At 46.0% G+C, this 72,089-nt stretch overlaps 1 pseudogene; it reads left to right on the top strand.

Moving 5' to 3' along the window:
• Positions 1–22,162: 22,162 nt before the first annotated feature.
• Positions 22,163–68,895, top strand: LOC133628419 (tektin-3-like; annotated as a pseudogene).
• Positions 68,896–72,089: the final 3,194 nt, after the last annotated feature.

Raw genomic sequence — 72,089 nt, 5'->3', positions numbered from 1 at the left:
TGTCACTCATGTGGCAGAGTTTGGAAGACTAAAATATGTGCATGTAACCATAGACACATGGAGCAAATTCGTTTGGGCAACAGCACAGACGGGGGAGAGGACCATACATGTGGAGCGTCATTTATATAGTTGTTTTGCGGTAATGGGAATTCCTCGGAAAATAAAGACAGAGAATGGGCCGGCCTATATAAGTAGAAGCATAGAACAGTTCACGAGTCAATGAGGAGTTGAATATGTAACAGGGATTCCCCATTCCCCAACAGGACAAGCCATAATAAAAAGAGTTAATGGGACTCTAAAAAGATATCTTGATAAATATGGGGATGTTAAAGACCCATATATGAAATTGTTGAAGGCTTTATTTCTTATGAACCACCCGTGTGTGTTTGGGGAAAAGAAGCAACCACCTGTAATAATGCATTATAATCCAAAGGCACAAAACAAGGGGAAGAAAGAAATATGGGTTAAATATCGTGACCCTAAAAAGAGGGATATGGCAGCCTCCGGCCAAAGTATTATACTGGGGATGTGGTTATTTTTGTGTTGATTCTCCCATAGGATCCACTTTGGTGCCAGCCAGGTGGACAAGAGCTGTCCTTGAAGCTGCGGAGATCAAACCATCTCATTAAAAAGGACAGAAAGAGATTGCAAAATAAATACACCCTCGTCTTGCGGTCATTGGAGGACTGGCTAACAATCAAAAGACTGAAGATTATATAAAAAAAGTGTAGCTTTAACCTTAATAGCTTTGCTAAGCTGGCTATATGATTTTATTTAAAAGGATGAAAGGGCCTGGGAATATGATGGCCCAAATAATAATAGCAAGTTTCATTCTGTTACTGATGGATTTACTGTGCTATGGGAGCTATCTTGTTGAGACCATGGGGCAAAGCATCTCTTTCTCCTCAGCTCGGACTGATCTAGAGAATTTTGTTATACAGACTTCCCAGGTCCTTAGTCACCCTTATATGAGTTTTAATATTACTAATTAACATGGTTGGTATATGACATATTTTGTGGAATCTGGACTCATCTGGGTATCAGAAAGGACAAATTTGCGATGGAAACATGTTAAAATGCCCCCTGAAGCGGCCAGTCCCTGAGTGGCAGGGTGTGTGGATGAATTTGGGCAAATTCCTAGGATGGTTATCACCTCCTGTAACCTGGGATTTTACACCTGAACAGATAAAAAACCCTGCTTTACTGACACGCTACCTGATAGAAGGGTGTCTTACCTACCCTAATGAGGCCCATCAGGTTCAGGCACTATACTGGGGCCTAGCCTCTGCCTACCGAGCTGCATTCCAGTCCTCTCAGAGAACTATGATTGAAGTGGAAACTCAAACGGTACCTGAGACCATCATGGTTGAGTCAGTCGCAGTCCAGTCCTCTCAGAGAACTATGGCCGAGGTGGAAATTCAAACTATACCTGAGACTTCCATGGTTGAGTCAGGGAATCAAACAACAACCACAGTGGTTGCCCCACTAGTGAAAAAGAAGCAGTGGATAAGGAGGTCAAGTCCATATCATCGATTAGTAAGGGCAGAAGAGGAGGAAGAGGAAAGGCTAGAAGAAGAAACTGGTCCTTCGGTAAGGAGATCAGGAGAAGGAGTGAAAGAAATCGAAAAGGAAATGGAAACTACTCGGTCCCTCACCTCAACAGAACTTAGAGATATGCGAAAAGATTACAGTCGCCAGCCAGGTGAGCGGATTGGTGCCTGGCTGCTCCGATGTTGGGATAACGGGGCTGACAGTCAGCAATTGGAAGGCAGAGAAGCCCAACAGCTAGGATCTCTTGCTAGGGACCGGGGAATTGATAGAGGCATTGGAAAGAAGACCTCAATTTGTAGTCTCTGGAAACGGCTCCTCTCAAGTCTAAGGGCAAGATACCCATTCAAGGAAGACCTTGTAAATGCCTGAGGAAAGTGGACTAGAGCTGATGAAGGGATCCAATATCTAAGGGAATTAGCTGTGTTGGAAGTCATCTATGGTGATATAGATAATGTCAAGGCCTCCACAGATCCAGACGATGTCCAGTGTACACGTGCCATGTTGAGAAAAGTGATTCAGAGTGCCCCAGCTACATATTCGAATATCCTGGCAATGGTGAATCATCCAGACATGGATATACCAACAGTGGAGAGGGTATCTTCTTGGTTACAGAACTATGAAGAGAGTCTCTGCACCTCCTCATCAGTGTGGGATGATTGCCTGACTGTCAGAACTGCCTCAAGAATTCAGTCATCCACTGTCCCGACCAGGGGAAAAGGAAGTCCCAGACGCCGGAGCACACCGCGAAATGAACTCTTGCTCTTTTTGCGTGGCCAAGGAGAGGATATGAGGAAGTGGGATGGTGAACCCACTTTTAAGCTGGAAGCGCGTGTACGTGAACTAAGGGGGAAGACAGCTGTTAGAAAAGGACCACCCAAGAGGGCTGTCAGCATAGTGGCTGCCAAAACAAAAGAGGACAATCAACAATCTCCAAGACATAGAAGAACTGCAACTACTTCCTTCGATGCCAATGAGGAGACTTCAGGTCTAAAATTGCAAGGATCAGATAGCGAATACTCTGATGGAGAACAGAAACAGAGGATCCCTGCCTCCAGCCAGGAGGAGGAAAGGGATGACCAAATCTACTGGACTGTGTGGGTTCGATGGCCTGGCACATCAAACCCACAAAGGTATAAAGCCTTAGTAGACACAGGGGCACAGTGTACATTGATGCCATCAAGGTATAGAGGCACAGATTCTGTCTGGATCTCTGCAGTGACAGGGGGATGTGAAGAATTATCTGTATTAGAGGCTGAAGTGAGCTTAACAGGGGACAAATGGGAAAGACACCCCATTGTGACTGGTCCAGAGGCCCCTTGTATTCTTGGCATAGATTACCTCAGGAGAGGGTACTTCAAAGACCCCAAGGGGTATCGATGGGCTTTTGGTATAGCCACTGTAGATACAGAGAAAATCAAACAACTCTCTAATTTACCTGGCCTCTCAGAAGACCCTTTTGTTGTGGGATTGCTGCAAGTTCAAGAGCAACAGGTACCAATTGCTACCAGGACGGTGCACCGGAGGCAATATCGCACAAACCGAGATTCCCTGACTCCCATCCGTGAGTTGATTCATCAACTGGAGGCTCAAGGAGTAATTAGCAAAACTCACTCCCCATTTAACAGTCCCATATGGCCTGTGAAAAAATCTGATGGAGGATGGAGGTTAACAGTAGACTATCGTGGCCTGAACGAAGTGACACCACCACTGAGTGCTGCTGTACCAGACATGTTAGAGCTCCAGTATGAACTAGAGTAAAAAGCAGTCAAGTGGTATGCTACGACTGACATTGCTAATGCATTTTTCTCAATTCCATTGGTAGCAGAGTGCAGGCCACAATTTGCCTTCACATTGAGAGGTGTCCAATATACCTGGAATCGATTGTCCAGGGCTGGAAACATAGTCCTACTATTTGTCATGGTCTAATCCAAACTGTGCTGGAAATGGGTGATGCCCCTGAATATTTACAGTACATTGATGACATAATTGTATGGGGCAACAAGGCAGAAGAAGTGTTTGAGAAAGGGAAAAGAATAATAAAGATTCTCCTAAAAGCTGGTTTTGCTGTAAAAAGAAACAAAGTAAAGGGACCTGCACAAGAGATACAGGTTTTGGGCATAAAATGGCAAGATGGGCGTCGGCATGTGCCTGTGGATGTTGTGAACAAAATAGCGACTATGTCTCAACCGACAAATAAGAAAGAAACACAAGCTTTCCTGGGCCTTGTGCGATTCTGGAGGATGCATTAGGGTTTTGGAGCCGAGGATATCGAGGATCGGAAGCCCACTACACCCCAACTGAAAAAGAAATACTAGCAGCATATGAGGGACTTCGAGCTGCTTCAGAAGTCATTGTCACAGAAGCTCATCTCCTCTTGGCACCACGTCTGCCTGTGTTACACTGGATGTTCAAAGGGAAAACCCCTTCTATACATCATGCAACCAGCGCTACTTGGAGTAAGTGGATGGCGTTGATTACACAACGATCTCGGCTGGGGAAATCTAATCGCCCAGGAATCCTGGAAGAAATCATGGAGATTTTGGAGCATTGCCTGAGGAAGTAGCTCGTGCCCAAGAGGCACCACCATATAATGAACTATCAGAAGATGAGAGGCATTATGCTTTGTTTACTGATGGATACTGCCGCGTGGTTGGAAATCATAAGTGGAAAGCTGCTGTGTGGAGTCCCACACGACGAGTTGTTGAGACCACTGAAGGAGAAGGTGAGTCAAGTCAGTTTGCTGAAGTGAAGGCTATCCAACTAGCTCTAAAGATTGCAGAATGAGAGAAGTGGCCAGTACTCTATCTTTATACTGACTCCTGGATGGTGACTAATGCTCTATGGGGATGGCTACAGCAATGGAAGAAGACCAACTGGCAACGCAAGGGTAAACTCATCTGGGCTGCTGCATTATGGCAAGACATAGCTGCTCGGGTGGAAAATATGACTCTGAAAGTACGTCATGTAGATGCTATTTATAGCTCGATGGGCCCATGAAACATCAGGACATCTGGGAAGAGATGCAACATATAGATGGGCTCGTGATCGAGGGGTGGACTTGACCATGGAAGCCATTACACAGGTCACCCATGAATGTGAAACATGTGCTGCAATCAAGCGAGCCACACGAATCAAGTCTCCCTGGAACAGAGGCCGATGGCTGGGTTTTCAGTATGGTGAGGCCTGGCAAATTGACTATGTTGGACCACTACCACGAACACATCAAGGCAAGCGTTATATACTCACCATGGTGGAAGCAACTACCGGTTGGTTGGAAACATACCCTGTAAACCACGCCACTGCCCGAAATACTGTCTTGGGTCTTGAAAGGCAAGAAAGAATTGAGTCAAATAATGGAACTCATTTTCGAAATAATCTCATAAACTCCTGGGCAAAGAAACATGGCACTGAGTGGATATACCACATCCTCTATCACCCAGAAATCTCTGGAAAGATTGAGAGATATAACGGATTACTTAGATCACTGGGCAGAGGGGCATGGAAGCAGTGGGATAAAAATTTAGCAGAAGCCACTTGGCTGGTTAACAGCAGAGGTTCAACTAACCGTCCTGGTCCTGCCCAAACAAAACCACTACATACTGTGGGAGGAGATAAGGTCCCCGTAGTGCACCCAGGGAAATGGCTGGGGAAGGCAGTATGGGTTGCACCTCCCATGGGAAAAGGCAAACCCATTCATGGGATGGTCTTTGCTCAAGGGCCTGGATGTACTTGGTGGGTGATGAGAAAGGATGGGGAAACTCAATGTGTACCTCAAGGAGACTTAACCTTGGGGGAAAAATAACCTGTTATGTGAGTTATCTGTTGTAGATGAACTTTGCAAGAAAAACCGGACAAGTGGACAAACCAAGCCGGATCTGGTGCCCAACACTGAACACACTGTTTCCTCTGGCCTGGATATCCATCTTGATGGATGAGACAGAAGTTATGGCCTGCTCCAGTGAACATCTACAGAGGATGAAAGATATAAGAATGTTGTTTGTTTGTGTGATGCTAGATGCAAGAGGGAATACAAGAATGATGTATGTCTGTTGAAGAGTGGGGGTACTGGTTAATGAGAGTGTATAAGAATGTATATGGGTTCTTAAGATGGTTTGTGTGAGCATGACAGAAATGGTATGGAATAAGGGGTGGAGACTGTAGTGGGTCTGGGATGGTAGTGATTTTCCACAGCAGCTCCTGCAGTGCTGTGCTTACTGTTGATATCAATATTATGACTACGGCTCGCACAGCATCAGGGCTGTCCCTCTAGGTGACCGGACATCGCTGCTGATGGGAAGTTGAGAGTAACAGCTTTATCTACTTTTACTTTGCTTCCCTCGCGTGCGGCTTTGCTGCTTCTTTATTAAACTGCTTTTATCTCAACCCACAAGACTCCCATCTTATTTTCTCCCCTTCCCTGGCTTCCTGAGGAGGTGGAAGATAGAGCGGAATGGTGGGCACCTGGCATCCAGCCAGGCTCAAACTACCAAAAGTAGTAAGTAGGCCCGCATATAGTCTATCAGCAAGTACGCTGTCACATTTGCAGCTGCTTTCCTGTGGGAGCTATCTTAAAAAACACTCACTTGTATTGCTCAGATCCCATTGAAAAAATACATGCTGGCGGTAGAAGTTATACCACTGCGTAAGGGAGCTACAAGAAAGCAGAAAGGCAGACCCCACCTAGAGTAGTAAGTAGATCCCCATGTAGTCTATCAGTCATCACTGTGTCACATTTGGAGCTCCTTTCCTGTGGGAGCTATCTCCAATCCCACGCACTTGGACTGCTCTAATCCCATTGAAAAAATACAGACTGTAGGTAAAGTTATAGCACTGCGTATGGGAGCTACAAGAAAGCAGGAAGGCAGACCCCACCTACAGTAGTAAGTAGGTCTCCATGTAGTCTATCTGCCAGCATTGTGTCACATTTGCAGCTGCTGTTCTGTGGGAGTTATCTCCCATACCAACCTCTTCGCCTCGTCAACACTTCCAAAAAAATATATATTCTGTCGGTATAAGTTATAGCACTGTGTATGGGAGCTACAAGAAAGCCGGAAGGCGCATTTTAGGGTGCTTTTCTGTGGGAACTATCTCCAATAATACTTGTACTGCTCAGGTCCCGTTGGAAAAAATATATGCTGTCGCTTAAGTTATACCACTGCTTATGGGAGCAACAAGAAAGCAGGAAGGGAGACCCCACCTACAGTAGTAAGTACGTCCTCAGGTAGTCTCTCAGCCAGCACTGTGTCAAATTTGTAGCTTCTTTCCTGTGGGAGCTATCTCCAATCCCACTCACTTGGACTGCTCAACTCCCACTGAAAAAATACATGCTGACCGTAGAAATTATACCACTACATATGGGAGCTACAAGAAAGCAGGAAGGCAGACCCAACCTAAAGCAGTAAGTAGGTCCCCATGTAATCTATCACCCAGCACGGTTTCACATTTGCAGCTGCTTTCCTGTGGGAGCTATGTTCAATCCCACTCACTTGGACTGCTCAGCTCCATTTAATAATACATGCTTTCCATTAAGTTATAGCAGTGTGCATGGCATCTACAAGAAGGAAGGAAGTCCCCACCTACAGTAATAAGTAGGTTCCCATGTATTCTATCAGCCAGCACTTTGTCACATTGGCACCTGCTTTCCTATGGGAGCTATCTCCAATCCCACTCACTTGGACTGCTTAGCTCCCATTGAAAAAATACATGCTGGCGGTAGAAGTCATAGCACTGCGTATGGGTAATACAAGAAAGCTGGAAGGCAGACCCCACCTACAGAAGTAAGTAGGCCCCCATGTAGTCTATCAGGCAGCACTGTGTCACATTTGCAGCTGCATTTCTGTGAAATTATCTCCAATCCTACTCAAACTTATTCCTCATCTCCCATTGAAAAAATACAGATTATCGGTGAGTATCACTCACCGACTGAAGAGTCAGACAAAAGTCAACTTGGCCTGTCTGATTCGTCCAGGTGACCCACATGTTCTGACATGGATTCACTTGATTCAATGGCGATGTGTGAACTGTCACCATCAGGATTATTAGGAGTAACAGCCACTCTAGTCCATTTCGCAGGAACCCATATTGGACCTGTAGGTGTAAGCACAGACATATAACCCCTGCCTAAATACTGCACTTTAGCTGGGCCCTGCCATATACCTGTTCGTGGATCTCTGTAAGTTACCCACATTGCTGGCGGTCTTTTGGATGTTTCCACCATTCCTTGATGTAGTCGAGCTGGAGGTTCTTTCTCCTCCCCAAATATACATAAATGATTTATAGTAAACAATACCTTAGACAACCGTTCCTGAGGATCCTGTATGTCGGACATCTTACTTAAATGTGATTTTAACACTTGATGAGCTCGTTCACTATAGCCTGTCCTGTCAGTGAATGTGGTACCCCTGTAATGTGTTTCACTCCCCAGGTTTGGAAAAACTGTTCCACCCGTTGACTAACATATGCAGGGCCGTTATCAGTCTTAATGGTGCCTTGCACCCCCAGAACAGCAAAACATGCAGTGGCATGTCGGATTATATGCGTTACCCTTTCTCCTGCTTGAGCCATTGCCCATATATACTTACTGAATGTATCCACAGTTACGTGAACATATTTAAGCCTTCCAAATTCAGAAATGTGAGTGACGTCCATCTGCCACAATTCTAATGGTCCCAGACCCCTGGGGTTGACTCCCAGACCTAACCCTGTGCCGTAGTGGCTACACTGCGGGCAAGCCCTCACTATCGCTCAAGCATCCTCTATTGAGAGGTCAAAACTTCTCTTTAAGCCTCTGGCATTTTGATGAAAGGTGGCATGGGCCTCTCTTGCCTGACTGAATTTATTTACAGGCACCCCCAAAGCTACCAGCTTGTCCACTCTAGCATTTCCTGCTCCTAAACCAATGTCATACTTATGACTTCCGATGTGTATTACACAATATGGAGATGTGCGCTGACGGATAGCGGCCTGCATGGCTTTAAGTAGGTCAAAAAGGCGTCGATTGCGCACATCTTTAATGTGAGCATCTTCTATTCCCTGAGAAATTCCTGCAACATAAAAAGAGTCAGTTACAATATTCAACGGTTTACACCACCACATTTCAAAGGCCCGAACAACCACAAAAAGTTCTAAAGTCTGTAAAGAGTCCATTTCCGTGGCATGTAATAGCTGGTGTTATTTTGAGGGTATTCCAGGCCATGCCTGGTCCCCACAGATCAGAATAATTCCCTTTGGTAACTGCATAGGCACAAGACTAGACCTGGATCTTTTTGGTGAAGTATAATTGCACCAAGATGTTAGGTTCTTATACACGCCCAGGATGGGATACACATTCTGTCTCAAATGTTTTGATACTGCTGGTAAAATTAAACATAACACAAAAATCCATCTTTATAGATCCCAATAATTCTAACTCCTGTGGCTCTGTTGTCATTATTGGCAACCATGAAATTATCAAATCGCAGCTGTCAACTTTGCCATTACCCTTAACTAAGGGATTTGTTTTTAATGCATTTGGTACAGGTCATTGTGCCACATCTGATGGAACTCCCACCAAACAGGTAGAAAAAGGATTATCTGGAGTGGTGTGGTAGTTTGAGCCTGGCTGGATGCCAGGTGCCCACCACACCGCTTTACCCCCCCACCTCCTCAGCAAGCCAGGGAAGGGGAGAAAATAAGATGGGAATCTCGTGGGTTGAGATAAAAGCAGTTTAATAAATAAGCAGCAAAGCCGCGCGCGCGGGAAGCAAAGCAGAAGCAGATAAGCTGTTACTCTCTACTTCCCATCAGCAGCGATGTCCGGCCACCTCCCGAGAAGCAGGGCTTCAGTACGCGTAGCGGTTGCTTTGGGAAGGCCAGAAATGAATCTCGCCTCCCCTTCCTGCTCCTTTCCCCCAGTTTATATTACTGAGCTGACGTCATATGGTATGGAATATCTCCTTGGTCAGCCTGGGTCAGCTGTCCTGGCCATAGTCCCTCCCAAGATCATGCCCACTCACAGCTATGGGTGAAGGTGGGGGAAGGAATGCTGGAGGGACAGCCCCGATGTTGTGCAAGCGGTAGTCATAATATTGATATCAACAGTAAGCACAGCACTGCAGGACCTGCTGTGGAAAATCACTACCGTCCCAGACCCACTACAGTCTCCACCCCTTATTCCATACCATTTATGTCATGCTCAGACAAACCATCTTAACAATCCATATACATTCTTATATACTCTCATTAACCAGTACCCCCACTCTTCAACAGACAAACATCATTCTTGTATTCCCTCTTGCATCTTGCATCAAACAAACAAACAACATTCTTATATCTTTCATCCTCTGTAGATGTTCACTGGAGCAGGTCATAACTTCTGTCTCATCCATCAAGATGAATATCCAGGCCAGGGGAAACAGTATGTTCAGTGTTGGGCACCAGATCCGGCTTGGTTTGTCCACTTGTCCGGTTTTTCTTGCAAAGTTCATCTACAACAGATAACTCACATAACAGGTTATTTTTCCCCCAAGGTTAAGTCTCCTTGAGGTACACATCGAGTTTCCCCATCCTTTCTCATCACCGACCAAGTACAGCCAGGCCCTTGAGCAAAGACAATCCCACGAATGGGTTTGCCTTTTCCCATGGGAGGTGCAACCCATACTGCCTTCCCCAGCCATTTCCCTGGGTGCACTACGGGGACCTTATCTCCTCCCACAGTATGTAGTGGTTTTGTTTGGGCAGGACCAGGACGGTTAGTTGAACCTCTGCTATTGACCAGCCAAGTGGCTTCTGCTAAATTTTTATCCCACTGCTTCCATGCCCCATTGCCCAGTGCTCTCAACATGGTCTTTAGTAACCCATTATATCTCTCAATCTTTCCAGAGGCTTGAGGGTGATAGGGGATGTGGTATATCCACTCAATGCCATGTTTCTTTGCCCAGGAGTTTATGAGATTATTTCGAAAATGAGTTCCATTATCTGATTCAATTCTTTCTGGAGTGCCGTGTCGCCACAAAACTTGCCTTTCAAGACCCAAGACAGTATTTCAGGCAGTGGCGTGGTTTACAGAGTATGTTTCCAACCAACCAGTAGTTGCTTCCACCATGGTGAGTATATACCGCTTGCCTTGATGTGTTCGTGGTAGTGGTCCAACATAGTCAATTTGCTAAGCCTCACCATACTGAAAACCCAGCCATCGGCCTCTGTTCCAGGGAGACTTGATTCGTGTGGCTCGCTTGATTGCGGCACATGTTTCACATTCATGGGTGACCTGTGTAATGGCTTCCATGGTCAAGTCTACCCCTCGATCATGAGCCCATCTATATGTTGCATCTCTTCCCAGATGTCCTGATGTTTCATGGGCCCATCGAGCTATAAATAGCTCACCTTTACGCTCCCAGTCTAGATCTACCTGAGCTAGTTCAATTTTAGCAGCTTTATCTACCTGTTGGTTATTCCATTGTTCTTCATTGGCACGGCTTTTTGGCACGTGAGCATCTACATGGCGTACTTTCAGAGTCATATTTTCCACCCGAGCAGCAATGTCTTGCCATAATGCAGCAGCCCAGATGGGTTTACCCTTGCGCTGCCAGTTGGTCTTCTTCCGTTGCTGTAGCCATCCCCATAGAGCATTAGCCAACATCCAGGAGTCAGTGTAAAGATAGAGTACTGGCCACTTCTCTCGTTCTGCGATCTTTAGAGCTAGTTGGATAGCCTTCACTTCAGCAAACTGACTTGACTCACCTTCTCCTTCAGTGGTCTCAACAACTCGTCGTGTGGGACTCCACACAGCAGCTTTCCACTTATGATGATTTCCTACCACACGGCAGGATCCATCAGTAAACAAAGCATAATGCCTCTCATCTTCTGACAGTTCATTATATGGTGGTGCCTCTTGGGCGCGAGCTACTTCCTCAGGCAATGCTCCAAAATCTCTGCCTTCTGGCCAGTCCATGATTTCTTCCAGGATTCCTGGGCGATTAGATTTCCCCAGCCGAGATCGTTGTGTAATCAACGCCATCCACTTACTCCAAGTAGCGCTGGTTGCATGATGTATAGAAGGGGTTTTCCCTTTGAACATCCAGTGTAACACAGGCAGACGTGGTGCCAAGAGGAGATGAGCTTCTGTGACAATGACTTCTGAAGCAGCTCGAAGTCCCTCATATGCTGCTAGTATTTCTTTTTCAGTTGGGGTGTAGTGGGCTTCCGATCCTCGATATCCTCGGCTCCAAAACCCTAATGGTCGACCTCGGGTTTCTCCAGATGTTTTCTGCCAGAGGCTCCAGGTGAGACCATGCTCTCCAGCGGCCGTGTAGAGGATATTCTGCACATCTAGTCCTGTACGGATGGGCCCAAGGGCGACTGCACGAGCTATTTCCTGTTTAATTTGTTGAAAAGCTTTTTGTTGCTCAAGGCCCCACTCAAAACAGTTCTTCTTTCTGGTTACTCTAAAGAGAGGGCTCACAAGCTGACTATAACCTGGGATATGCATCCTCCAGAATCCCACAAGGCCCAGGAAAGCTTGTGTTTCTTTCTTATTAGTTGGTTGAGACATAGTAGCTATTTTGTTCACAACATCCACAGGCACATGCCGACGCCCATCTTGCCATTTTATGCCCAAAAACTGTATCTCTTGTGCAGGTCCCTTTACTTTGTTTCTTTTTACAGCAAAACCAGCTTTTAGGAGAATCTGTATTATTCTTTTCCCTTTCTCAAACACTTCTTCTGCCTTGTTGCCCCATACAATTATGTCATCAATGTACTGTAAATATTCAGGGGCTTACTCCATTTCCAGCACAGTTTGGATTAGACCATGACAAATAGTAGGACTATGTTTCCAGCCCTGGGGCAATCGATTCCAGGTATATTGGACACCTCTCCATGTGAAGGCAAATTGTGGCCTGCACTCTGCTGCCAATGGAATTGAGAAAAATGCATTAGCGATGTCAATCGTCACATACCACTTGGCTGCTTTTGACTCCAATTCATACTGGAGCTCTAACATGCATGGTACAGCAGCACTCAGTGGTGGTGTCACTTCGTTCAGGCCACGATAGTCTACTGTTAACCTCCACCCTCCATCAGATTTTTTCACAGGCCATATGGGACTATTAAATGGGGAATGAGTTTTGCTAATTACTCCTTGAGCCTCCAGTTGATGAATCAACTCACGGATGGGAGTCAGGGAATCTTGGTTCATGCGATATTGCCTCCGGTGCACCGTCCTGGTAGCAATTGGTACCTGTTGCTCTTGAACTTGCAGCAATCCCACAACAAAAGGGTCTTCTGAGAGGCCAGGTAAATTAGAGAGTTGTTTGATTTTCTCTGTATCTACAGTGGCTATACCAAAAGCCCATCGATACCCCTTGGGGTCTTTGAAGTACCCTCTCCTGAGGTAATCTATGCCAAGAATACAAGGGGCCTCTGGACCAGTCACAATGGGGTGTCTTTCCCATTTGTCCCCTGTTAAGCTCACTTCAGCCTCTAATACAGATAATTCTTCACATCCCCCTGTCACTCCAGAGATCCAGACAGAATCTGTGCCTCTATACCTTGATGGCATCAATGTACACTGCCCCTGTGTCTACTAAGGCTTTATACCTTTGTGGGTTTGATGTGCCAGGCCATCGAACCCACACAGTCCAGTAGATTCGGTCATCCCTTTCCTCCTCCTGGCTGGAGGCAGGGACCCTCTATTTCTGTTCTTCATCAGAGTATTCGCTATCTGATCCTTGTAATTGCAGACCTGAAGTCTCCTCATTGGCTTCGAAGGAAGTAGTTGCAGTTCTTCTATGTCTTGGAGATTGTTGATTGTCCTCTTTTGTTTTGGCAGCCACTCTGTTGACAGCTCTCCTGGGCGGTCCTTTTCTAACAGCTGTCTTCCCCCTTAGTTCACGTACACGCGCTTCTAGCTTAAAAGTGGGTTCACCATCCCACTTCCTCATATCCTCTCCTTGCCCACGCAAAAAGAGCCAGAGTTCATTTCGCGGTGTGCTCCTGCGTCTGGGACTTCCCTTTCCCCTGGTCGGGACAGTGGATGACTGAGTTCTTGAGGCAGATCTAACAATCAGGCCATCATCCCACACTGATGAGGAGGTGCAGAGGCTCTCTTCATAGTTCTGTAACCAAGAAGATACCCTCTCCACTGTTGGTATGTCCATGTCTGGATGATACACCATTGCCAGGATATTAGAATATGTAGCTGGGGCACTCTGGATCACTTTTCTCAACATGGCCCGTGTACACTGGACATCGTCTGGATCTGTGGAGGCCTCGACATTATCCAGATCACCATAGATGACTTCCAACACAGCTAATTCCCTTAGATATTGGATCCCTTCATCAGCTCTAGTCCACTTTCCTCGGGCATTTACAAGGTCTTCCTTGAATGGGTATCTTGCCCGTACACTTGAGAGGAGTCGTTTCCAGAGACTACAAACTGAGGTTTTCTTTCCAATGCCTTTATCAATTCCCCGGTCCCTAGCAAGAGATCCTACCTGTTGGGCTTTTCTGCCTTCCAATTGTTGACTGTCAGCCCCGTTATCCCAGCATCGGAGCAGCCAGGCACCAATCCGCTCACCTGGCTGGCGACTGTAATCTTTTCGCATATCTCTAAGTTCTGTTGAGGTGAGGGACCGAGTAGTTTCCATTTCCTTTTCGATTTCTTTCACTTCTCCTGATCTCCTTACCGAAGGACCAGTTTCTTCTTCTAGCCTTTCCTCTTCCTCCTCGTCTGCCCTTACTAATCGATGATATGGACTTGACCTCCTTATCCACTGCTTCTTTTTCACTACTGGGGCAACCACTGTGGTTGTTGTTTGGTTCCCTGACTCAACCATGGTAGTCTCAGGTATAGTTTGAATTTCCACCTCGGCCATAGTTCTCTGAGAGGGCTGGACTGCGACTGACTCAACTATGTTGGTCTCAGGTACCGTTTGAGTTTCCATTTCAATCACAGTTCTCTGAGAGGGCTGGACTGCGACTGACTCAACTATGTTGGTCTCAGGTACCGTTTGAGTTTCCATTTCAATCACAGTTCTCTGAGAGGACTGGAATGCAGCTCGGTAGGCAGAGGCTAGGCCCCAGTATAGTGCCTGAACCTGATGGGCCTCATTAGGGTAGGTAAGACACCCTTCTATCAGGTAGCGTGTCAGTAAAGCAGGGTTTTTTATCTGTTCAGATGTAAAATCCCAGGTTACAGGAGGTGATAACCGTCCTAGGAATTTGCCTAAATTCATCCACATACCCTGCCACCCAGGGACTGGCCGCTTCAGGGGGCATTTTAACATGTTTCCATCGCAAATTTGTACTCTCTGATACCCAGATGACTCCAGATTCCACAAGATATATAATATACCAAACATGTTAATTAGTAATATTAAAACTCTCGTATAAGGGTGACTAAGGACCTGGGAAGTCTGTGTAACAGAATTGTCTAGATCAGTCCGAGCTGAGGAGAAAGAGGTGCTTTGCCCCATGGCCTCCAGAAGATAGCTCCCACAGCACACTAAATTCATCAGTAACAGAATGAGACTTGCTATTATTATTTGGGCCATCATGTTCCCAGGCCCTTTCATCCTCTTCACAAAATTATATAGCCAGCTTAGCAAAGCTATTAAGGTCAAAGCACAGCACAGAGTCAATGTTAGGAGCATCGTGTTCCCAAACATTAGAAAGTGTAAGATAAGCTGCATAACAGCAAGGCTCCGTGACCAGCACAGGAACTTTGCTCTCATTGGTTTACTGTAATTGCAATGCAGTTAATGTAAATCTGCTATTATCTCGCCCCACGTTGGGCGCCAAAAGGGCTGTGGTAGTTTGAGCCTGGCTGGATGCCAGGTGCCCACCACACCGCTTTACCCCCCCACCTCCTCAGCAAGCCAGGGAAGGGGAGAAAATAAGATGGGAATCTCGTGGGTTGAGATAAAAGCAGTTTAATAAATAAGCAGCAAAGCCGCGCGCGCGGGAAGCAAAGCAGAAGCAGATAAGCTGTTACTCTCTACTTCCCATCAGCAGCGATGTCCGGCCACCTCCCGAGAAGCAGGGCTTCAGTACGCGTAGCGGTTGCTTTTGGAAGGCCAGAAATGAATCTCGCATCCCATTCCTGCTCCTCTCCCCCAGTTTATATTACTGAGCTGACGTCATATGGTATGGAATATCTCCTTGGTCAGCCTGGGTCAGCTGTCCTGGCCATAGTTGCTCCCAAGATCATGCCCACCCAAAGCTATTGGTGAAGGTGGGGGAAGGAATGCTGGAGGGACAGTCCTGATGCTGTGCAAGCGGTAGTCATAATATTGATATCAACAGTAAGCACAGCACTGCAGGACCTGCTGTGGAAAATCACTACCATCCCAGACCCACTACAGGGAGCTATCTCCAATAACACTCCCTTGTACTGCTCAGGTCCCATTGAAAAAATACAGACTCGAGGTTATACCACTGCGAATGGGAGCTACAAGAAAGCAGGAAGGGAGACCCCACCTACACTAGTAAGTAGGTCCTCATGTAGTCTATCAGCCAGCACTGTGTCACATTTGCACCTGCTTGCCTGTGGGCGCTACCTCTAATCCCACTCACTGTGTCTGCTCAGCACCCATTGAAAAAATACATGCTGGCGGTAGAAGTTATATCACTGCCGATGGGAGCTACAAGAAAGAAGGAAGGCAGACTCCACCTACAGTAGTAAGCAGGTCCCCATGTAGTCTATCAGCCAGCAGTGTATCACATTTGCAGCTTCTTTCCTGTGGGAGCTATCTCCAATCGCACTCACTTGGACTGCTCAACTCCCATTGAAAAAATATATGCTGTCGGTTAAGTTATATCACTGCGTATGGGAGCTACAGGAAAGAAGGAAGGCTGATCCCAATTACAGTTTTAAGTAGTCCCCATGTAGTCTATCAGCCAGCACTGTGTCACGTTTGCAGCTGCTTTCCTGTCAGAGCTATGTTCAATCCAACTCACTTTGGCTGCTCATCTCCCATTGAAAAAATACATGCTGGCGATAGAAGTTATGTTACTGCCGATGGGAACTACTAGAAAGCAGGAAGGCAGACCCCACTTAAAGTAGTAAGTAGGTCCCCATGTAGTCTATCAGTCAGCACTGTGTCACTTTTGCAGCTTCTTTCCTGTGGGAGCTATCTCCAATCCCACTCACTTGGACTGCTAAACTAACATTGAAAAAATATATGCTGTAGGTTTAGTAATATCGCTGCGTATGGGAGCTACAAGAAAGCAGGAAGGCAGACCTCACCTACAGTAGTCAGTAGGTCCCCATGTAATCTATCAGCCAGCACTGTGTCACGTTTGCATCTGCTTTGCTGTAGGAGCTATCTCCAATAACACTCACTTGTACTTGTCAGGTCCCATTGAAAAAATATATGCTGTCGGTTAAGTTATACCACTGTGTATGGAAGTCACAAAAATGCTGTAAGGCAGACCCCACATACAGTAGTAAGTAGACCCCGATGTAGTCTCTCAGCCAGCACTCTGTCATTTGCAGTTGCTTTCCCGTGGGCGGTATCTCCAATAACACTCACTTGGACTGCTCATAGTCCATTGAAAAAAGATATTGGCTGTCGGTTAAGTTCTACCACTGCGTATGGGAGCTACAAGAAAGCAGGAAGGCAGACCCCACCTACAGTAGTAAGTAGATTCCCATGTAGTCGATCAGCCAGCACTGTGTCACAGTTGCAGCTGCTTTCCTGTGGGAGCTATTTTCAATAACACTCTCTTGGAGTGCTCAGCTCCAAATGAAAAAATACATGCTTTCCGTTAAGTTATACCACTGTGTATGGGAGCTACAAAAAAGCTGGAAGGCAGACCCCACCTACAGTAGTAAGTAGGTCCCAATGTAGTCTATCAGCCAGGACTGTGTCACATTTCCAGCTGCTTTCCTGTGGGACCTATGTCCAATTCCACTCACTTGGACTGCTCAACTCCCATTGAAGAAATACAGACTGTCGGTAGAAATTATACCACTCCGTATAGGTATTAAAGGAAAACAGGAAGGCAGACAAAAACTACAGTGTTAAGTAGGTTCCCATGCAGTCTATAATCCAACACTGTGTCACATTTGCAGCTGCTTTCCTGTGGGAGCTATCTCCAATCCCACTCACTTGGACTGCTCAACTAACATTGAAAAAATATATGCTGTCGCTTAAGTTGTACCACTGCGTTTGGGAGCAACAAGAAAGCAGGAAGGCATACCCAACTTACAGTAGTAAGTAGGTACCCATGTAGTCTATCAGCCAGCACTGTGTCACATTTGCATCTGCTTTCCTGTGGGAGTTATCTGTAATCCCACGCTCTTGACCTCTTCAACCTTCTTTAAAAATACATTCTGTTGGTAGAAGTTATACCACTGCGTATGGGTGCTACAAGAAAGCAGGAAGGCAGACCGCAACTAAAGTGTTAAGTCAGTCCCTATGTAGTCTATCAGCCAGCACTGTGTCACATTTTCCTTTCCTTATCTGTAGGAGCTATCTCCAATAACACTCACTTGTACTTCGCAGGTCCCATTGAAAAAACATATGGTGTCGGTTAAGTTATAACACTGCTTATGGGAGGTAGAAGAAAGCAAGAAGGCAGAGCAAAACAACAGTGTTAAGTAGGTCCCCATGTAGTCTATCAGCCAGCACTGTGTCACATTTGCAGCTGCTTTCCTGTGGGAGCTATCTACAATCCCACGCTCTTGTCCTGTTCACCTCCGATTGAAAATACAGACTGTGCGTAGAAGTTATACCACTGTGTATGGGAGCTACAAGAAAGCAGTAAGGAAGACCCCACCTACAGTAGTAAGTAGGTCCCCATTTAGTCTATCAGTCAGTTTTTTTTTGAATTTTACAGCTTCTTTCCTGTGGGAGCTATCTCCAATCCCACTCACTTGGACTGCTTTGATACCATTGGAAAAATACATGCTGGCGGTAGAAGTTATACCACTGCCTATGGGAGCTAAAAGAAAGCAGGAAGGCAGACCCCACCTACAGTAGTAAGTAGGGCTCCATGTATTCTATCAGCCAGCACTGTATCACATTTGCAGCTGCTTTCCTGTGAAAGCTATCTCCAATCCCACTCACTTGGACTGCTTAATTCCCATTGAAAAAATACAGACTGTCGGTAGAAGTTATATCACTTTATACGGGAGCTACAAGAAAGCAGAAAGGCAGACCCCACCTACAGTAGTAAGTAGATCCCCATGTAGTCGATCAGCCAGCACTGTGTCACAGTTGCAGCTGCTTTCCTTTGGTAGCTATTTTCAATAACACTCTCTTGGAGTGCTCAGCTCCAATTGAAAAAATACATGCTTTCTGTTAAGTTATACCGCTGCGTATGGGAGCTACAAAAAAGCTGGAAGGCAGACCCCACCTACAGTAGTAAGTAGGTCCACATGTAGTCTGTCAGCCAGCACTGTGACACCTTTGAAGCTGCTTTCCTGTCAGAGCTATCTCCAATGCCACGCTCTTGGCGTCGTCAGCTCTCTTTAAAAATACATTCTGTCTGCAGAAGTCGTCTGCACTTGGACTGCTCAGGTCTCATTAAAAAAATACATGCTTTCTGATAAGTAATTGTACTGCGTATGGGAGCTATGAAAAAAGCTTGAAGGCAGACCCTATCTACAGTAGTAAATAGGTCCCCATGTAGTCTATCAGCCAGCACTGTGTCACATTTGCACCTGCTTTCTTTTGGGAGCCTGCAGAGGCTGGTTCATGCCAAGGCCACGCTGGAGAACGACCTCTCTGTCAAGGCCAATTCGCTCTTCCTGGACCAGGAGAAGTGCCTGGGGCTGTGCAAGGCCTTCCCCAGCACCGTGCGGCTGTTGAGCTACGTGTAGGCTGGACCCAGCGTCCCTCACTGCATCTCCTGTTGGAGCTGTTCCCAGTTTGGCCCGAGCGCACTCCCACTTTTGCTTTGATCTTTTTTGTGGCGCAGTTAGAGTCTGCTTCCTTCTGAAAGGCTTGAGTGGGAATTAAATGATCGTTTGGTGTGTTACATGGTCTGCCCGGGTTTTCTTTTGCCTTTGGTTTTTCTCTTTCTGCCGCTGCTCTTTCACGGTGGGACATAGAGCAGCCGAAAGGAGGTTGTAGCCAGGTGGGGGTCGATCTCTTCTCTCCAGTAAGGAATGACAGGGCAAGTTGCATCAAGTTGCAGCAGGGGAGGTTTAGATCAGAGATGAGGAAGAATTGTCAGGGACACGGGGACACAGTAAGAGTTCACTGGGGTGGTTTTCACCCAGTATCTATTAGGAAGAAGCCCAATGGTTTTGGGAGAGCCACTCTGGACACTTTGCATCACCACGGGCTTGCAGGAGGGCCTGTACGCTCATAGAATCGTAGAACTGTAGGGGTTGGAAGGGACCTCTCGAGACCATCTAGTCCAACCCCCCTGCCAAAACGCGTCCACCTAGATCAGGTCACAGGAACGCGTCCAGGCGGGTTTGGAAGTCCTCCCAGGGAAGGAGCCTCCACACCCTCCCTGGGCAGCCTGTGCCAGTGCTCCCTCACTTCAACTGTAACACAAGGTTTTTCTTGTGTTTAAATGGGATCTTTTGTGTTCCAGCTTCATCCCATTGCCCCTTGTCCTGTCACCAGGTACAACAGAAAAAAACTATGGACTATAGCACTTGGTTTTATTCCACCACTGCCCATAGAATTTGTCACCCTGGAGTCATAATTTTTGAAAGGTTCCTGTCTTGATGACTGAGCTGGGCTGTCTCCCAGAACACGTAAGTTAATTTGGAAATGGCCACCACTGTTGGTACTTTGCAGAATTAATTGTTCCTTAGACTTTCAGGGAAATCGGAAACAGCGTTGTTGGGAGCCTATGGGCAGAAGTCCCACCTGGCCGTGAATTCAGCTTCTCACCTGCTGTTTCAGTGCATCCTGAATTCTGCAGAGGCTGTTCACGCTGTCTGTGGACACCCAGGTACTGATCACCTGGGCAGCCAGAGTTGAACTAGCAGTTCTAAGAAAGATCTTGAGATTTTGAAAGAAAGATGTTCAAAAGAAAGCCAAGTTGGCATGGAATTACCCGATTCCAGCAATTATTTACTGAAGCACAACTTCTCTGCGAGATCTAGGTACAGGGCACGTAACTCCCATTCTAGGACCAGCAACTTTCATAAATCGCCAACTCACAAAAATTTCTCTGCCCCTGATGCGCTTGCGGACTTTGATTTGTGAGATTTTTGAGATATCCTGAATTAGTTGCTGGGACTTATCTTTATTCATTATACAAAACCACTGGACTGGAACCTACTCTGAATTCTCCACCTGTCTGTAGGCAGTGTAAAAATCTATTTTGATGGCCTTGTTCATCGTGGTGAGAAATTCCAGTGCCCAATGCAGTCTAATTGCTCCCTCACAGAGAGAGCAACTCCTTCTCCTTGAGAAGGGGAGAGTGAGGAGAGGCCAGGAGCAGGTTGCCCATTCCTGCATCCAGCCGCCCTCCCAGCTGCCGGGACTGGCCCATGCAGAATGAGGTCACAGAGCCCCCTGCGCCCCTGGCAACGCTCCCTGGGCCTGTGTCCCCGTGTCCCTGACAGGGCCACATTGGCCGTGGGGCCACTGAGCCGACAGCACACGGTGAGCAGCAGCTCCCGAGCACCGCCAGCCCCCCAGGCTGAGCCAGGCTGGGAGCAGCAGGGACGGGACGGGTTCGGGGAAGGACACGTCCCTGCAACACGGCAGCTGCCTGCAACTGCCGCAGGGACTTTCTGTGCCAGGGGCTGACACCTGTACCCACACAAGAGCTTCATGCCCAGCTCAGCAGACCCTCCTGGCCATTTGCCCTCAGCTGGGGTGTGTTGGGTACATTTGGTGGCCCTCTGCTCAGAAGGGGCTGAGAACCTCCACCTGGAAAGAGAAAGAGCCCCCAGAGTGCCATAGGCAGCTCTCAGGAGCTCAATCTTCCTGTGTGGTCTTTCCTCCCAGGGTTACTGCAAGGCTGCTGTTTACAAGACGCTCTGACAAGGCTGTGGGATCTCTCCCTTCCAAGCATGTTCCCTTGGCGTCAGGTGAGCCACAGACCGGTTTTCTTCCTTTGAGATCAAGAGATGGCTGTTCTGGGGGAGTAGGGGGTGGGTTGGTCACCTGTGGGCCCCGTCCTGCAAAGCTCAGCTCCCCTGCAGAGTCCTCAGCCCAGCATTTCATGCTGTGAAGACAGAGAGGATGAGGATGGAGTCCCTGGCCCACAGCTGGTGCTGAGCTGGGAGCGGCTGTGTCTTCACAGCCCTCGGGGCTGGCAATGGAGCTTTTCAAGTGAAAATGATCCCTGGAGGCCTCTGAGGTCAGCAGATACGCCAGCCAAAAGAAAGAGATGGGCAGTGGAGGAAGGGCAATTGCACTTGCCCTGGACTGACAGATTGAAGGAAGATGAAGGCCCGGTGTCAGCCCTTCTCCTCAGCAGCTGTGGTTTGCTCCTCCGACCTGGTGCTGGATCCCAGCCCCAGAGTCCAACCCTGACTTAGGCAAACGCTTGGGGAGGGATTTGTTTTCAAGGGCTTTAGCACAGGCCACGTGTGGGTGCCGTGTGCGTCGCCGTTTGTGCTCTCAGCTGTTGCTGTCAGGCAAGTGCAGGAGCTGACTGAGGGAAGTTGTCTTCTCCCGTCTCCTCTGTGCAGGACACGTCCCGGAAGAGAATGGACCTGCTTGGCTCTCCCTTAACCGTCACATCCGCTCACCCCAAGTCAACTCCTGCCCGCTTTCTGCCTGCCATCAGCCCCATGGCTTCGAGCTACAAGAACCGTGCTCCTCGCTACGCCATGCTGCAGAGCTACGGCCTCCCCTGGATGCCCAGAGCCTACTATAAGGCCGTTGCCACCCACCCCACTCTGGCTCCCTTGTCTGGCACCTGCCAGGGCTTGAGCCCCAGCGAGATGTTGCCTTCTGTGTCAAACAGAACGGCGCTTTTCACCCGCTACAGCCCCGGTACCGCTCCAACCAGAGCAACTACCATGAGGTGGAGACGTCCCGGCGCAAGGCGGAGCTGCCGACGGCTGATACCTCCCGCCTGGTGCAGGACAAATACCAACAGACCAGCAAGAGCCAGGCAGACAACACAAAGAAGCTGGGGCAGCGAGTCAGGGACATTGAGTTTTGGAAGGCGGAGCTCTGCCATGAGCTGGCAGAGATCATCAAGGAGAGCGATGCCCTGAGAGAGATGAAGGCACGGCTGGAGAGAGCTCTGGCCGAGACAGAGGCCCCTCTCCAGGTGAGCACCCTGTGCGTGGGCCGCAAGCTGTAGCCCACTGCTGCCGCTGCACCAGGGACACGTGTGCTCTCTCCTGGGGCTTTCATGCTGCTGCTGCATGAAACGAGCTCTGTCGCCCATTAGTCGTGGCTTAAACCGGCTGCCCAGGGCGCTGCTTGCCCTTGTCCTCGTCTCTGTGTCCACCTCCCCTTTCTTGTCTGCCCTGTCCTGAGCCGGGCAGCATCCCTGCGGGAAGCCCTGCAGCCGGCACCAACGGCCTCTCCCCAACAGGTTGCTCGGGAGTGCCTCCTGCAGCGGGAGAAGAGGATGGGCATCGACCTTGTCCATGACGAGGTGGAGAAAGATCTTTTAACAGTAAGTCTGGATGCAGATCCCACCTTCCAGTTGAGGTCAGCAGAGCTTTCAGCCGTGACGCTGGAGCGTGGCCTCTGATGGCTTGTGCTTTGCCTCTCTCTGCCCAGGAAGTGGATGGCATCAGGGCCTGCCAGGAGAGGATACGGCTATTCCTGGAGAAGGCAAAAGCCCAGCTCATGTAAGGAGGAGCCCCGTATCTCCCTGGGGAGCGGGCAGTGATGTTGGTGGGAGCACAGAGCTGCCCGGGAGGGATGGAGGGGGGGGGTGGGAGGAAGGGAGAAAGGGAGCTGCGTGGCCATGGGAAGGGGAGGAGACCGTCCCACCCACACGTGGCCACCACAGCTGTCCCTGTGCGTTTAAGGACCAACTGGGGGGCCCAGCACGAGCTGGAGAAGGACCTGGCCAACAAGCAGGCAGCCCGCCGCATCAACGACAAGTGCCACCAGCTGAGGAACTGCTCCGACGGCATCAGCTACTACCACGGGGTGCAGCGGGTAGATGCCACCTGAGTGCGCGCCTGGCAGCGCTGGCACCCGGCCGTCCCAGGATGCTCGGTGCCGCTCCCTTTCCCCGACAGGAAAGGCCACCAGGGAAGGCTGTGTCTGTGCAGGGCCTGGCCCTCCCACCACGGGCTGACAGCGGGCCTCTCCTTTCCCCCCTCCAGCATCTCCGTGCCCGAGTCGTGGGCCAAGTTCAGTGACGACAACATCCTCCAGTCGCAGAGAGAGCGGGTGGCCTCCGCCCAGCTGCGGGACTCCATTGAGAACCTGATGGAGGTGACAGCCACCGAGATGCGGTGCCAGTTCAACAGGGTGAACGTGGCCCTCACCAATCGCATCGCCGAGATGCCAAGAACAAGCTTCGGGCCCACCTGGCCAAGGTAGCCCAACCCCTCCCTGTGTGTGTGACGCCCTCACCTCCCTGGGACACCGACCACCCTCCACGCAGACCTGGCCCAGGAAGAGGCCAATCCCACTCACTTGGACTGCTCATGTCCCATTGAAAATATATATGCTGTTGCTTAAGTTATACCACTGCATATGGGAGCTACAAGAAAGTAGGAAGGCAGACCCAACCTACAGTAGTAAGGAGGTCCCCATGTAGTCTATCAGCCAGCACTGTGTGACATTTACAGTTTCTTTCCTGTGGGAGCTATCTCCAATCCCACTCACTCGGACCGCTCAGCTCCTATTTAAAAAAATATATGCTGTCACTTTAGTTATACCACTGAGTATGGGAGGTACATGAAAACAGGAAGACAGACCCCAGCACAGTTTTAAGTAGGTCCCCATGTAGTCTATCAGCGAGCACCGTGTCACATTTGCAGCTGCTTTCCTGTGGGAGCTATATCCAATCCCACTCACTTGGACTATTCAACTCCCACTGAAAAAATAATGACTATCCGTAGAAGTTCTACCACTGCGTATGGGAGCTACAAGAAAGAAGGAAGGCAGACCCCACCTAAAGTAGTAAGTAGGTCTCCATGTAGTCTGTCAGCCAGCACTGTGTCACATTTGCAGCTCCTTTCCTGTGGGAACTGTATAAAATCCCACTCACTTGGACTGCTCAAATCCCACTGGAAAAATACTTACTATTGGTAGAAGTTATACTACTGCGTATGGTTGCTACAAGAAAGCAGGAAGGCAGACCCCACCTATAGTACTAAATAAGTCCCCATGTGGTCTATCAGCCAGCATTGTGTCACATTTTCAGCTGCTTTCCTGTGGGAGCTATCTCCAATCCCACTTACTTGGACTGCTTAGGTTTTTCAGGCTTCGAGCCTGGTTTCAGGCTTTCAGTCTGGGTTTTTCAGATTTTGAGTCTGGTTCATTTTTCAGGCTTCGAGCCTGGTTTCAGGCTTCGAGTCTGGTTTTCACATTTTAAGTCTGATTTTTTCAGGCAAAGAGACAAAAAACTTCGCCACATAGCTGCTTTCCTGTGAAAGCTGTCTCCAATCCCACTGACTTGGACTGCACAATTCCCACTGAAAAAATGCAGACTGTGGGTAGAAGTTATACCACTGCATATGGGAGGTACAAGAAACCAGGAAGGCATACCCAACTTACAGTAGTAAGTAGGTATCCATGTAGTCTATCAGCCAGCACTGTGTCACATTTTCATCTGCTTTCCTGTGGGAGCTATCTCCAATCCCACTCACTTGGACTGCTCAACTCCTATTGAAAAAAATACAGACTGTCGGTAGAAGTTATACCACTACCTATGGGAGGTACATAAAAACAGGAAGGCAGATCCCAACTACAGTGTTAATTAGATCCCCATGTAGACTATCAGCCAGCACTGTGTCACATCTGCAGCTGCTTTCCTGTGAAAGCTATCTCCAATCCCACTCACTTGTACTGCTCAGGTCCCATTGAAAAAATATATGCTGTTGCTTAATTTATACCACTGCGTATGGGAGCTCCAAGAAAACTGGAAGGCAGACCCCACCTAGAGGAGAAAGTAGGCCCCTATGTAGACTATCAGCGAGCACTGTGTCACATTTGCAGCTGCTTTCCTGTGAAAGCTATCTCCAATCCTACTCCCTTGGCCTCGTCAGCTCCCTTTAAAAATACAGACTGTCGGTAGAAGTTATACCACTACCTATGGGAGGTACATAAAAACAGGAAGGCAGATCCCAACTACAGTGTTAATTAGTTCCCCATGTAGACTATCAGCCAGCACTGTGTCACATTTGCACTTGCTTTCTTTTGGGAGCTATCTCCAATCCCACTCACTTGGACTGCTCAATGCCCATTGAAAAAATACAGACTTTCGGTTAAATTATATCACTGCTTATGGGAGCTAATAGAAAGTAGGAAGGCAGACCCCACCTACAGTAGTAAGTAGATCCCCATGTAGACTATCAGCCAGCACCGTGTCACATTTGCATCTGCTTTCCTGTGGGCGATATCTCCAATCCCAGTCACTTGGACTGCTCAACTCCCATTGAAAAAATATATGCTGTCGGTAGAAGTAATACCACTGCGTATGGGAGCTACAAGTAATCAGGAAGGCAGACCCCACCTACAGAAGTAAGTTGGTCCCCATGTAGTCTATCAGCCAGCACTGTTTCACATTTGCATCTGCTTTCCTGTGGGAGTTATCTGTAATCCCACGCTCTTGACCTCTTCAACTTTCTTTAAGAATACATTCTGTTGGTAGAAGTTATACCACTGCGTATGGGTGCTACAAGAAAGCAGGAAGGCAGACCGCAACTAAAGTGTTAAGTCAGTCCCCATGTAGTCTATCAGCCAGCACTGTGTCACATTTTCCTTTCCTTATCTGTAGGAGCTATCTCCAATAACACTCACTTGTACTTCTCAGGTCCCATTGAAAAAACATATGGTGTCGGTTAAGTTATAACACTGCTTATGGGAGGTAGAAGAAAGGAAGAAGGCAGAGCAAAACAACAGTGTTAAGTAGGTCCCCATGTAGTCTATCAGCTAGCACTGTGTGACATTTGCAGCTGCTTTCCTGTGGGAGCTATCTACAATCCCACGCTCTTGTCCTGTTCACCTCCGATTGAAAATACAGACTGTGCGTAGAAGTTATACCACTGTGTATGGGAGCTACAAGAAAGCAGTAAGGAAGACCCCACCTACAGTAGTAAGTAGGTCCCCATTTAGTCTATCAGCCAGTTTTTTTTTGAATTTTTCAGCCTCTTTCCTGTGGGAGCTATCTCCAATCCCACTCACTTGGACTGCTTTGATACCATTGAAAAAAATACATGCTGGCGGTAGAAGTTATACCACTGCCTATGGGAGCTAAAAGAAAGCAGGAAGGCAGACCCCACCTACAGTAGTAAGTAGGGCTCCATGTATTCTATCAGTCAGCACTGTATCACATTTGCAGCTGCTTTACTCTCGGAGCTATCTCCAATCCCACTCACTTGGACTGCTCAATTCCCATTGAAAAAATACAGACTGTTGGTAGAAGTTATATCACTTTATACGGGAGCTACAAGAAAGCAGAAAGGCAGACCCCCACCTACAGTAGTAAGTAGGTCCCTATGTAGTCTATCAGCCAGAACTGTGTCACATTTACACTTGCTTTCCTGTAGGAGCTATCTCCAATCCCACTCATTTGGACTGTTCATCTCCCATTTAAAAAATATATGATGTCGGTTAAGTTATACCAATGGGAATTACAAGAAAGCAGGAAGGCTTATAACAGTGTTAAGAAGGTCCCCATGTAGTCTATCAGCCAGCATCGTGTCACATTTCTCCCTTCTTTCCTCTGGGAGTTGTCTCCAATTCCAGTCACTTGGACTGCTCAACGCCCATTGAAAAAATACAGACGCTCGGTAGAAATTATACCACTGAGTATGGGAGGTACATGAAAACAGGAAGACAGACCCCAGCTAGAGTTTTAAGTAGGTCCCCATGTAGTCTATCAGCGAGCACCGTGTCACATTTGCAGCTGCTTTCCTGTGGGAGCTATATCCAATCCCACTCACTTGGACTGCTCAAATCCCTCTGGAAAAATACTTACTATCGGTAGAAGTTATACTACTGCGTATGGTTGCTACAAGAAAGCAGGAAGGCAGATCCCACCTATAGTACTAAATAAGTCCCCATGTGGTCTATCAGCCAGCACTGTGTTAAATTTGCAGCTGCTTTCCGGTGGGAGCTATCTCCAATCCCATTCACATGGACTGCTCAGCTCCCATTAAAAACTACATGCTTTCCGTTAAGTTATACCACTGCGTATGGGAGCTACAAGAAAGCAGGAAGGCAGACCCCAGCTACAGTAATAAGTAGGTCCACATGTAGTCTATCAGCCAGCACTGTATCACATTTGCAGCTGCTTTCCTGTGGGAGCTATCTCCAATCCCACTGACTTGGACTGCTCAGGTCTCATTGAAAAAATATACACTGTCGTTTAAGTTATACTGTGGGGAGTTATGTGGATACTTGGCTACAGGAATGAGGACATGATAGAATACAGCTGGTTAGGCAGTGAGCATTAAGCGATAAGATATTGGACTCCTGCTCAAGGACGTGAGAGCAAGAGAGTTGTATGATAACAGGATGAGAAAACAGGAGCTTAGTTTTGGTTAAGCAGCCACAAGTATCTGGACTTTGTTGAAACAAGGGCAAGGTTTGCATTTAACTGGGAACCAATGATGAGCTTAGCTTTTGCAATACATATGAGCCTGATTATTGTATCTATAAAACAGTTCTATCTTTGCAAATAAAGTTGAGACTTGTTGCACTACAGGGTGGGCTTGTCTGCCGTCGTCTTCAGCAAATGGTGACCCCGACGCGATACACGGAGTACGTGATAAACCAACTGGGCGCCACGGCGGAGCGACGAAGGGTCCTATGCAGCAAGGATGGCAATAAGCGTGAAAATTGGGAACACGACGTGCCCTGGGTGACCGTATAGACAAGCCCGGCCAATACGTGCCTCTGGACCTTGAAGGGCTGCAACAGTGCGCTGACAAATAGGTATGCAAAGGCAAGCAGGATATGATTTATTTACTGCATTCTTGCAGAAGTGGCAGATAAAGGGTATAGATCTGCAAAAAGACCTACCACGGTTGTTAGCTTATGGGTATGCTAAGGGAGTGTTTCAGAATCCACATACAGTGCATGAATTGAGCGAATGGCGTAAATTTGGGGATTTGCTGTGGGAGGCTACCCTGGAGGATGATAAGATAGCTGAAAAGTTAGGGAAGCTTTGGAGGATAGTGCACAATGAGTTGTTGTAACATCTGGCAGAAAAGAAGACTGCTGAGCACACATAAGCAGCACAGAGTAAGAATAAAAACTATGAGCATGACTGGTTCCAAATCACTCCGATGGCTCTTACCTTTTCAAAACTAATGCTCCCCCGCCCGCGTGTAGAGCGGTCAGCGCCGGGAGAGGCACCGACAGTAGTGCCGGGAGAGGCGCCGAGAGCAGCGCCTGGAGCAGCACCGAGAGTAGTGCCGGGAGCGGCGCTGAGGCGGATGATACTGAGAAAAGAGAAAAGTCAGCAGCCCACGATCCGCCAAAGTTGGCGCCTGATGGAAATGGAGGCGGAACAAAGGGGAAAAGTCAGCCGCCTCGTTGGCCACCGAAGATGAGTGATCTACGTGGAGGTTTGGCAGAAATGAGAGCTAGAAGATGGAGTCTGGTGAGGAGACGGGGAGTGGTGCGGTCAGAGAGGCGAAGGGGCTTCGGAGCAGAGCTCCCGGGGGAGAGCTGCTTCCCATTCGAGTCCAGCCCGCCGAGTTACCCTGGGATGACTTGGAGGGGAATGCCGAGCGGGCGGAGTCGGGCGGGGGTGCAGCGCAAGATGATCAGAGGAGAGTGGGGGAGCGCGACCCCATGTTACACTGGGCACCATCGGGCACGCGAGGGACGAAAAAGAAAACACGGTAGAGAGTAATACCGACTGCGCCGCCGGCGCCGGGGACGGCACGGAGTGAGTCAGACCCCCCCCCTCCCTGCTTCTTCCATTCGTCGCCACGCAGTCGCTTCCTGCGCCCGGTCAGTGTCCCCCCACACACACCGCGCACCGACACCGCTGACTCCAGCCCTGACGGACCGCTGGGCTCATCCTTTCCATCCTCAGTCCCTTTCCTCAAAGAGTGTAAAAACTCTTGGTCGTGATGTTATGCATTTTGCTGTAAATGTGATGATGAATAGTGGTTTTCTTACAGTGGAAACTTTCTAAGGTGGTTTAGGTGTCAGGAATGGAACTTAAAAGAACAGAACATTTTGACATTTGGAAGCTAAAAGGTGGTTTGTGTTTTAGACTCATTGACTCATTTTGGCATTAAGTCAGTGACACGGTAAAAAAGAAAGAAAAAAGGGTTAAAAAGGTTTATAAAAACTGATCTGTGTTTTCGACTCATTGGTGAAGGATCGTTTTTTTTTTAATCAGGAGTAAAAAAAAAAAAAGGATTTTGTCATACTATTGATGCTTCAAATGATTGTGGTAAACAGTTTTAGGCAATTTCAACAACCCAAGCAAAACATGTGGCTTACACTGGTCAAAGGAAACAATCAGTCTACAATATGTTTTTCAATGGCCACTCCAGATAATCCTTTTTCTACCTGTTTGGTGGGAGTTCCATCAGATGTGTCACAGTGGCCTGTACCAAATGCATTAAAACCAAATCCCTTAGTTAAGGGTAATGGCAAAGTTGACAGCTGGGATTTGATCATTTCATGGTTGCCAGTAATGACAACAGAGTCACAGGAGTTAGAATTATTGGGATCTATAAAGATGGACTGTTGTGTTATGTTTAATTTTACCAGCAATACCAAAACATTTGGGACAGAATGTGGATCCCATCCTGGGCATGTATAAGAACACAAAGTCTTGGTGCAATTATACTTCACCAAAAAGATCCAGGTCTAGTCTTGTGCCTGTACAGTTACCAAAGGGAATTGTTCTGATCTGTGCGGACAAGGCATGGCCTGGAATATCCTCGAGATTACAAAGGGGACCATGAGGTCTAAGACAACTGACGATCTTGATGCCTAATTACACAATGATTTAGAAACATCATTGTCCAAAACAATTTGTCCATGCATTTACTGGCGAATGTGATGACTATGTTACCTTTGGTATACCTCAGCAATAATAGAAACTAGTATATTTGCTCCAGGTGTAGGAGTATCTGCTTTATTAACTCAGCTATGCAAATTAGGATACTGGCCTAGCAAACAAAGTAACCAAACCTCAATGACATTAGAAGACTTGATTAGTAATGTAAGTAGTATTAGCCATACAACTTTGCAACATAGACCTGCTAGAGATTTTACCTTTAGCACGAGTATAATAACTTTGTTTGTCAGCTGTGCTTTTTTTTTTTCAGTGGATAAGAAGCTTAGTAGGCATGAGTGGCTATACTAATGTGTAGATTGTCCTTGAGCTGCTCTCGACTGTGAGAAACGAAGAAGCAAAAATGCATACGAGATAGCAGCTTCGGGAAGGGAGGAGGCTGTGGCAGCGTGTGAAACTGCAAGGCTTGTCACAGAAAACTACAGCTGACTTTTAGAAAAAGGACCAATTAGAAGTAATATAAGCACGCTAGCTTTGCTGCTGATTATGGAGATCCGATTCTTGTTAGTAAAATTTGAGTTTTTAAAATCAGTAGAGCAGGCTGCCCAGAGGGGTCATGGACATACCAGCTATTTCCATGCATTGAGCCACGGTATCCCTCAAACTAGCCAGGGACAGGCGGTCGTTAAATGCACTCATAGCTCAACCGTCTTAGGGAGGCGGAGAATATGGGGCGCAGAAGATGTAACGGTCTACTGAGTCTCTCTTGCAGATTGACGTGTTCCTTGGAGTGCTCGCCGTGATGCATATCAAGATGGAGTCACTCAACTATTGGCAGGATTGAATAGTGAAGTGGAACACGACCAGCACCTGATCATATGCCCGTGCCACAAGACACTGGAGTCATCGAGCATAGGGAGCGGGAGATGTGGTAGGCGTCCGGAAGATCTCAGGTTGTAATGTGAGAGGTGGAAGGTACAGAAGAGGTGGGCACGGGATGGAGTGAGAGGAGGTGCTGGTGGTGGCAGATGTGAGCACATGGTGTAAACAAGGGGTTGAAGTTTGGCAGATGGATGTCACTCATGTGGCAGAGTTTGGAAGACTAAAATATGTGCATGTAACCATAGACACATGGAGCAAATTCATTTGTGCAACAGCACAGACAGGGGAGAGGGCCATACATGTGGGGCGTCATTGATATAGTTGTTTTGCAACAATGGGAATTCCGCAGAAAATAAAGACAGACAATGGGCCGGCCTATATAAGTAGAAGCATAGAACAGTTTATGAGGCAATGGGGAGTTAAACATGTAACAGGGATTTCCCATTCCCTCACAGGACAGGCCATAATAGAAAGAGCTAATGGGACTCTCAAAAGATATCTTGGTTAATATGGGGATGTGAGAGACCCACATAGGAAATTGTTAAAGGCTTTATTTGTTATGAACCACCTGTGTGTGTTTGGGGAACAGAAGCTACCATCTGTAATAATACATCATAATCCAAAGGCACAAAAGAAGAGAGAGAAAGAAATATGGGTTAAATATCGTGACCCTAAAACAGGGATATGGCAGCCTCCGGCCAAAGTATCATACTGGGGAGGTGGGTATTTGTGTGCTGATTCTCCCACAGGATCCATTTGGGTGCCAGCCAGGTGGACAAGAGCTGTCCTTGAAGCTGCGGAGATCAAATCATCTGACGGTAAAAAGAACAGGAAGAGATTGAAGAATGAATACACCCTCGTCTTGAGGTCATTGGAGGACTGGCTAACAATCAAAAGACTGAAGATTATATAACAAAAAGACAGTGAATTTAATTAATAATAATGAGATGTTTTGTTATAACCATAGCTTTTAATGTAACTATAATAGCTAACAGCTTGATGCATTTTAATCAGCCTAGAGATAATATTTGGATAACCTTTGCTAATCCAACTGGTCAATCATCTCTTTGTCTTAGTTTGGGAGGGGTTACTAATCCTTTTAAAACGTGTTTGATAGGATTGCCCGTGTGGAATCCGGAGGAATTTTGTGGACTTGTAGACAATAACACCTTGTGTAACAGGACAGGGCTGAACACAATTACCGGTGATCACGATCACTCGGATGGGAAACATCAATGTGAGATAATTAAGTCCCTTAATACCATATTAGCCTCACCCCCTGAGGAAATAGACATGTTTGGAAGTGCCAATGCAAGCTTTGGTACTAATGGAATTAGGGGAAAATTGGATAAGTTTTATGTCAGGGGGACATCCATGACTTTAATAGAGGAATCGAAAATATTGGGCCACCTTAGAGTCTTCTTTGAAGTCAGAAACGATATTTAAGCAATTGTATTCCAGCTGTAATGTCTCCGAAGAAATTGCCCACGGGTATATTTTTAATCTGTGGAGAAAGGGCCTGGAACGGAATACCAGTACATCCCCCGGGTGGACCCTGTTATTTGGGGAAACTCTCTTTCTTCCACCCTAACATAACCACGCTAATGCAGCTTGCTGACCATAATAACAGCTCCCGCAAAAAAACGTAGCTCTTATGAGTTTGATTGTACTGATATTGGTCCCCCACGATTTTGGAGTGAACTGAAGCAAGTCATAGTTGCCACCCTGCTGCCAGGAGGAGCAGCCAATAAGGCCATGAACTTGGCTAAACAGTTAGGATGTTGGACTAAAGACGAGTTAAATAAAACTTTAGAAATGATTGATATGTTAACAGTTGACGTTCAAAGTGTAAATCATGTGGTGTTACAAAATAGAGCTGCCATAGACTTTTTATTATTAGCCCACGGACATGGATGTGAAGAATATGAGGGCATGTGTTGTATGAATCTGTCAGACCATTCCACCTTGATACATGCCAAACAGGGATTACATCGGTTGAAACAAGAAGAGGGATTAGGACTTGAAGGATTGTTTAAGGGATGGGGAATAGGCCCTTGGTTGCGAAATGTTATAATGTATGGAATTGGCTTTATGGGTATTGTTTTATCTATATTGTTAGTGTTTTCCTGTTTTATAAATTGTATTTAACGGACAATAGAAAGAACATTTGAGAGAATGTGGCAGGCTAATATCATTTTCCAAAAAAGAAAATGGGGAAAATGTGGGGAGTTTTGTGGAGACTTGGCTAGAGGAAAGAGGACATGATAGAATACAGCTGGTTAGGCAGTGAGCATTAAGCGATAAGATATTGGACTCCTGCTCAAGGACGTGAGAGCAGAAGAGTTGTATGATAATAGGATGAGAAAGTAGGAGCTTAGTTTGGGTTAAGCAGCCACAATTATCTCCAATAACTCTCACTTGTACTGCTCAGGTCCCATTGAAAAAAAAAAATGCTGTCGCTTAAGTTATACCACTGCGTATGGGAGCTACAAAAAAGTTGGAAGGCAGACCCAACCTATAGTAGTAATTTGGTCCCCATATTCTATCAGCCAGCACTGTGTCACATTTGCAGGTTTTTTCCTGAGGCAGCTTTCTCCAATCCCACACTCTTGTCCTCGTCAGCTCCCTTTAAAAATACATTCTTTCGGTAGAAGTTATACCACTGTTTATGGTAGCTACAAGAAAGCAGGAAGACAGACACCACCTACAGAAGTAAGTAGGTCCCCATGTAGTCTATCAGCCAGCACTGTGTCACATTTGCAGCTGCTTTCCTGCGGGAACTATCTCCAATAACACTCACTTGTACTGCCCAGATCTCATTAAAAAAATACAGACTGTCGGTAGACGTTATACCACTGTGTATGGGAGCTACAAGAAAGCACAAAGGAAGACCCCACCTACAGTAGTAAGTAGGTCCAAATGTATTCAGCCAGCACTGTGTCACATTTGCACCTGCTTTCCTGTGGGAGCTACCTCCAATCCATTCACTTGGATTGCGCAGCTGCCATTGAAAAAATATATGCTGTAGGTTAAGTTATACCACTGCGTATGGGAGCTACAAGAAAGCAGGAAGGCAGACCCCACCTACAGTAGTAAGTAGATCCCCATGTAGTCTATCCGCCAGCACTGTGTCACATTTGTACATGCTTTCCTGTGAATCTTATCTCCAATCCCACTCACTTGGACTGCTCAACTCCAATTGAAAAAATATATGCTGTCGGTTAAGTTATACCACTGCGTATTCAAGCTACAAAAAAGCTAGAAGGCATACCCAATCCAAAAGTAGTAAGTAGGTCCTCATGTAGTCTATTAGCCAGCACTGTGTCATATTTGCAGCTACTTTTCTATGGGAGTTATCTCTAATAACACTCACTTGGCATGCTCAGCTCCCTTTGAAAAAATGAATACTGCCGTTAGAACTTAGGCCACTGCGTCTGGGCAGTACAAGAAAGCAGGTATGCAGACCCCACCTACAGTGGTACGTTGGTCACGTTGGAGTCTATCAACTTGCACTGTGTCACATGAGCAGCTGCTTTCCGGTGGGAGATGTCTCCAATCCCACTGACTTGGACTGCTCAGGTCCCATTGAAAAAATACAGGCTGTCAATAGAAGTTATACCACTGAGTATTTGTGGAGAGTTTTGTGGAGACTTGGCTAGACGAAAGATGACATGATAGAATACAGCTGGTTAGGCAGTAAGCATTAAGCGATAAGATATTGGACTCCTGCTCAAGGACGTGAGAGCAAGAGAGTTTTATGATAATAGGATGAGAAAGCAGGAGCTTATTTTAGGTTAAGCAGTCACAAGTATCTGGAGTATCTTGAAACAAGGTCGAGGTTTGCATCTAACTGGGAACCATTGATGAGCTTAGCTTTTGCAATATGAATGAGCCTGATTACTGTATCTATAAAACAGTTGTATCGTTGCAAATAAAGTTGAGATTTGTTGCACTACAGGGTGGGCTTCTCTCCCATCATATTCAGCAAATGGTGACCCCGACGTAATAGTGGCTTGGCGCCACGGCGGAGCGACAAAGGGGTTCGGGTCCTACGCAACAAGGACAGAAATAAGCGTGAAAATTGGGAATATGTCATGCCCTGGGTGAACGTATAGACAAGCCCGGCCAATATGTGCCGCCAGACCTTGAAGGGCTGCAACAGTGCACTGACGATAATAGGTATGGAAAGGCAAGCGGCATATGATTTATTTACTGCATTCTTGCAGAAGCGGCAGATAAACGGTATAGATCTGCAAAAGGACCTACCAGGGTTGTTAGCTTATGGGTATGCTAAGGGAGTGTTTCAGAATCCACATACAGTGCATGAATTGAGCGAATGGCGTAAATTTGGGGATTTGCTGTGGGAAGCAACCCTGGAGGACGATAAGACAGCTAAAAAGTTAGGGAAGCTTTGGAGGATAGTGCACCATGAGTTGCTGCAACATTAGGCAGAAAAGAAGGCTGCTGAGCACACATCAGCAGCATAGAGTAAGAATAAAAACTATGAGCGTGACTGGTTCCAATCCATCCCGCTGACTCCTACCGTCTCAAAAGTACTGCTCCCCCCCTGCGTGTAGAAAATTGCCCTGGAGGCACGGACGGGGTAAGAGAACCATGTGAGCCATCAGACCCTCCTGAGGAACAGGAGTGCCGGCCTAAAGAGCCCACGCCTCCCTCCCCGCACTTGGTCCATGGGGCAGAGAGTGAACTTATGGAGGCCATCGCAAGGGAGCGGAGGGAGGCTTGGGCTGCACTCGCAAAACATTGTCTAGGAAAGGGGGATGGCGATGCACTGGAAGCAGCCAGAACTTTGGCGTTGCCACTTGTAAGAAACTATGAATTAGGGTATTGTTTATTAAAATTTATGTTAAGCTCAATGTAAAGGTTAAGCGACAAAAGAAAGGAAAGTACTTATGCGAACAGCTGCAGGACATCACTCATGTGAGATAAGATAACTGCAATTGCCTTCACATACCAGACACCATTTGTGTAAACAGGAGAGATACTGCTCAAGGATGACTACAAGATGTTCTAAGGGACTGGCGAAGAGAAGAAAAACAACTCTATCTAAGTGAGGGATCAATTATAAAACAAAGAAGGAAAACTTCTTACTCAGTAACCACCGAAAGACAGAAAAAAGCCCCCTCACAGTAACTGAAGCATGCGCAGAGCAGTTCTCCTACTTTACGGCCACGGATGCAAAATGTATAAAAAAGGACTGTTTAAACTAATCAGTACGGCAGTTGGCGGAGCGCAGACTCCCCTGTCGTCCAGCGCTGTCTTTGCTCTTATTCTACTTGCTACAATTAATAAAATTATAATTGGCTTATGATCCATTGTGGTCTCAATTTATGACAATCTTGGTGCCGTGACTCGGATAAGGAACGGTGAGCTTCAGTCCTCCGGGGAGGCGCCCCGCGGCAATCCGCGGCCCCGTGACTGACAGCCTACCTCAACCTTACCGACGAACCTAAATTCTAGAATAATGAGCAAAGGGGAAACCGGTAAAATCCCATAAAAATTCTGTGCACGGGAGTCCGGACGAAGACGCAGGGACGGGTAAGTATATTGCGAAAACTGGTTCGCGGGTTATCCGTTCGGGCGGGATTGGGTATCCTGGATTATAACAAATGAGAGGTTCGATATACTGAACCAAGCGAGTGTGGACCGTTAAGTACTGCGTTTCCCATCTCCCGCGAGGGACTGGGCCAGGAACAAGGGGAGCAAGTGAGTGTGTGTTTGTGGATAATCCAGAAGATGGGGGCGAAGGGCAGCAAGCCTTCGACTCCCATGGGAAGGGTACCTGCTGTACCTAAGAATACCCCTCTGGCATATATCTTAGACAATTGGAGATATTTCCCTGAAACCCTAGGGAAAGATAAGCAGAAAATAATAGAATACTGTACTAAGATATGGGGAGGGAAGAAGATTTCTGAAAATGTCTTTTGGCTAGTCTGCGGGCCAGAAGAAGATTGGATAAGACAACAATTAAATTTCTGGGTTAATAATAAAAAACCCCTTAACCCGGAAGAAAGTCAGTATGCGGAAGTATGGCTAAAAAGACCGGGAACTAGACTTTACCCGCTGAGTGAAATAAAAGCTAAACAAAAGAAAAAGAAGGAAGAGTTAGACGAAACCCTTCTAACCCCCCCTTACATTTCCCCTCCTGCTCCCACAGCCTCTCCAGAGGTCCCCAGAGCACCCACTCCCCCACCGGAGTTGGAACGAAAGTCTCCCCCTCCTCCTTTTGGGACCAAACCTTTATACTTGGGATGAAATGCAATCTCTCCTTGGTCAATTATTTACTACCGAGGAAAGAGACATGATTAGACGAGCAGGAATGAGATTGTGGGATGCTCAACATGCCCAGGGACCTAAAGCAAATATTAAAATGGCCACTCCAAAGACCTAATTGGGATAATCATGATCCGGTGCATAGAACTCATATGCAGGACCTGAAAACTATAGTAATTCAGGGAATTAGAAAAGCAGTACCCCGTGGCCAGAATATCAATAAAGCATTTAATGAAATGCAAAAGAAAAATGAGAGCCCTACTGAGTGGTTAGAACGACTGAGGAAAGCCCTTCAGCTGTATCTCGGGGTAAATCCTGACGAAGGGCAAGCACTCCTCAAAACTCAGTTTGTAGCAAAATCATGGGGGGATATCAGAAAGAAGATTGAAAAGTTAGAAGACTGGCAAGTGAGAGGGTTGGATGAATTATTGAGGGAAGCCCGGAAAGTCTATGTAAGGCGAGTGGAGGAGAGCAGCAAGCGGCAAGTGAAAATGATGGTAGCAGCGGTCAGAGAGGATCGTAAAAGACAAACTGCTGCTGGAACGAAACAAGAGAATGTAGTAGTAAAGAAGGAACAGAGATGTTGTTTTTACTGTGGAAAAAAGGGACATATAAAGAAGAATTGTAGAGAAAGGATCTGGGATGAGGAAATATTGAAAATGGAATAGGGGAGTCAGGGGCTCTATATCTTAGGGGACCGGAGTCATCATGAGCCCTTGATAGAAATAAAAATAGGTCCCCATAAACAAGAGTTTACCTTTTTAGTAGACACTGGGGCTGAAAAATCGACTATTAAACAAATACCTGAGGGATGTAAAATTTCCCCCGAAAAAGTACAAGTGATTGGGGCAAAAGGAGAACCACTTAAAGTAAACAAAATCAAAAATGTATTATTTGAAACTGAAAATAAATTTGGAATGGGTGAACTCTTGCTCGTCCCTGAAGCAGAATTTAATCTGCTAGGATGAGATTTAATTGTTGAATTGCAATCAGAAATTAAAGTAAAGAATCAAGAGCTAACAGTGTCTGCTTATCCTTTGACCGTGGAGGATAAAAAACAAATCAGCCCTGATGTCTGGTACTCTCTGGACACAATTAGTAGACTGGAAATCCCACCGATTAAAGTCCAAATTTCTGAACCCCACATACCTGTGAGGGTAAAGCAATATCCCATATCCCTAGAAGGACGGAGAGGATTAAAACCAGAAATTGATCGATTATTAGCACAAGGAATCTTAGAGCCTTGTATGTCACCCTTTAACACCCCCATTCTGCCTGTAAAAAAACCAAATGGGAAATATCGGCTCGTACATGATTTAAGAGGAAAAAGAGAAATATTTAGGACATTATCTGTTTAACAAAAAAAAAAAAGATATTGGATCCAGAGCGCATTAAAGGAATTCTGGAATTACCTATGCCTGTCACTAAGAGGCAAATTCGGCAGGCATTAGGACTATTTGGATATTGTAGGCAATGGATAGAGAATTATAGCTTTAAAGTTAAATTCTTATATGAACAGCTGTCCGAAGACAAAACGCCCAAGTGGACCCCTCAGGATCAAGAGCAGTTTGCCAGCCTAAAAAGAAAGCTAAGTCAAGCACTGGTTTTAAGCTTACCAGACTTAAAGCGGTCGTTCCATTTATTTGTTAACATACATGAAGGAACGACATTCGGAGTATTAACTCAGGAATGGGCCGGACAAAAGAAACCGGTGGCATACCTATCAAAGCTGTTAGACCCTGTGAGCAGGGGTTGGCCGAGCTGCTTACAAATCATTGTTGCTGCTGCCCACTCTCCCCCCCACCCCCCAGCAATGCCGTCCCGGCCGCACTGCAGCGGGGAAGACAGAGCGCTGGGAAATGTAAAAAGGAGGAAAAAGATGGAACTATATATACAGACTCACGCTATGCGTTCGGAGTAGTACACACTTTTGGAAAAATATGGGAGGAAAGAGGATTTGTTAACTCGCAGGGAAAAGAATTGATACACCCGGAATTGATTCGGCGAGTTCTGGGGGCATTAAAAATGCCGAATAAAATAGCAGTTGTACATATAAAGGGACACCAGCGAGGTACAAGTTATCAAGTCAGGGGAAATAATGCCGCCGATACAGAAGCAAAACGAGTGGCAGGCAATTATAATACGATTTTGACTATGCACACAGCAGCCTGCGAGACCTGTCAAAAGGTTAATCGAAATAACATGAGACAAAAACCCCTTGGGGGACGTTCCCCAGCATACAGACCCTTCTCACACATACAAGTAGATTTTACTGAACTACCTAAGGGTTGGACGTTACAAATATTTATTAGTAATGGTGGATCATTTAACATATTAATGTTTTAATTCGAGATTGTGTGATTAATGACTATGTTTCGCAATTAGCAGAACACCGTAACAAGCTTTGGGAGCAGGGACTGATTGTGCAACGACCCCTGTTGGACTTAAAAAAAAATTCATAATGTCAAGCCTGGAGATTGGATATTGATTAAAGTGTGGAAGGAAGAAACTCTAAGACCCAGCTGGGAGGGATCTTATCTTGTTTTGCTTACAACAGAAACGTCTGTCTGGACTGCTGAGCGTGGATGGACTCATGCCAATTGCATTAAAGGCCCAATAACGAGACCCCACTGGAAAGTAATCAGTACTCCAGGTGACACCAAGATAACCCTGAAAAGATAACGTAATGATAGAGACTTTATTTGATTATTTTGCTGCGTTACCTTTTGGTATAAAGTGTATTGTCATTTATATTTGCAATAATTATTTCTTTGTTTATCTATTATATGGAAGCGTACAAAGTGTGCTGAAGGGAATTGCTAAACTCATACAACCACATCATATTGAATATAGAAAATATACTGATGTAAATAATATATATATATATATATACTCTAGATATAAGAATTAGGTGTAATGATTTAAATTGCAATTGGTATCCATTTGCTTGTTTTAGGTGCAAGGTATGCCAGGATAAATGGTGAATGTGGATACTCTCCAATAGGAGTTTGCATACAGTGTTGGGAAACCACTCCAACGAACCAATCCCCTTTGTAGTTGAAATCCTGACTATAAAGAAAAGTGCTAACTGTGTCTTGCTTTGTCCCATTAAAGCCTGTGTAAATAGGTAAAAGGCCCTGAAACAGCTGTCTCCTGAAGAATTCCCTTGCTGCCGAGAAGATGGTACACCCCCGTGGCTCGAAGCAACCGAGTCGACGGGCGAGGCAGAGGAGGAACAAACTGTGGAGAAAAGAACCAAAACAATGGGACGCAAAAGCAACCATGGTCAAACTTCCCTAGGACTGGTAAAATTATACTTAAATTGGTAAAATTGACAAATACCGTTTTTCCTGGTATACTGGTGGTTTTGCTATTGATACTAACTCAAGCAAATGGGAACCCCCATGAGCCAGTGCTCTGGAAATTATATAACTTACAGGAAAGTAAGCTTATACAAAATCGAAGCAGTTCAGAAGGAAATTGGAATTTTACTGTATCTTTATTTTCGCTAATACCTTTTGAAGCAATGGGATGTCATCCAACAAACTGTTTAAATTTGGGTTACACCCAAGCGCAATGCAAGGCATGGTACATATGTCCAGCCTCAAACCCTGGAAAAAGTTATTGTAATTACCCGGGACATTATTATTGTGGTTATTGGGGTTGTGAGACAATAGCTTCAGATTGGAAAACAACAGGAGATAGATATATAGACATCACTTGGGGACCTCCTGGATGTAAGAAACCACAACACAGATATGACAAATGGGCTATCCCGACATCAGGAACTAAATGGGTTTGTTCAGACATCGGAATAACACCATGTCTGAACTTCGGAAAAGGTTAGATCAACGTAAAAAGGATCGTGAGGTGGACAGATCATGGTATGAAATTTGGTTTTAACGTTTCACCCTGGCTAATCACTTTGTTGTCTGCTTTAGCAGGACCGCTTATTATGTTGATTCTGGGGCTTATATTTGGACCATGCATATTACGCTATATTTTACATTTTATTAAGGAGCGGTTTGACATAACTAAACTACTCATTCTAACTACGGAGAGCTGAGACAGATTATAAAAGTATACCTACTAATGAAGATGAAGATGACGAAGACTGTTCTGAATGCGATATGCCACGTGAAAACTATGATTGTAATTGTAAGGTATTATCTTGTGAGTGTTATGATACATGTCGGGATTGTGGAAAAAGTTTGCCTGCAGTGTCGAAAATGAAAATAGCGTCTAATAAACAATAATAGGATAAAAGAAAAAGCGGGGATTTGTAAGAAACTATGAATTAGGGTATTGTTTATTAAAATTTATGTTAAGCTCAATGTAAAGGTTAAGCGACAAAAGAAAGGAAAGTACTTATGCGAACAGCTGCAGGACATCACTCATGTGAGATAAGATAACTGCAATTGCCTTCACATACCAGACACCATTTGTGTAAACAGGAGAGATACTGCTCAAGGATGACTACAAGATGTTCTAAGGGACTGGCGAAGAGAAGAAAAACAACTCTATCTAAGTGAGGGATCAATTATAAAACAAAGAAGGAAAACTTCTTACTCAGCAACCACCGAAAGACAGAAAAAAGCCCCCTCACAGTAACTGAAGCATGCGCAGAGCAGTTCTCCTACTTTACGGCCACGGATGCAAAATGTATAAAAAAGGACTGTTTAAACTAATCAGTACGGCAGTTGGCGGAGCGCAGACTCCCCTGTCGTCCAGCGCTGTCTTTGCTCTTATTCTACTTGCTACAATTAATAAAATTATAATTGGCTTATGATCCATTGTGGTCTCAATTTATGACACACTGGTATTCCAACCCATTGTGGGGGGAGGTATGCAAGAAACAATTTCTGCTCTGGACTTGAAGTTGTTATCCCAGTTGCGGTCCATGGTCAGCCAGTTCGGAGTAAATAGTGAACCAGTGAAACAAATGATTGACTATGTATGGGGAACCCAGTTGCTACTGCCCGCTGGCTGTCGAGGCATAGTAAAACTTATTTATACACAACATCAGCAGCTGTTATTTAATGCACACTGGCAGGCATTAGTGAATGAAAGTGTCGCAACTCAGCGTCAACAAGGCGACCCTCTCTATGTTGTGGCAGTGGAAGAGCTGTTGGGTTTGGGACACTTCCTCCGTATGGAGGCTCAGGCTTTGATAGGGCCTGATAAGTGTAGAGAGGCAATGCGATTAGTAAGGGAGGCTATGGAAAAGGTAAAGGACCCAGGTGGAGTGCCAATATATATGGGAATCAAACAAGGTCGGGATGAAACCTTCGGGACTTTTATTGATAAAGTTGCCTCCGCCATAGAGAGGGCTGGAATTCCGGAATATATGCGTGGCGCCTTGCTAAAACAGTGCACCCTAATGAACTGTAATCCAGCTGCCAGGACAGTATTGAGTACGTTAGGAGCCTATTGGTCAATTGAAGATGCTTTAGACCGTATGGCCCAGGTCCCGACAGGTCAACAAGCTTTTCTTGTGGAAGCTATTAAGGAATTGGGATTAGGATTAAAGGAACAGGCGAAAGCAACTCAGAATCAGGTGTTAGCCGCCCTTGCACCCCTTGGAGCATCCTCTGTGACCACTCAAAGGGGCTCTTCAAGTGGACGAATAAAGTGTTACCGGTGTGGCGGAATGGGACATTCCCGTCGTGAATGCAATGCTACAGGAATCTGGTGTCAAAAATGCCAAACGGACAATCACGACACCGGGGCGTGTCGTCGCAGTTCGGGAAACTCCAATTCGAGCGCGTCGAACCGCAGTGGCTGCGCTCAGACACAAGTCGCCGCTGCACCTCAACAGATGTCAGCAGCTGCCTCCAGCCAGCCACAAGTGGGAGCCTCGCAATGGACCTGGCAGCAGCAGTAGATGTTACCATTATGTCAACAAGCCCACAGAAGATACCCACCGGAGTGAGAGGTGCAATCACTATAGGGGGACGAACAGTGGGCGCATTGTTGTTAGGATGCTCGTCAACTACCATGCTTGGACTCTTTGTTCTCCCCGGAGTTATTGATGCAGATTATTTGGGAGAAATTATGATCATGGCCCACACCCCCTTTCCACCCATACAAATTATGAAAAATCAGAGAACTGCGCAATTAATACCATTGGAACAAATGTCAAAAGGAATAAGACCAATAAAAGAGGACTTAAGAGGAGAAGGGGATTTGGCTCCACGGGAGGACTTACAATATTGACTATGGATCTCAGTGAAAGGCCTAGATGCAAAATAGACCTTGAATTTATAGGACAATAAAGGTCCTTGATGGGATTATTGGACACAGGGGCAGATTCCAGCATTATCAGCCCAAAATGTTGGCCACAACACTGGCCCCTGCAACCGCCAGCAACTACTGTGACTGGGGTAGGAGGACTTACTCTGGCTAGTCGCTCTCCACCCATCTTGGTTCATGTGGATGAGAAAACCATAGCTGCTACTTTTTCTGTTGTGCAACTGCCTCCAACTGTGCAATGTCTTATTGGTCGAGACATACTAGCCCAGATAGGAATGGTCCTAACAAATGAACACCCTTTGGCTTAATGGCCGTTGCATGTACTTTCCCACTTCCTATTACCTGGAAAACAGCCGAGCCAGTATGGGTTAAGCAATGGCCTTTAAAAAGGGAATGTCTTGAGCATGCTCATGAGTTAGTGCAAGAGCAACTTGCCTAAGGACATTTAAAGTTATCTACAAGCCTGTGGAATACTCCTATATTTGCTATTAAAAAGAGATCTGACAAGTATCGTTTGTTACATGACCTACGTGCAGTAAATGAACAAATGGAACCTATGGGAGCATTGCAGCCAGGACTACCCAGTCTGGCTATGATTCCGCAGGGTTGGCCACTGTTAATCGTAGATCTAAAGGACTGCTTTTTTACCATTGCCTTACATCAGCAGGATACACAACGGTTTGCTTTTACCTTGCCTGCAATAAATAGAGAAGGTCCCGACCATCGTTTTGAATGGACAGTTTTGCCCCAAGGCATGCCCAACTATCTGTCAGCTGTATGTTGACGCAGCTTGACAACCCTTTCGATGACGATGGCCTAATGTTATCATCTACCATTACATGGATGATATCCTCTTTTCTCAGCCTGCACCATTTACGGAACAACAGGTGGAGGAGATTCGACAGGCACTGGCTCAATGCCGCCTTGTGATAGCTCCAGAAAAGATTCAGCGTACAGCTCCATGGAAATATCTTGGATGGTCTTTATCAGAACAGCTCGTAGTACCACAGAAGCTACAGCTCAAACTACAAATAAAGACCCTGAATGATGCTCAGAAGCTTTTAGGAGATCTGCAATGGTTAAAACCAATAGTGGGAATACCCAACGAGTTGTTAGAAAAACTACGACCACTTTTGAAAGGAACCAATCCCACGCGTCAAATACAGGTAACACCAGAGCTTCAGGATGAACTTCAACAAATTATGGATGGTGTCATACAAGGGCAGGTCCGACGTCACGATGTTGACTTGCCTATTGACTTAACCATCTGGTATAGCACAAAGTATTTGCTTGGGGCCTTGACACAATCTCAAAAGAAAATGGGGGAGGTATGGGTTCTAGAATGGATTTCCCCAGCCTTACAACAAACAAAAACCCTTTTTCAAAAAATTGAGATGTTGGCGGGACTAATAAAAAAGGGTCGTGAAAGAGCATTACAAGTAGCTGGCGCTGAGCCGCATACCATAAGGATACCAATGAAAAATGACTCTTTACCATGGTATTTAGACAATACAGAAGATCTTCAGGAGGCGCTCTTAGGTGGCGGCAGTATAGTAGCAACAGACAAAATAATAAAAGCACCATTACAATGGCTAGGAAAATGCAATTGGCTAGTACGACCCAAACGAGAGCCGGCCCCCATCGCGGATGCGTTGACAGCATACACGGATGCAGGAAGAAAGTCTAGAACGGTGGCAATAACCTGGCAAGAGGAAGGGCAGTAGAAGCCGAAGAGAAGACACATTACAAACCTTGGAACTGTTGGCAGTAGTATGGGCCATGATGAATCTGAAAGGGCCCCTGAATGTGGTTACAGACCACATATGTCGCGGATATCGTAGAGAGAATCGAGGACGCCTCCATTAAGGAAGTGCAGAATCCCAAATTATTTGAATTATTAATACAGTTGTAGAAGGTAATAAAGCTTATGGAGCATGTTTATGCCATTATACATATCAGGAGCCATAAATGGGACATTGGGCTGGGAGAAGGTAATGCTAGGCCAGATAAGCTGGTCACAGTCACACATAATACGCCTCTGTCTAAACAGATACTAGCCAGAGAAGCGCACTCCCTGTTTCATCAGAATACACGGGGCTTACACCGAGAGTTTCAATTATCGCTAAAGGATGCAAAGACTATTGTTAGAGCTTGTCCCATTTGTAGCCATCACAATGGACGTGTTGGCTTAGGCATGGGGGTGAACCCTAGAGGATTATCTGCAAATGAAGTTTGGCAGATGGATGTCACTCATGTGGCAGAGTTTGAAAGACTAAAATATGTGCATGTAACCATAGACACATGGAGCAAATTCATTTGGGCACAGACAGGGGAGAGGACCATACACGTGGAGCTTCATTTATATAGTTGTTTTGAAACAATGGGACTCTATAAAGATATCTTGGTAAATATGGGGATATTAAGGACCCATATATGAAATTGTTAAAGGCCTCATATGTTATGAACCACCTGTGTGTGTTTGGGGAACAGAAGCTACCACCTGTAATAATGCATCACAATTTAAAGGCACAAAAGGAGAGAAAGAAAGAAATATGGGTTAAATATCGTGACCCTAAAACAGGGATATGGCAGCCTCCGGCCAAAGTATCATACTGTGGACGTGAGTATTTGTGTGTTGATTCTCCCACAGGATTCATTTGGGTGCCAGCCAGGTGGACAAGAGCTGTCCTTGAAGCTGCGGAGATCAAACCATCTGACGAAAAAGGACAGGAAGAGATTGGAGAATAAATACACCCTCGTCTTGCGGTCATTGGAGGACTGGCTAACAATCAAAAGACTGAAGATTATATAAGGAAAAGACAGTGAATTTAATGAATAATAATGAGGTGTTTTGTTATAACCATAGCTTTTAGTGTAACTATAATAGCTAATAGCTTAACGCATTTTAATCAGTCTAGAGATAATATTTGGATAACCTTTTTCTAATCCAACTGGTCAATCATCTCTTTGTCTTAGTTTGGGAGGGGTTACTAATCCTTTTAAAACGTGTTTGATAGGATTGCCCGTGTGGAATCCGGAGGAATTTTGTGGACTAGTAAACAATAACACATTGTGTAATAGGACGGGGCTGAACACAATTAGCGATGATCACGATCATTCAGATGGGAAACGTCAATGTGAGATAATTAAGTCCCTTAATACCACATTAGCCTCACCCCCTGAGGAAATAGACCTGTTTGGAAGTGTCAATGCAAGCTTCGGTACTAATGGAACTGGGGGAAATTGGATAAGGTTTATGTCACGGGATATCCATGACTTTAATAGAAATCGAAAATATTGGGCCACCTTAGACTCTTCTTTGAAGTCAGAAACGGTATTTAAGCAATTGTATCCCAGCTGTAATGTCTCTAGTATTACATCACCGAAGAAATTGCCCACGGGTATATTTTTAATCTGTGGAGAAAGGGCCTGGAACGGAATACCAGTACATCCCCCGGGTGGACCCTGTTATTTGGGGAAAACTCTCTTTATTCCACCCTAACTTAACCACGCTAATGCAGCTTACTGACCATAATAATAGCTCCCGAAAAAAACGTAGTTATTATGAGTTTGATTGTACTGATAATGGTCCCCCACGATTTTGGAGTGAACTGAAGCAAGTCATAGTTGCCACCCTTTTGCCAGGAGGAGCAGCTAATAAAGCCATGAACTTGGCTAAACAGTTAGGATGTTGGACTAAAGACGAGTTAAATAAAACTTCAAAAATGATTGATATGTAAACAGCTGACGTTCAAAGTGTAAATCACGCGGTGTTACAAAATAGAGCTGCCATAGACTTTTAATTATTAGCCCACGGACATGGATGGGAAGAATATGAGGGCATGTTTTGTATCATCCTGTCGGACCATTCCACCTCGATACATGCCAGACTGAAAGAACTTCAACAGAGATTACATCAGTTGAAACAAGAAGAGGAATTAGGACTTGAAGGATGGCTTAAGGGGTGGGGAATAGGCCCTTGGTTGCGAAATGTTATAATATATGGAATTGACTTTATGGGTATTGGTTTATTTGTATTGTTAGTGTTTGACTGTTTTATAAATTGTATTCAACGGACAATAGAAAGAACACTTGAGAGGATGTCGCAGGCTAATATCATTGTCCAAAAAGAAAACGGGGGATGTATAGAGAGTATTGTGGAGACTTGGCTAGAGGAAAGAGGACATGATAGAATACAGTTGGTTAGGCAGTAAGCATTAAGCGATAAGATATTGGACCCTTGCTCAAGGACGTCGTGTTCTTAAGGAAGAGAATTATATGATAACAGGATGAGAAAACCGGAACTTAGTTTAGGTTGAGCAGCTACAAGTATCCAAATTATGTTGAAACAGGGGCAGGATTTAACTGGGAAGCAACGATGAGCTTAGCTTTTGCAATACGTATGAGCCTGATTATTGTATCTATAAAAGAGTTGTATCATTGTAAATAAAGTTGAGACTTGCTCAGCACTACAGGATGTGTTTGTCTCCCGTCGTCTTCAGCAAGTATGGGAGCTACAAGAAAGTAGGAAGGCAGACCCCACCTACAGTAGTAAGTAGATCCCCATGTAATCTATCAGCCAGCACTGTGTCACATTTGCAGCTGCTTTCCTGTGGGCGCTATTTCCAATCCCAGTCACTTGGACTGCTCAACTCCCATTGAAAAAATATATGCTGTCTGTTACGTTATACCACTGCTTATGGGAGCTACAAAAAAGCTGGAAGGCAGACCCAACCTACAGTAGTGTATTGGGTCTGGGATGTTAGTGATTTTCCACAGCAGCTCCTGCAGTGCTGTGCTTACTGTTGATACCAATATTATGAGTACCGCTTGCACAGCATCAGGGCTGTCCCTCTAGCATTCCTTCCCCCACCTTCACCAATAGCTGTGGGTGGGCATGATCTTGGGAGGGACCATGCCAGGACAGCTGACCCAGGCTGTCCAAGGAGATATTCCATACCATATGACGTCAGCTCAGTAATATAAACTGGGGGAGAAGAGCAGGAAGGGGAGGCGAGATTCATTTCTGGCCTTCCAAAAGCAACCGCTACGCGTACTGAAGCCCTGCTTTTCGGGAGCTGGCCGGACATCGCTGCTGATGGGAAGTAGAGAGTAACAGCTTTATCTGCTTTTGCTTTGCTTCCCGCGCGTGCGGCTTTGCTGCTTATTTATTAAACTGCTTTTATCTCAACCCACGAGACTCCCATCTTATTTTCTCCCCTTCCCTGGCTTGCTGAGGAGGTGGAAGATAGAGTGGTGTGGTGGGCACCTGGCATCCAGCCAAACTCAAACTACCACAGCCCTTTTGGCGCCCAACGTGGGGCGAGATATTAGCAGTTTTACATTAACTGCATTGCAATTACAGTAAGCCAATGAGTGCAAAGTTCCTGTGCTGGTCACAGAGACTTGCTGTTATGCAGCTTATCTTACACTTTCTAATGTTTGGGAACATGATGCATGGCTCTGTGCTGTGCTTTAACCTTAATAGCTTTGCTAAGCTGGCTATATGATTCTGTGAAAAGGATGAAAGGGCCTGGGAACACAATGGCCCAAATAATAATAGCAAGTCTCATTCTGTTACTGATGGATTTACTGTGCTGTGGGAGCTATCTTGTAGAGGTCATGGGGCAGAGCACCTCTTTCCCCTCAGCTCGGACTGATCTAGACAATTTTGTTATACAGACTTCCCAGGTCCTTAGTCACCCTTATATGAGAGTTTTAATATTACTAATTAACATGGTTGGTATATGACATATTTTGTGGAATCTGGACTCATCTGGGTATCAGAAAGGACAAATTTGCGATGGAAACATGTTAAAATGCCCCCTGAAGCGGCCAGTCCCTGAGTGGCAGGGTGTGTGGATGAATTTGGGCAAATTCCTAGGACGGTTATCATCTCCTGTAACCTGGGATTTTACACCTGAACAGATAAAAAACCCTGCTTTACTGGCACGCTACCTGATAGAAGGGTGTCTTACCTACCCTAATGAGGCCCATCAGATTCAAGCACTATACTGGGGCCTAGCCTCTGCCTACCGAGCTGCATTCCAGTCCTCTCAGAGAACTATGATTGAAGTGGAAACTCAAACGGTACCTGAGACCACCATGGTTGAGTCAGTCGCAGTCCAGTCCTCTCAGAGAACTATGGCCGAGGTGGAAATTCAAACTATACCTGAGACTACCATGGTTGAGTCAGGGAATCAAACAACAACAACAGTGGTTGCCCCAGTAGTGAAAAAGAAGCAGTGGATAAGGAGGTCAAGTCCATGTCATCGATTAGTAAGGGCAGAAGAGGAGGAAGAGGAAAGGCTAGAAGAAGAAACTGGTCCTTCGGTAAGGAGATCAGGAGAAGGAGTGAAAGAAATCGAAAAGGAAATGGAAACTACTCGGTCCCTCACCTCAACAGAACTTAGAGATATGCAAAAAGATTACAGTCGCCAGTCAGGTGAGCGGATTGGTGCCTGGCTGCTCCGATGTTGGGATAACGGGGCTGACAGTCAGCAATTGGAAGGCAGAGAAGCCCAATAGCTAGGATCTCTTGCTAGGGACCGGGGAATTGATAGAGGCATTGGAAAGAAGACCTCAATTTTGTAGTCTCTGGAAACGGCTCCTCTCAAGTGTAAGGGCAAGATACCCATTCAAGGAAGACCTTGTAAATGCCTGAGGAAAGTGGACTAGAGCTGATGAAGGGATCCAATATCTAAGGGAATTAGCTGTGTTGGAAGTCATCTATGGTGATCTAGATAATGCCGAGGCCTCCACAGATCCAGACGATGTCCAGTGTACACGGGCCATGTTGAGAAAAGTGATTCAGAGTGCCCCAGCTACATATTCTAATATCCTGGCAATGGTGTATCATCCAGACATGGATATACCAACAGTGGAGAGGGTATCTTCTTGGTTACAGAACTATGAAGAGAGCCTCTGCACCTCCTCATCAGTGTGGGATGATGGTCTGACTGTCAGAACTGTCTCAAGAATTTGGTCATCCACTGTCCCGACCAGGGGAAAAGGAAGTCCCAGACGCCGGAGTACACCGCGAAATGAACTCTTGCTCTTTTTGCGTGGCCAAGGAGAGGATATGAGGAAGTGGGATGGTGAACCCACTTTTAAGCTGGAAGCGCGTGTACGTGAACTAAGGGGGAAGACAGCTGTTAGAAAAGGACCACCCAAGTGGGCTGTCAGCATAGTAGCTGCCAGAACAAAAGAGGACAATCAACAATCTCCAAGACATAGAAGAACTGCAACTACTTCCTTCGATGCCAATGAGGAGACTTCAGGTCTACAATTGCAAGGATCAGATAGCGAATATTCTGATGAAGAACAGAAATAGAGGGTCCCTGCCTCCAGCCAGGAGGAGGAAAGGGATGACCGAATCTACTGGACTGTGTGGGTTCGATGGCCTGGCACATCAAACCCACAAAGGTATAAAGCCTTAGTAGACACAGGGGCACAGTGTACATTGATGCCATCAAGGTATAGAGGCACAGATTCTGTCTGGATCTCGAGTGACAGGGGGATGTGAAGAATTATCTGTATTAGAGGCTGAAGTGAGCTTAACAGGGGACAAATGGAAAAAACACCCCATTGTGACTGGTCAGGGGCCCCTTGTATTCTCGGCATAGATTACCTCAGGAGAGGGTACTTCAAAGACCCCAAGGGGTATCGATGGGCTTTTGGTATAGCCACTGTAGATACAGAGAAAATCAAACAACTCTCTAATTTACCTGGCCTCTCAGAAGACCCTTTTGTTGTGGGATTGCTGCAAGTTCAAGAGCAACAGGTACCAATTGCTACCAGGACGGTGCACCGGAGGCAATATCGCATGAACCAAGATTCCCTGACTCCCATCCGTGAGTTGATTCATCAACTGGAGGCTCAAGGAGTAATTAGCAAAACTCATTCCCCATTTAATAGTCCCATATGCCCTGTGAAGAACTCTGATGGAGGGTGGAGGTTAACAGTAGACTATCGTGGCCTGAATGAAGTGACACCACCACTGAGTGCTGCTGTACCAGACATGTTAGAGCTCCAGTATGAACTGGAGTCAAAAGCAGCCAAGTGGTATGTGACGATTGACATCGCTAATGCATTTTTCTCAATTCCATTGGCAGCAGAGTGCAGGCCAAAATTTGCCTTCACGTGGAGAGGTGTCCAATATACCTGGAATCGATTGCCCCAGGGGTGGAAACATAGTCCTACTGTTTGTCATGGTCTAATCCAAACTGTACTGGAAATGGGTGATGCCCCTGAACATTTACAGTACATTGATGACATAATTGTATGGGGCAACAAGGCAGAAGAAGTGTTTGAGAAAGGGAAAAGAATAATACAGATTCTCCTAAAAGCTGGTTTTGCTGTAAAAAGAAACAAAGTAAAGGGACCTGCACAAGAGATACAGTTTTTGGGCATAAAATAGCAAGATGGGCGTCGGCATGTGCCTATGGATGTTGTGAACAAAATAGCGACTATGTCTCAACCAACTAATAAGAAAGAAACACAAGCTTTCCTGGGCCTTGTGGGATTCTGGAGGATGCATATCCCAGGTTATAGTCAGCTTGTGAGCCCTCTCTTTAGAGTAACCAGAAAGAAGAACTGTTTTGAGTGGGGCCTTGAGCAACAACAAGCTTTTCAACAAATTAAACAGGAAATAGCTCGTACAGTCGCCATTGGCCCATCCATACAGGATCAGATGTGCAGAATATCCTCTACACTGCTGCTGGAGAGCATGGTCTCACCTGGAGCCTCTGGCAGAAAACATCTGGAGAAACCCGAGGTCGACCATTAGGGTTTTGGAGCCGAGGATATCGAGGACTGGAAGCCCACTACACCCCAACTGAGAAAGAAATACTAGCAGCATATGAGGGACTTCAAGCTGCTTCAGAAGTCATTGGCACAGAAGCTCATCTCCTCTTGGCACCACGTCTGCCTGTGTTACACTGGATGTTCAAAGAGAAAACCCCTTCTATACATCATGCAATTAGCGCTACATGGAGTAAGTGGATGGCGTTGATTACACAACGATCTCGGCTGGGGAAATCTAATCGCCCAGGAATCCTGGAAGAAATCATGGACTGGCCAGAAGGCAGAGATTTTTGAGCATTGCCTGAGGAAGTAGCTCGTGCCCAAGAGGCACCACCATATAATGAACTATCAGAAGATGAGAGGCATTATGCTTTGTTTAGTGATGGATTCTGCCGCGTGGTAGGAAATCATCGTAAGTGGAAAGCTGCTGTGTGGAGTCCCACACGACGAGTTGTTGAGGCCACTGAAGGAGAAGGTGAGTCGAGTCAGTTTGCTGAAGTGAAAGCCATCCAACTAGCTCTAAAGATTGCAGAACGAGAGAAGTGGCCAGTACTCTATCTTTATACTGACTCCCGGATGGTGGCTAATGCTCTATGGGGATGGCTACAGCAATGGAAGAAGACCAACTGGCAGCGCAAGGGTAAACCCATCTGGGCTACTGCATTATGGCAAGACATTGCTGCTTGGGTGGAAAAAATTACTCTGAAGGTTCGTCATGTAGATGCTCACGTGCCAAAAAGCCGTGCCAATGAAGAACAGTGGAACAACCAACAGGTAGATAAAGCTGTCAAAATTGAAGCAGCTCAGGTAGACCTAGACTGCCGTGAAGTTTTCAGCTCTAAGTCTGAGAAACCCAGGCTTGAAGCCTGAAACCCAGGCCTGAAGCCTGAAACCAGACTCTAAGTCTGAAACCAGACTCTAAGTCTGAAACATCCAGGCTCAAAGCCTGAAACACCCAGGCTCGAAGCCTACTTCATGCGACGATCAACCCAGGGTCCGATTCTCAGCTGTGTGGGAAGAAATCAGTCCTACTCAATGTGAGTGACAGCAGAAATCTTCTTCTTTCTTGAGAGCAGGCTCTAACTTATATACACAGCAGCTTCAAAGCTAGCTCAGCAACAGCAGCTAATAGATTAAATTCTTATGTTCATCCTACTTGCGGTTTCTGCGATAAGCAAGCTCCCTCACATTTTCCCATCTTGTTTTTCTCCGAAGTTGTTTTCCACCTTGAGCTGTTAGCTCGTTAGCTGAAAACAGCCCGACCTTGAAGGAGGAAAAAGCGGCCTGCTGTCTTCGCTGACTATGTGACAGCAACTACTTTAACCATGGCTCTGACTCTGGTCTTGATTGTGCATTAAATTCATATAACTAGAACTCAGATTGCCTTGCCCCATCAGGCCTAACATTATACCCTGGGATCCGTGTCCATTCTCCCTTAACCACTCCTTGACACTAGACTGGGAGCGTAAAGGTGAGCTATTTATAGCTCGATGGGCCCATGAAACATCAGGACATCTGGGAAGAGATGCAACATATAGATGGGCTCGTGATCAAGGGGTGGACTTGACCATGGAAGCCATTACACAGGTCACCCACGGATGTGAAATGTGTGCTGCAATCAAGCGAGCTACACGAATCAAGTCTCCCTGGAACGGAGGCCGATGGCTGGGTTTTCAATAGGGTGAGGCCTGGCAAGTTGACTATGTTGGACTGCTACCACGAACACATCAAGGCAAGCGTTCTATACTCACCATGGTGGAAGCAACTATCAGTTGGTTGGAAACATACCCTGTAAACCATGCCACAGGTCGAAATACTGTCTTGGGTCTTGAAAGGCAAGTTTTGTGGCGACACGGCACTCCAGAAAGAATTGAGTCAGATAATGGAACTCATTTTCGAAATAATTTCATAAACTCCTGGGCAAAGAAACATGGCATTGAGTGGATATACCACATCCCCTATCATCCACAAGCCTCTGGAAAGATTGAGAGATATAACGGATTGCTAAAGACCATGTTGAGAGCTCTAGGCAATGGGGCATGGAAGCAGTGGGATAAAAATTTAGCAGAAGCCGCTGTGGTAGTTTGAGCCTGGCTGGATGCCAGGTGCCCACCACACCGCTTTATCCCCCACCTCCTCAGCAAGCCAGGGAAGGGAAGAAAATAAGATGGGAGTCTCGTGGGTTGAGATAAAAGCAGTTTAATAAATAAGCAGCAAAGCCGCACGCGCGGGAAGCAAAGCAAAAGCAGATAAAACTGTTACTCACGTCCCATCAGCAGCGATGTCCAGCCACCTCCCGAGAAGCAGGGCTTCAGTACGCGTAGCGGTTGCTTTGGGAATGCCAGAAATGAATCTCGCCTCCCCTTCCTGCTCCTCTCCCCCAGTTTATATTACTGAGCTGACGTCATATGGTATGGAATATCTCCTTGGTCAGCCTGGGTCAGCTGTCCTGGCCATAGTCTCTCCCAAGATCATGCCCACTCACAGCTATTGGTGAAGGTGGGGGAAGGAATGCTGGAGGGACAGCCCTGATGTTTTGCAAGCGGTAGTCATAATATTGATATCAACAGTAAGCACAGCACTGCAGGAGCTGCTGTGGAAAATCACTACCTTCCCAGACCCACTACAGCCTCTTGGCTGGTTAACAGCAGAGGTTCAACTAACAGTCCTGGTCCTGCCCAAAGAAAACCACTACATACTGTGGGGTGAGATAAGGTCCCTGTAGTGCACCCAGGGAAATGGCTGGGAAAGGCAGTATGGGTTGCGCCTCCCATGGGAAAGGGCAAACCCATTCGTGGGATTGTCTTTGCTCAAGGGCCTGGGTGTACTTGGTGGGTGATGAGAAAGGATGGGGAAACTCGATGTGTACCTCAAGGAGACTTAACCTTGGGGGACAAATAACCTGTTATGTGAGTTATCTGTTGTAGATGAACTTTGCAAGAAAAACTGGACAAGTGGACAAACCAAGCCGGTGCTGGTGCCCAACACTGAACATACTGTTTCCCCTGGCCTGGATATCCATCTTGATGGATTACACAGAAGTTCTGGCCTGCTCCAGTGAACATCTACAGAGGATGAAAGATATAAGAATGTTGCTTGTTTTTTTGATGCAAGATGCAAGAGGGAATACTAGAATGATGTTTGTCTGTTGAAGAGTGAGGGTACTGGTTAATGAGAGTATATAAGAATGTGTATGGGTTGTTAAAATGGTTTGTCTGAGCATGACAGAAATGGTATGGAATAAGGAGTGGAGACTGTAGTGGGACTAACAGCTAACAGCTTTATCTGCTTTTGCATTGCTTCCCGCGCGCCCGGCTTCGCTGCTTCTTTATTAAATAACTTTTATCCCAACCCATGAGACTCCCATCTTATTTTGTCCCCTTACCTGTCTTCCTGAGGAGGTGGAAGATAGAGCGGTATGGTGGGCACCTGGCATCCAGTCAGACTCAAACTACCGAAAGAAGTAAGTAGGCCCCCATGTAGTCTCTCAGCTAGCCTTGTGTCACCTTTGAAGCTGCTTTCCTGTGGGAGCTATCTCCAATCCCACGCTCTTGGTTTTGTCAGCTCCCTTTAAAAACATATTCTGTTGGTAGAAGTCATACCACTGCGTATGGGAGCAACAAGAAAGAAGGAAGGCAGACACAACCTATAGTAGTAAGTAGGTGCTCATGTAGTCTATCAGTCAGTACTGTGTCACATTTTCAGCTTCTTTTCTGTGGGAGCTATCTGCAATACCACTCACTTGGACTGCTCAACATCCAATGAAAAAATACAGACTGTCGGTAGAAGTTATACCACTGAGTATGGCAGCTACAAGAAAGCAGGAATGTAGACACGATCTACAGTACTAAGTAGATCCCCATGTAGTCTATCATCCAGCACTGTGTCCCATTTTCAGCTGCTTTCCTGTGGAAGCTATCTCCAATAACACGCACTTGTACTGCTCAGGTCCCATTGAAAAAATATATGTTATCGCTTAAGCTATACCACTGCATATGGGAGGTACAAGAAAGCAGGAAGGCAGACCCCACCTACAGTTGTAAGTAGGTCCCCATGTATTCTCAGCTAGCACTGTGTCACCTTTGAAGCTGCTTTCCTGTGGGAGCTATTTACCATCTCACTCCCTTGGACTGCTCAACACCAATTGAAAACATATATGCTGTCAGTTAAGTTATACCACTGCGTATGGGAGCTACAAGAAAGCAAGTAGGCAGACCCCAACTACAGTGTTAAGTAGATCTCCATGTAGTCTATCAGCCAGCACTGTGTCACATTTGCACCTGCTTTCCTTTGGGAGCTATGTCCAATCCCACTCACTTGGACTGCTCAGCTCCCATTGAAAAAATACATGCTGGCGGTAGAAGTCATACCTCTGCCTATGTGCTGAAGACGACAGGAGAGAAGCCCACCCTGTAGTAGAACAAGTCTCAACTTTATTTGCAAAGATACAGCTCTTTTATAGATACAATTATCAGGCTCATACATATTGCAAAAGCTAAGCTCATCGTTGGTTCCCAGTTAGATGCAAATCTTGTCCTTGTTTCAACTCTAGATATTTGTGGCTGCTTAACCCAAACTAAGCTCCTGCTTTCTCATCCAGTTATCATACAACTCTTCTGCTCTCACATCCTTGAGCAAGGGTCCAATATCTTATCGCTTAATGCTTACTGCCTAACCAGATGTATTCTATCATGTCCTCTTTCCTCTAGCCAAGTCTGCAAAAAATTCCCCACATTTCCCCCGTTTTCTCGTTGGAAAATGATATTAGCCTGCCACCTCCTCTCAAATGTTCTTTCTGTTGTCTGTTGAATACAATTTATAAAACAAGGAAACACTAACAATACAAATAAAACAATACCCATAAAGCCAATTCCATACATTATAACATTTCACAACATAGGGCTTATTCCCCATCCCTTAAGCCATCCTTCAAGTCCTAATCCCTCTTCTTGTTTCAACTGATGTAATGCTTGTTGAAGTTCTTTCAGTTTGGCATGTATCGAGGTGGAATGGTCTGACAGGTACATACAACACATGCCCTCATATTCTTCACATCCATGTCCGTGGGCTAATAATAAAAAGTCTATGGCAGCTCTATTTTGTAACACCGCATGATTTACACTTTGAACGTCAGCTGTTAACATATCAATCATTTTTGAAGTTTTATTTAACTCGTCTTTAGTCCAACATCCTAACTGTTTAGCCAAGTTCATGGCCTTATTGGCTGCTCCTCCTGGCAAAAGGGTGGCAACTATGACTTGTTTCAGTTCACTCCAAAATCGTGGGGGACCAATATCAGTACAATCAAACTCATAAGAACTACGTTTTTTGCGGGAGCTGTTATTATGGTCAGCAAGCTGCATTAGCGTGGTTAAGTTAGGGTGGAATAAAGAGAGTTTCCCCAAATAACAGGGTCCACCCGGGGGATTTACTGGTATTCCGTTCCAGGCCCTTTCTCCACAGATTAAAAATATACCCGTGGGCAATTTCTTCGGTGATGTAATACTAGAGACATTACAGCTGGAATAAAATTTCTTAAATACCGTTTCTGACTTCAAAGAAGAGTCTAAGGTGGCCCAATATTTTCAGTTTCTGTTAAAGTCATGGATATCCCATGACATAAAACTTATCCAATTTTCCCCCAGTTACATTAGTGCCAAAGCTTGCATTGGGACTTCCAAACATGTCTGTTTCCTCAGGGGGTGAGGCTAATGTGATATTAAGGGACTTAATTATCTCACATTGACATTTCCCATCTGAATGATCGTGATCATCGCTAATTGTGTTCAGTCCCCTCCTATATCACAAGGTGTTATTGTCTACTAGTCCACAAAATTCCTCCGGATTCCATACGGGCAATCCTATCAAACACCTTTTAAAAGGATTAGTAACCCCTCCCAAACTAAGACAAAGAGATGATTGACCAGTTGGATTAGCAAAGGTTATCCAAATATTATCTCTAGGCTGATTAAAATGCAACATGCTGTTAGCAATTATAGTTATTCTAAAAGCTATGGTTATAACAAAACACCTCATTATTATTCATTAAATTCACTGTCTTTTTGTTATATAACCTTCAGTCTTTTGATTGTTAGCCAGTCCTCCAATGACCGCAAGACGAGGGTGTATTTATTCTTCAATTTCTTCTTGTCCTTTTTTGTCAGATGGTCTGATCTCCGCAGCTTCAAGGACAGCTCTTGTCCACCTGGCTGTGTTCTGGTTTAGCAAGGAGTAGCTTTTGGCTTAGTAACAGGGGAACCGGGTTTCAGTGAAGACCTGGTAAAGAGTTTGCGTACTCTCCCCCGGCTCCTGTGTTCACACCCACCTCCGGCCCGGCTGGGCCAATCTGGTTCCTCTGTGATCACTATTTAGGGGACGGGAATTCGAAATGCGAGGGGAGAGGTGTAAGAGTGATACAAGATGGAGGCAACCACGTGGATCCTTCAGCCAGAGAGTGCGGCAGGAAGGAGAAGCAATAGACCAGAGACTCCTCTGTAAGCCGTGGCGAGAATGCAAGCTGTGCCCCTGCAACCTATGGAGATCCATGGCAGGACCGAGAGTTACCAGCAGCTCAATGTGAGTGAGCCCGGACGGGCGAGGGACTGTGTGGAGAGATGGTCATGGCCCAGGCCGTGTTGGAGAGCCTGCACGTCGCAGAGCAGCCCCACACAAGAGGCAAAGAGGAGCTGCAGCTTTTGGAATAAGTGCGCGTCGGAGCAACCCGTACAGGTCTGCCGTGTGTGTTAGTTACCCCACGGACTTGCAGGGAGGACTGGTGTGGAGTTCACCCGTCCTGAGGAGGGACAAACGGCAGAAGCTATCGGGAACAGACTAACTGAACCCCCCATTGCCTGCCCCACCCAACCATTCAGGGGGGGACAGGGTAAAAACACCGGGATCAGGGCTCTGAGCCTGGAAAGAGGGGAGGTGTGGCAAGAAGGTGTTCTTAAAAAGACTGGTTGGACTCTTCATTGATGTATTACTCTGTGTTGTTTCATTTTGGTCATGTTTTGGGTTTTTGGGGGTATATTTTAGTTGATGTTGCATTAAATAATTTTTCTGTTTTCTTCCCTAAACCCAGTAGCCTGGTCTGTTTTGTCCTGAAACTTAAGGGGCAATTAAGCTCTCCCTGCCCTTGAGCAATTCTCAACCTCTTCTGTACTTGAGGCTAATCCTGGTCTTTGTTCCCTGATGGGCCTAAACCATGACAGGCTGGCACCCAAACGGATCCTTTGGGAGAATCAACACACAAACACCCACATCCCCAGTATAATACTTTGGCTGGAGGCTGCCATATCCCTGGTTTAGGGTCACAATATTTAACCCATATTTCCTTCTTTCTGTTCTTTTGTGCCTTTGGATTATGATGTATTATTACAGGTGGTAGCTTCTGTTCCCCAAACACACACAGGTGGTTCATAACAAATAAGGCCTTTAACAATTTCATATGTGGGTCTTGAACATCCCCATATTCACTAAGATATCTTTTGAGAGTCCCATTAGCTCTTTCTATTATGGCCTGTCCTGTGGGGGAATGGGGAATCCCTGCTATATGTTTAACTCCCCATTGCCTCATAAACTGTTCTATGCTTCTACTTGTATAGGCCGGCCCCTTGTTTATACCATGTGCTTATATCTGCTACCACCAGCACCTCCTCTCACTCCATCCCGTGCCCACCTCTTCTGTACCTTCCACCTCTCACATTACAACCTGAGATCTTCCGGACGCCTACCACATCTACCCCTCTCTATGCTAGATGACTCCAGTGTCCTGTGGCACGGGCATATGATCAGGTGCTGGTCGTGTTCCACTTCACTATTCAATCCTGCCAATAGTTGAGTGACTCCATCTTGATCTGCATCACAGGGAGCACTCCGAGAAACACGTCAATCTGCAAGAGAGACTCAGTAGACCGTTATATCTTCTACGCCCCATGCTTTCCCCCTCCCTAAGATGGTTGAGCTGTACTTTTAAAGTAGTGTGAACGCATTTAAAGACTGCCTGTCCCTGGCTAGTGTGAGGGATACCGTGGCTCAATGCATGGAGATAGCTGGTATGTCCATGACCCCTCCAGGCAGCCTGCTCCACTGATTTTAATAACTCAAATTGTACTAACAAGAATCAGAACTCCATAATCAGCAGCAAAGCTAGCGTGTTTAAATTAATTCTAATTGGTCCTTTCTCCAAAAGCCAGCTGTAGTTTTCTGTGACAAGCCTTGCAGTTTCACACGCTGCCCCAGCCTCCTCCTTGGTCCAAGTGGTTATCTCGTAGGTATTTTTGCTTCTTCGTTTCTCACAGTCGAGAGCAGCTCAAGGACAATCTGCACATTAGTTTAGAAACTCATGCCTGGTAAGCTGCTTCTTATCCACTGAAAAAAAACACAGCTGACAAACAAAGTTATTATACTTGTGCTAAAAGTAAAATCTCTAGTAGGTCTATGTTGCAAAGTTGTATGGCTAATACTACTTACATTACTAATCAAGTCTTCTAATGTCATTGAGGTTTGGTTACTTTGTTTGCTAGGCCAGTATCATAATTTGCATAGCTCAGTTAATAAAGCAGATACTCCTGATGTTTCTAAATCATTGTGTGATTAGGCATCAAGATGGTCAGTTGTCTCAAACTGCATGGTCCCCTTTGTAATCTCGAGGGTATTCCAGGCCATGTCTGGTCCCCGCAGATCAGAAAAATTCCCTTTGGTAACTACCGGCACAAGACTAGACCTGGATCTTTTTGGTGAAGTATAATTGCACCAAGACGTTGTGTTCTTATACACGTCCAGGATGGGATCCACATTCTGTCCCAAATGTTTTGGTATTGCTGGTAAAATTAAACATAACACAAAAATCCATCTTTATAGATCCCAATAATTCTAACTCCTGTGGCTCTGTTGTCATTATTGGCAACCATGAAATGATCAAATCCCAGCTGTCAACTTTGCCATTACCCTTAACTAAGGGATTTGGTTTTAATGCATTTGGTACAGGCCATTGTGCCACATCTGATGGAACTCCCGTCAAACAGGTAGAAAAAGGATGATCTGGAGTGGCAATTGATAAACATATGGTAGACTGATTGATTGCTTTGGACAGTGTAAGCCACATGTTTTGCTTGGGTTGTTGAAATTGCCTAAAACCATTTACCCCAAACATTTGAAGCATCAATAGTATGACAAAATCCGTTGTTTTTTTTTTTTTTACTCCCAATCAAAAAAAAAAAAATCCTTCACCAATGAGTCTAAAACATAAATCACCTTTTAGCTTCTCAATGTCAAAATGTTCTGTTCTTCCAAGTTCCGTTCCTGACACCTAAACCACCTTAGAAAGTTTCCACTGTAAGAAAACCACTATTCATCATCACATTTTAAGCAAAATGCATAACATCACGACCAACAGTTTTTACACTCTTTGAGGCAAGAGACTGAGGATGGAAAGGATGAGGCCAGCGGTACGTGACGGCTGGGACTGGCAGTGTCGGCGCGCGGTATGTGTGTGGGGGGCACTCCGGAGACACTGACCGGGCGCGGGAAGCGGCTGCGCGGCGGCGGCTGCGGATGGTAGAGCCGGGGGCGGGGGGGATCTGGCTCACTCCGTGCCATCCCCGGTGGCGCAGTCGGTATTAATCCCTCCCATGTTTTCTTTTTCTTCCCTCGCGTGCCCGATGGTGCCCAGTCTAACATGGGGTCGCGCTCCCCCACTCTCCTCTGATCATCCTGCCCTGCACCCCCGCCCGACTCCGCCCACTTGCCAGTCCCCTGCAAGTCGTCCCAGGGGTAACTCAGCTGGCTGGGCTCGAATGGGAAGCAGCTCTCCCGCGGGGGCTCTGCTCCGAAGCCCCTTCGCCTCTCTGACTTTGTAAAAACTCTTGTGCAGAGAAGAACGTTTTGCTTAACACTCTGTTACCGCACCACCCCCCGTCTCCTCACCAGACTCCGTCTTCTAGCTCTCATTTCTGCCACTCCTCCACGTAGATCACTTATCTTCGGTGGCCAACGAGGCGGCTGACTTTTCCCCTTTGTCCCGCCTCCATTTCCGTCAGGTGCCAACTTTGGCGGATCGTGGGGTGGCTGACTTTTCTCTTTTCTCGGCATCATCCGCCTCAGCGCCGCTCCCGGCACTACTCTCTGTGCTGCTCCTGGCGCTGCTCTCAGCGCCTCTCTCGGCACTGCTCCCGACACCTCTCCCAGCGCTACTCTCGGCACTACTGTCGGTGCCTCTCCCGGCGCTTCTCCCGACGCTGATCTTTCTACATGTGTGGTGGGGGGAGCATTCCTTTTGAGACGGTAGGAGCCAGCGGGGTGGATTGGAACCAGTCACGCTCATTGTTTTTATTCTTACTCTGTGCTGCTGATGCATGCTCAGCAGCCTTCTTTTCTGCCTGTTGTTGCAACAACTCATTGTGCACTATCCTCCAAAGCTTCCCTAATATTTCAGCTATCTCATCGTCCTCCAGGGTAGCCTCCCACAGCAAATCCCCAAATTTACGCCATTCACTCAATTCATGCAGTGTATGTGGATTCTGAAACACTCCCTTAGCATACCCATAAGCAAAAAACTCTGTTAGGTCCCTTTCCAGATCTATACTCTTTATCTGCTGCTTCTGCAAGAATCCAGTAAATAAATCATATGCCGCTTGCATTTCCATACCTATTATCGTCAGCGCGCTGTTGCAGCCCTTCAAGGTCCGACGGCACGTATCGGCTGGGCTCGTCTATACAGTCACCCAGGGCACGGCGTGTTCCTAATTTTCATGCTTATTGCCGTCCTTGCTGCATAAGACCCGAACCCCTTCGTCGCTCCGCCGTGGCTCCCAGTCAAGTCCTTTGTGTATCGCGTCAGGGTCACCATTTACTGAAGACGACAGGAGACAAGCCCACCCTGTAGTGCAACAAGTCTCAACTTTATTTGCAAAGATAGAGCTCTTTTATAGATACAATAATCAGGCTCATACATACTGCAAAAGCTAAGCTCATCATTGGTTCCCAGTTAGATGCAAACCTTGCCCTTGTTTCAACATACTCGAGATACTTGTGGCTGCTTATTCTATCCTGTCCTCTTTCCTCTAGCTAAGTCTCCACAAAATTCCCCACACCTATGGGAGCTAAAAGAAAGCAGGAAGGGAGACCCCACCTACAGTGGTAAGTAGGCCCCCATGTAGACTATCAGCCATCACTGTGTCACATTTTCAGCTGCTTTCCTGTGAATGCTATCTCCAATCACACTCACTTGGACTGCTCAACTCCCTTTGAAAAAATACAGACTGTCGGTATAAGTTATACCATTACGTATGGGAGCTACAATAAAGCAGGAAGGAAGACCCCACCTACAGTAGTAAGGAGGTCCCCATGTAGTGTATCAGTCAGCACTGCGTCACATTTGCACCTCCTTTCCTGTGGGAGCTATATCAAATCCCACTCACTTAGACTGCTAAACTTCCACTTAAAAAAAACCACAGACTGTCGGTAGAAGTTATATCACTGGATACGGAAGCAACAAGAAAGCAGGAAGGCAGACCCCACCTACACTAGTAAGTAGGTCCCCATCTAGTCTATCAGCCAGCATTGTGTCACATTTTCATCTGTTTTCCTTTGAAAGCTATCTCCTATCCCACTCACTTGGACTGCTCAGCTCTTATTGAAAAAATACATGGTTTCTGTTAAGTTATTGAACTGCGTAGGGAATATACAAGAAATCAGGAAGGGAGATCCCACCTACAGTAGTAAGTAGGTCCCCATGTAGTCTATCAGCCAGCATTGTGTCAAATTTGTAACTGCTTTCTTATGAAAGCTATCTCTAATTACACTCACTTGTACTGCTCAGGTACCAATTGAAAAAATATATGCTCTCGGTTAAGTTATACCACTGCATATGGGAGCTACAAAGAAGCTGGAAGGCAGACCCCACCTACATTAGTAAGTAGGCCCCCATGCAGGCTATCAGCCAGCACTGTGTCACATTTGCAGCTTCTTTTATGTGAAAGCTATCTCCATTCCCACTCACTTGGACTGCTCAACTCCCATTGAAAAAATACAGACTGTCGGTAGAAGTTCTACCACTGCATATGGGAGCTACAAGAAAGCAGGAAGGCAGACCCCACCTACAGTAGTAAGTAGATCCCCATGTAGTCTATCCGCCAGCACTGTGTCACATTTGCAGCTGCTTTCCTGTGGGAGCTATCTCCAATCCCACTCACTTGGACTGCTCAGCTCGCATTGAAAAAATACATGTTTTCCGTTAAGTTATAGAACTGCGTATAGAATATACAAGACAGCAGGAAGGCAGACCCAATCTACAGTAGTAAGTAGGTCCCAATGTAGTCTATCAGCCAGAACTGTGTTACATTTTCAGCTCATTTCCTTTGGGTGCTATCTTCAATAAAACTCACTTGTACCGCTCAGGTCTCAATGGAAAAAATATATGTTGTCGCTTAAGTTATACCACTGCGTATGGGAGCTACAAAAAAGTTGGAAGGCAAATCCCAGCTACACTACAAAGTAGACCCCCATGTAGTCTATCAGCCAGCACTGTGTAACATTTGTAGCTGCTTTCCTGTTAAAGCTATCTCCAATACCACTCACTTGGACTGCTCAACTCCCATTGAAAAAATATATGCTGTCGGTTAAGTTATCTCACTGTCTATCAGAGCTTCAAGAAAGCAGTAACGGAGACCCCAGCTACAGTAGTAAGTAGGTCTCCATGTAATCTATAATCGAGCACTGTGTAACATTTGCACCTGCATTCCGTCTCCACTAACAGTCCCTTGGACTGCTCACTCCCATTGAAAAAATATATACTAGCAGTTAATCTATAGCAAAGTGTATGGGAGCTAGAAGAAAGCAGGAAGGCAGACCCCATCTACAGTAGTAAGTAGGTCCCCATGTAGTCTATCAGCCAGCACTGTATCACCTTTGCACCTGCTTTCCTGTGAGAGCTATCACCAATCCCATGCTCTTAGAATCGTCATCTCCATTTAAAAATACATTCTATCGGAGGAAGTTATACCACTGCGTATAGGAGGTACAAGAAAGTAGGAAGGCAAACCCAATCTACAGTACTAAGTAGGTCCTCATGTAGTCTATCAGCCAGCACTGTGTCACATTTGCAGCTGCTTTCCTATGGGAGCTATCTCCAATCCCACTCACTCTGAATGCTCAACTGCTATTTAAAATATAAAGACTGTCAATGGAAGTTATACCACTGCGTATGGGAGCTACAAGAAAGCAGGAAGGCATACCCCACGTACATTAGTAAGTAGGTGCCCATGTAGTCTATCAGCCAGCAATGTGTTACATTTTCAGTGGCTTTCCTGTGGGAGCTATCTCCAATCCCACTCTCTTGGACTGCTCAGCTCCCATTGAAAAAATACACGATTTCCGTTAAGTTATAGTACTGTGTATAGGATCTACAAGAAAGCAGGAAGGCAGACCCCACCTACAGTAGTAAGTAGGTAAACATGTAGTCTATCAGTCAGCAGTGTCACATTTGCACCTGCTTTCCTGTGGGAGCTATCTCGAATCCCAGACACTTGGACTGCTCAACTTCCATTGAAAAATTATATTCTGTCTGGTAATGTACACCACTGTGTATGGGAGCTACAAGAAAGCAGGAAGGCAAACCCCACCTACAGTAGTAAGTAGGTCCATAGGTAGTCTATCAGTCAGAACTTTGTGACATTTCCATCTGCTTTCCTGTGGGAGCTATCTCAAATCCCACTCCCTAAGACAGCTCATTTCCCATTGAAAAAATACATACTTTCTAAGTTATAGTACTGCGTATGGGATCTACAAGAAAGCAGGAAGCTAGACCTCCCCTACAATAGTAAGTAGGTCCCCATGTAGTCTATCAGCCAGAATTGTGTCACATTTTCAGCTGCTTTCCTCTAGGAGCTATCTTCAATAACACTGACTTGTACTCTTTAGGTCCCAATTGAAAAAATATATGCTGTTAAGTTATACCACTGCGTATGGGAGCCACAAAAAAGCTGGAAAGTAGACCCAGCGTATAGTAGGAAATAGGTCCCCATGTAGTCTATCAGCCAGCACTGTGTCACATTTGCACCTGCTTTCCTGTGGGAGCTATCTCCAATCCCAGTCACTTGGACTGCTACACTCCTATTGAAAAAATATATGCTGTCGGTTAAGTTATAGCACTGCATATGGGAGCAACAAAAAAGCAGGAAGGCAGAGCCCACCTACAGCAGTATGTAGGCCCCTATGTAGTCTATCAGCCAGCACTGTTGTGTGGAGAAATGGTTAAGGGAGCCCAGGCCTTACGGCAGTTAGAAAAATTAGTCTGTTGGTCGGAGCAGTAAGCTAATGTTACTACTGATGTTATTGAAAAAATTGTTGGCAAACCAGAAAAGCCTTAGACATGCTTTTTTGCAAGATCGTGCAGCTATTGATTTTTTTGCTATTGGCGGAACGGCACGGATGCCAAGACTTTGAAGGCATGTGTTGTTTTAATCTTTCTGATCATAGTGAATCTATTCACTAAGATTTGGCATATTTAATGACTCACGCTAAGAATATTACGGTGGGTTATAACCCTTTTGATAATTGGCTTCAATCAACTTTTAGGGGATTGTCACCTTGGTTGACTATGTTAATCAAAGAAGGATTAAGATGGATTTTTGTTATTTTACTTTTGCTTGTAATATTTAGAATAATATATAGTTGTATTATGAAGGCAGTGCAACGACTGACTCACTCAGTCTTGATTGTGCACAAACAAAACAATGGGAATTGTGGAGGAATGGTTAAGGGAGAATGGACATGGATCCCAGGGTATAATGTTAGGCCTAATGGGACAAGGCAATCTGAGCTCTACTTGTATGAATTTAATGCACAATCAAGACCAGAGTCAGAGCCATGGTTAAAGTAGTTGCTGTCACATAGTCAGCGAAGACAGCAGGCCGCATTCTGCTCCTTCAAGGTTGGGCTGTTTTCAGCTAACGAGCTAACAACTCAAGGTGGAAAACAACTTTGGAGAAAAACAAGATGGGAAAATGTGAGGGAGCTTGCTTATCGCAGAAACCGCAAGTAGGATGAACATAAGAATTTAATCTATTAGCTGCTGTTGCTGAGCTAGCTTTGAAGCTGCTATGTATAAAAGTTAGAGCCTGCTCTCAATAAAGGAGAAGATTTCTGCTGTCACTCACATTGAGTAGGACTGATTTCTTCCCACTCAGCTGAGAATCGGACCCTGGGTTGATCGCCGCATGAAGTAGGGTTGGAGCTGGATTTTCAGGCTTCGAGCCTGGTTTCAGACTTCGAGTCTGGTTTGCAGACTTCGAGTCTGGTTCATTTTTCAGGCTTCGAGTCTGGTTTCAGGCTTCGAGCCTGGTTTGCAGTCTTCGAGTCTGGTTCATTTTTCAGGCCAAGAGCTGAAAACTTCGAGGCATATGGCGCCCGAACAGGGACCATCACTGGGTGTTACCGGGTAAAGAGCCTGCCTCCGGGGAGCTGAGACTTGAAAATCCGGAGGCAGAGGCAGTCGTCGGAGGAGGAAGTCTGCCGGATCCCAAGCGGAGGCTACTGTACCCGGGGCAGTGACTACAGGTTGCAGTGAGACGAGGATCCGACAACATGGAAAAGGACTCTCACTTTTAGAAAAAGCGGGGGGTGGACTTAAAAGTGACCGATTTATCTGGTCTACTTGTATATGGTAATTGTAAAGGCTTTTTTAAGGACTCTGAGAAATATTTTGATGAGGAGGAGTGGAGAGCATATGGGATTTGTCTTTGGGACTTGGTTATAGACGAAGATAAGACTGCTCGGAAACTGATGAAACAGTGGAGAGAAGTAATTAACTGTTTGAAAAAGTATAAGTTGGAAAAGGATTTGGCTGCTGCTGTGACTCAGCGGCTTGATATGCCTGAGACTGCAGTCGAGCCGACAGCTGGACTGCTCGGTATCGGTATGTCTCTCCTCCCTTTTCTGGTGAACCTGTTGCAGTTCGTGGGACAGCAACTGCGGCTGCGGTTTCGGCAGCCTCGACGTCTGAGTCAGTCCCTGATTCATGTTGTACTCCAAGCACCACCCCCGATCTGCCCTCTAGTTCATCCGCTCCCTTAACAGCTGTGGGAAACGGTGCAAGGGAAAAGACAGAATCTGCTGAGAAAAAGGAATTGCCTGAATCTTCAGCTCCGTGTGTTCCTTCAAAGGAGAAGAGTGGGGTCAAAAAGATTATTCAAGTGCGTTATTGTGGTGTTGACTGGCGATGTGTGGCTGAGCAGGCTAGTGGAGAGGGGAATTATGAAGCCGCCGTCACTTTGACATGTCCAGCATTGTATATGAGAGATGCAGTGGGGAATGTGAATGGTGATTATCACCCCTTAAATTGGAAATTGCTCACCCAATTGCGAGCTACAGTTAACGAAGGAGGTATTCATAGTGAACCTGCCAAACAAATGCTAAACTATATTTGGAGCACCGGGATATTACTCCCGGAGGATATAAAAACTATCATGAGATTAATACGTACTCAGTCTCAACAATTATTATGGCAGGCTTATTGGCAACAGCAATGTGATGCCAGCCAGGCTATTCCCAGACAACAAAATGATCCTCTTTTTGGGGTCATCTCAGCACAATTAATGGGAACAGAACCTTTTGCCACTGTAGAAATGCAACTATATATGGGACCCGAGGTCAATCGAGAAAGTATGCGAACTGCCCGTCTTGCTTTAGATCATGTACGTGAATCCGCTCCTGTACCTTCTTATATGAGTATACGACAAGGGAGGAGCGTTGCTTTTGGACCGTTTGTAGACAGAGTGGCTGAGGCTCTAAACAAAGCTGGGGTCCCCGATTACCTTAAAGGACCGCTGTTAAAACAATGCCTCCTTGAAAATAGCAATATACAAACTAAAGGGGTGCTGGTTACCTTGCCAATCGGGGCTTCGATAGAGGATATGCTGGAGCGAATGTCACGAGTTCCTGCTGGGGATCAAGCTATGTTGGTAGAGGTGTTGTCTTGCATGGGGGAAAAAATTGAGAATATGGGAAAAGATTTAGCCGCAGCTCAGGAAAGTGCATTCGCAGCAGCATTAGCCCCCTTAAGATCCAATAGTGGGGCAAGTAAAGGGGAGGAAAAACGGGTTAAGTGTTTTTGTTGTGGTAAAGAGGGTCACTACAAAAGGAATTGTAAAGCTAAAATACGGTGTGAGACCTGTCAAAATAATTCTCATATAACTGGTGGGTGTCGGTCGGGAAACGGACGAGTGAGAGCGACAGGCAGCCGTGCAATGACAACAGTAGCGGCTCTGGCACAATATGTTCACCAAACGTTCCAGCCTGCAGCCCAGCAACCAAGGGGAGCCTGGGATTCGACCTGATTACAGCAGTAGATACCACTCTTATTACACGAGAACCTGTCAAGATATCATCTACTCTGACAGGACCATTACAATGTAACGGGAGCTCTTGTGGTGCTTTGCTTTTAGGACGATCATCATCAGCTATTAACGGTCTCTTGATAGTCCCCGGAGTGATAGATGCAGACTATACTGGGGTAATATAGATTGTGGCTTATACATTGTTTCCTCCTGTACACATTCCAGCAGGCAGCCGTATTGCCCAGCTTGTGCCTGTGCCTCACCTTTTAGCAGATGCTGCAGCAGAGGCACCATGGAGAGGAAATCAAGGATTTGGGTCCTCTGGTGGGATTGCACTGTTAGCATTGCCAATGAATCGACACCCGATGACTATGGTAACTTTTAGCTATCAGACTGATTCAGTTGTCTTGTGAGCTTTGTTGGACACTGGCGCAGACATTACTGTTGTGTCACGAGACAGATGGCCTCGATCCTGGCCGTTACAGCCATCTGTTAGGGGGGTAGAGGGTGTCGGCGGCCCCTCTCCGATTATGCGTAGTATTGACAGAATTTTGATTACCCTCGACCACCAAACAGCAGGACTATTTGTCACAGTAATGCCATTACCACAAGGAGTGGATGCTCTGATCGGTCGAGATTATCTCACCCAAATTCGAGCAGTCCTAACAACAGAACATACACCTTTTTAGCCTTGGGCACTGCTGGACTGTGGTCTTTCCCAATCCGGCTGACGTGGCATTCTAACACACCCGTCTGGATTGAGCAGTGGCCCTTGAAAGGAGAAAGACTACACCAGGCAAATCTCCCGGTACAGGAACAACTTCAATTGGGTCATATTAAGCCATCTACGAGCCCTTGGAATACTCCTAATTTTGTTATACCTAAAAAATCAGGGAAATTTCGCTTGTTGCATGATTTGCGAGCCATCAATGATCAGATGCAGGACATGGGGGCCCTACAACCTGGCATGCTGAATCTGGCAATGTTGCCTGAAAATTGGGCTATCTTAATAATAGATTTGAAGGACTGTTTTTTCTCGATTGCATTACATCCAGATGATCATCAGCGGTTTGCATTTACGATACCAGCAGTGAATAGAGAGAGTCCAGCACAGAGATATGAGTGGACTGTGCTGCCACAAGGGATGAAAAATAGTCCGACAACTTGTCAGCTGTATGTAGATAATGCCCTGCGACCTATTCGGCATAAGTGGCCCCATGCACTTGTGTATCATTATATGGATGATATCCTCATTGCTCAGGAGGAGGCATTTACTGCAGATCAAGAGAGAGATCTAGAAACCATATTACAAGCACAGGGACTGACTCTTGCTCCTGAAAAGGTACAAAGACGTCCAGCATGGAAGTATTTGGGCTGGAGTATTACAGAGGCTCATATTAGGCCGCAAAAGCTTCATATTCATACCAAGATAAAAATTGTAAATGATGCACAAAAATTAATGGGGGATTTGCAATGGTTGCATCCTATTGTAGGAATCACCAATGACATGCTAGAACTGCTGCGTCCCTTATTGAAGGGAACAGACCCATCGGCAAAAGTACAGACGACAGCAGAACAACTGCAAACCATCGCTGAAATTTCTGACTTTATTACCACTCAGCAAGTCGATCGTTGTGATCCAGATTGCCCCATTGGTTTGACCATTTTGCAGGGCAAAGAACGGTTTCTTGGTGCATTAACACAGTGCAAAAAACAAAAAGAGAGACTAATCGTCCTGGAATGGCTATTCACCACGTTACAGCCTAAATGGACAATTGAACAAAAAACTGTGGGCTTAGCAATGCTTATTAGAAAGGGACGCACTCGAATCTTACAGGTGAGCGGCCAAGAGCCAGGAACGATATATGTGCCTATAGCGAAAAGAGATCTGGAATGGATCATAGCAACATCGGAGCCTCTACAGCTTAGTTT

Source organism: Colius striatus, chromosome W, assembly GCF_028858725.1.
Source record: "Colius striatus isolate bColStr4 chromosome W, bColStr4.1.hap1, whole genome shotgun sequence".
Classification (NCBI taxonomy): Eukaryota; Metazoa; Chordata; class Aves; order Coliiformes; family Coliidae; genus Colius; species Colius striatus.
Note: the sequence above shows the minus strand (reverse complement) of the source record. Positions and strands in the feature narration are given on the sequence as shown.